Source organism: Macaca mulatta, chromosome 16 (genome assembly GCF_049350105.2).
Source record: "Macaca mulatta isolate MMU2019108-1 chromosome 16, T2T-MMU8v2.0, whole genome shotgun sequence".
In the NCBI taxonomy this organism is placed as follows: Eukaryota; Metazoa; Chordata; class Mammalia; order Primates; family Cercopithecidae; genus Macaca; species Macaca mulatta.
Window position 1 is genome coordinate 36003661 of NC_133421.1, and position 70564 is coordinate 36074224.

General features: G+C 46.7%; 2 protein-coding genes, 3 long non-coding RNA genes and 1 pseudogene across 30 annotated transcripts in view; 4 read left to right on the plus strand and 2 right to left on the minus strand.

The window, feature by feature from the left end:
• The window catches only part of WSB1 (WD repeat and SOCS box containing 1), a 19825-nt gene extending 15370 nt beyond the window's left edge, over positions 1-4455 (plus strand). Inside the window, exons 7-9 of one of the 3 annotated variants that reach the window (XM_077968797.1) lie at positions 845-958; positions 2317-2424; positions 3010-4455. In XM_077968797.1, the coding sequence (XP_077824923.1) occupies positions 845-958; positions 2317-2424; positions 3010-3169 (382 nt within the window). In that variant the 3' untranslated portion in view covers positions 3170-4455. 3 annotated transcript variants of the gene reach the window in all.
• Positions 4456-25046: 20591 nt separating this feature from the next.
• Positions 25047-40084, plus strand: LOC144335373 (uncharacterized). Its single transcript, XR_013406208.1, has 4 exons — positions 25047-25428; positions 26268-26385; positions 38189-38336; positions 39874-40084. It is a non-coding gene; the product is annotated as an uncharacterized LOC144335373 (long non-coding RNA).
• On the minus strand, positions 32965-46719 carry LOC106993930 (uncharacterized). Of its 24 annotated transcripts, XR_013406194.1 has the most exons (7): positions 46643-46719; positions 45286-45507; positions 44475-44669; positions 36909-37000; positions 33917-35286; positions 33560-33680; positions 32965-33217 (listed from the first exon to the last, which is right to left on the minus strand). XR_013406194.1 is itself a non-coding variant. In XM_077970550.1 (5 exons), the coding sequence occupies exons 1-2, from the start codon at positions 42608-42610 to the stop codon at positions 36963-36965; spliced, it is 363 nt and encodes a 120-aa protein (XP_077826676.1). In that variant the 5' UTR covers positions 42611-42709; the 3' UTR covers positions 32965-33217; positions 33560-33680; positions 33917-33962; positions 36909-36962. The 24 variants fall into 24 exon arrangements, 7 of the variants coding, with proteins under 7 accessions (XP_077826676.1, XP_077826674.1, XP_077826671.1 ...); XR_013406195.1 differs by lacking the exon at positions 45286-45507; XR_013406193.1 differs by lacking the exon at positions 33560-33680.
• On the plus strand, positions 35836-37830 carry LOC144335374 (uncharacterized). The gene is made up of 2 exons (XR_013406209.1): positions 35836-36802; positions 37759-37830. It is a non-coding gene; the product is annotated as an uncharacterized LOC144335374 (long non-coding RNA).
• Positions 44731-45262, minus strand: LOC144335372 (synaptophysin-like protein 1 pseudogene; annotated as a pseudogene).
• A 2967-nt stretch (positions 46720-49686) lies between the features above and the next one.
• On the plus strand, positions 49687-51236 carry LOC144335375 (uncharacterized). The gene is made up of 2 exons (XR_013406210.1): positions 49687-49748; positions 50790-51236. It is a non-coding gene; the product is annotated as an uncharacterized LOC144335375 (long non-coding RNA).
• The last annotated feature ends 19328 nt before the right edge of the window (positions 51237-70564 follow it).

Consider the following 70564-nt stretch of genomic DNA (forward strand, 5'->3'; position numbering starts at 1 on the left):
CTCTGCTTATCAAGTTATGTGAATAATTTAATTAGAATCACCAACATATGAAACCTAAAATTACAGTTTATTGTAATTTAAAATGTTGGCATTATTTAAGCCCTTGACTAATGGAAAGCGTTAGACATAAATTCTGAAAGTAAATTTGGCTGTCTTGATACAAGTCTTGCTGCTTAACAGTACCCAGCTATCTATAGAAGTACTAATTATGTTTAGAGTTTTTGTTGGAGAAAAACAGTTAAAACCAAAGTTGGACTTAATCTTACTATCCTAAATCATAAAAAATATATATATATATTATATATATATAATATATATAAAATATTATATAATATATATAATATAATATATATAAAAATATATAATATATATATTTTTTTTTTTTTGAGACAGAGTCTTGCTCTGTCGCCAGGCTAGAGTGCAGTGGCGCGATCTCGGCTCACTGCAACCTCCACCTCCTGGGTTCAAGCAGTTCTCCTGCCTCAGCCTCCTGAGTAGCTGGGACTACAGGCGCGTGCCACCACACCTAGCTAATTTTTGTATTTTTAGTAGAGACAGTTTCACCATGTTGGCCAGGATGGTCTCAATCTCTTGAACTCGTGATCCACCTGCCTCGGCCTCCCAAAGTGTTGGGATTACAGGCGTGAGCCACTGTCCCCGGCCATAAAATATTAATTCTTTTCAGGTGACTTTTAATTTGGATGTATCATTTCTACTCAATCTTCTCAGTTATATTAACTAAGGCTACTTTAAACACTATTCAAAGACAGATGTACTTTGTACCTGGGTAATTTTGTTTTCTTGAAGTGACTGATATCCACTAAAAACATGTATTTGACCTCAGGCACCTGTTTCCCCCACCTACTCCAATATTTGCTGGAGGAGCAAATGACCGGTGGGTACGATCTGTATCTTTTAGCCATGATGGACTGCATATTGCAAGCCTTGCTGATGATAAGTAAGTATGTGCATTATAGCTTGACTGACTTACCTTTACCTTTTACATTCTTAAGCCTTAAAGCCTTTCTGCAGTTAAGAGTTTTAATATCTCTTCCTCAACACGATCCCCTGGGAGATTTTGTTGTGTCTTAAAGAATATCAGCCAGAACAATTATCTGTGTAAACTAAAGATAATGCATGCCTCTCCCTGTGTTTCTTGTTTAACTTGTTTAGGCATAGTGGGTTGATTTTTAGTCAGCTTTTAGCCCAGCTTATAGAGATTTTTTAAAGTAATGTCTTAAAGGTTGAAGCAAAAGGAAATTTCTAAAGTGAAACAAATAATAAAACCAAAAGAATTACAAATAAATAATAATTTGTATCCACGATTGAGACTAGAATGTGAAAGAAATATCACATGAATGAGATGTGCTGCTTATTGGTAAGAAGCAGAAACTAGTTGCAATCATCTCATTTTCACATCCTTTTATCATTACAGTGTTCATGCATATAGCATTGAGTAGTTTGGTAACATCAATTCATAAGGCAACTCTTCTTTTTCCAGAATATTAGCAAACATATGGAGAGAGGTTTTTTTTTTGTTTGTCTGCAACCATTGTTTTCCTGTTTGCTCAGATAGATTCTGCATATTAGTTCTCTGCTGTATTTGTAGACACATTCAGCCTAGGTGAAAAGCTTTTTTTCCTTTCCTGTTTTTTTGTTTGTTTGTTTTTTTGAGACAGGGTCTTGCCTCGTTGCCCAGGCTATAGTGCAGTGGCAAATCACATCTCACCACAACCTTGATTTTCTGGGCTCAGGTGATCCTCCCACCTCAGCCTTCTGAGTAGCTTGCACCACAGGGGTACACTACCACACCTGGCTAAGTTTTTAAAAAAATTTTTGTGGAGACACAGGCTCCCGACGTCGCCCAAGCTGGTCTTAAAGTCCTGGGCTCAAGCAGTCCATGCACTTCAGCCTCCCAGAGTGTGTGGGATTATGGTTTTGAGCTACCAGGCTCACCTAGCTTTTAAAAATGTCTTGGGAAAAGGGTGAAACAGACTAGAAGTTGATTGTATTGTAAGTGTAGGAAAGTAAGAAGAAAGCTGCCAGGTGTGAACATTCTAGGTTTGAACACTGGGAAGGAGGAAAGGCAACCATGCATTGTAGTCTCTTAAGTGAAAGTTTATCCAGTTTACCAACTGGTATTATAGACCTTAAAATATTTTATAATTGTATAAATCAAGTTACAATAATTGCCTGTTGGTGTGATTTGTGTATTTTGTGACTCATAACTCAATGGTGTTTCTTTCTAAATTTTAAAAAAGTTGCTTTTACCTTACATTTCCTACAAGATAACTAAATAATTTATTTTGTTTTCAGAATGGTGAGGTTCTGGAGAATTGATGAGGATTATCCAGTGCAAGTTGCACCTTTGAGCAATGGTCTTTGCTGTGCCTTCTCTACTGATGGCAGTGTTTTAGCTGCTGGGTAAATATATTTTTCTCTTTTTTTTTTTTTTTTTTTTTTCTTGAGATGAAGTCCCCCAGGCTGGAATACAATGGTGCAATCTCTGCTCACTGTAGCCTCCGCCTCCCAGTTCAAGGAGATTCTCTTGCCTCAGCCTCCCGAGTAGCTGGGACTACAGGTGCACACCACCACTCCTGGCTAATTTATTTGTTTGTTTGTTTGTTTTTCCAGTAGAGTCGGGATTTCACCATGTTGGCCTGGCTGGTCTCAAACTCCTGACCCTGACCTCAAGTGATCTTCCCGCCTAAGCTTCCCACAGTGCTGGGATTACAGGCTTGAGCCACCACACCTGGCCTTCTTTAAGGGGCAACTTAAGGTGGCTTTTAGCAGCTAGTAGTTTATTGTTAGTAAAATTCTAATAAGTATTCTTATATAGTAGTCTTACCTTGTTATAGAATACATCATTGGTTAGTTCTTCCTAGTTGGGTTTTAGTGTGAAGTTTGTGACTCCAGTACTCACATGTATTGGATGATAGTTGTTTGAGCTGTAGCGACATTGAAATACATATACCTGGGTGACTAACCATGTGCTTTGTTTCTGTTTAGGACACATGACGGAAGTGTGTATTTTTGGGCCACTCCACGGCAGGTCCCTAGCCTGCAACATTTATGTCGCATGTCAATCCGAAGAGTGATGCCCACCCAAGAAGTCCAGGAGCTGCCAGTTCCTTCCAAGCTTTTGGAGTTTCTCTCCTATCGTATTTAGAAGATTCTGCCTTCCCTAGTAGTAGGGACTGACAGAATACACTTAACACAAACCTCAAGCTTTACTGACTTCAATTATCTGTTTTTAAAGACATAGAAGATTTATTTAATTTGATATGTTCTTGTACTGCATTTTGATCAGTTGAGCTTTTAAAATATTATTTATAGATAATAGAAATATTTCTGAACATATCAAAAATAAACTTTTTAAAAGATTTAACTGTGAAAACATATACATACATGTATATATTTAGATATAAGCTGCTATATGTTGAGTGGACCCTTTTGCTTTTCTGATTTTTAGTTCTGACATGTATATATTGCTTCAGTAGAGCCACAATATGTATCTTTGCTGTAAAGCATAAGGAATTTTTAAATTCTGGAACACTGAGTTAGATGGTAAATATTGTCTTAAGAAAGTTGAATTGGGTGAGGTGTGGCAGCTCATGCTTATAATCCCATCAGTTTGGGAGGCTGAGGTGGGCAGATCACCTGAGGTCAGCAGTTTGAGAGCAGCCAGGCAAACATGACGAAACTCTGTCTCTACTAAAAATACAAAAAAAAAATTGGCCAGGCGTGGTAGTGCGCACCTGTAGTCCCAGCTACTTGGGAGGCTGAGGCAGGAGAATTTGCTTGAACCCAGGAGGCGGAGGTTGCAGTGAGCCAAGATCACACACTGCACTCCAGCCTGGGCAACAGAGCGAGACTCCATCTCAAAAAAAAAATAGTTGTGTTGCCTCATACAAAATGTATTTGGTTTTGTTGGAGAGTGTCAGACTGACCTGGAAGTGAAACACAGTTTATATACAGGGAAAGGATTTTATTATCCTTAGGAGTGTCATCCAAGACATAGAGCTTGAATGTGACATTATTTAAAAATAACAACAAAGAAGGCAGAGCCAGGATATAACTAGAAAAAGGATGTCTTTTTTATTACTCCCCCTCTAAACACTGCTGCTGCCTTAATTTTAGAAAGCAGCTTACTAGTTTACCCTTGTGAAGTATTATAAATTGTTGTGAATTTGAAAAGTCCATCTACTGTATTATTGCTAAATATGTTGTTTGTACTAAGGGACAATTATTTTAAGACCATGGATTAAAAAAAAAAAAAAAACACTCTATGTTTCTGCAGGGGATGATATTGGTGAGTTGCCAAAGAAGCAATACAGTATATCTGCTTTTGCCTTCTGTTATCTTACCTGCAGATATTAAGAATGTATGCATTATGTAAAATGCTCAATTATATATTTTTGTTGAGTTTTTTAATTAAAGACTTGTAAAACAGTATATTGCAAATGTTTCTTAAATAGGTTAGGTGGAGTACTTTCTATCTGTCTCCATTGTAAGATTGATGGTACACCATGGGCAAATCAAACAAAAAGGACAATGAAGAAAGAATGCAGGACTCAGGCGCTGCTCTAGAGTTCATTCAGGGCTCCCCGAGTGCAGCAACTCTTATGGTGGTTTTGTTTTTGGGAGAACTGTTGTGATAATGCGTATTTTAAAAGCATAGGGAAGCTCTAGAACACAGGAAAGTGACTACTAAGTAAAAGAAAAATATCTTTTAATGGGGGAACTACCAGCCTATAGTAAGCCTATCTGGTTAAAGTAGTTATTATAAAAATCTAGCAGTCTGGGTCCTTTGAGAAGGCATAAAAAAAACAAAACTCTTATGAGCCATGTGTGATTTTGAAGACTCATTTCCTCTGAGAAATTATTTGGAAGTTCCTATGGTTAGCTCTGTTAAGGAATGTAAAAATTTATAGGCAGTGTAGGTTGTCAATTTGAAGGCCAGTAGAAAATCTGCTCAAGTTACTTCTTGAGGATCATCTATATTTTACAAAAAGAAGCACAAAAAGCATCTAATCTTAATACTTCTTGTGACTTTTTCCCCCCTGTATTTTACTTTGTAATATATCAGCTTTATAATTTTAAAATATACTGGCCGGGCACAGTGGCTCACACCTGTAGTCCCAGCACTTCGGGAGGCCAAGGCAGGTGGGTCAGTTAAGGCCAGGAGTTCATGACCAGCCTGACCAAATAGTGAAACCCCTGTCTCTACTAAAATTATAAAAATTAGCCGGGCATGGTGGCAGGTGCGTGTACTCCTAGCTACTTAGGAGGCTGAGGCAAGAGAATTGCTTGAACTGGAGAAATGGAGTTTGCAGTGAGCTGAGATTGTGCAACTGCACTCCAGCCTGGGTGACAGTGAGACTCTAAATAAATAAATAAATAAGATACCATTACTTTTCACACCGTTGCATTATTTTTACTTTCCACACCAACATATCCACTCAAGTAAAAAAAGTCTTTTTTTTTTTTTTTGAGCCTCACACTGTCACCCGGGCTGGAGTGCAAGGGTACAATCTCGGCTCACTGCCGCCTCCACCTCCTGGGTTCAAGCGATTCTCCTGCCTCAGCCTTCCAAGTAGCTGGGATTACAGGCACTCCCCACCATGCCCAGCTAATTTTTTTTTTTTTTGTATTTTTAGTAGAGATGGGGTTTCACTATGTTGGCCAGACTGGTCTCAAACTCCTGACCTCGTGATCTGCCTGCCTTGGCCTCCCAAAATGCTGGAATTACAGGTGTGAGCCACTGAACCTGGCCCAAAACAGCATTTTTGGAAGCTACATTCTCTGAGATGTTCACCTGTTTGCCACCTCTTCTCGTGAAAACCATAGTGTGCGTGCCAGTGTGAAAGGAAGATTGCACCATATATGTCAAGTAGAAACGTGTGAATTTTCCATTTGTCTGTGGGAAAGAAGGTAATAACAGTAATAATAGACTGAAGGACCAAAGAAAAATAGGGAAGACGTTGATTATGAATCAGATTCTACTTACATGATTTGAAAATGACACTGCCTCTTTCTCCTATTTTGCCACAAGCCTGACATTTGGAGAACTGGCAAGGGATCATTTATGTTCAGATTTGATTTTCTGTTTTAGAATCCCATGGGGTACATGTGAACATAGGAAAATCACACTCAGCAGCCAAGCTATCCTTCGGCAATAATGAAATCACTTTAAAACCTATAACTTGATCTTAGGTTGGCAAATCCTAAACTTAACGATCCTTGAAATTTCCTGCCTGCTGTGACTGTGATAAAGTTGGATTCAACTGGTTTGCGCTGCTCTTGGATCGGCAAGACCAAAAAAGGTTGGGCTGCACTGTAGCGTGCTTATGGGTTGAGGCAGTGGCAGAGGCAGGGGACTTGGCTGTCAGCCAGCCAGCACAGGAGTAAGAAAATAGAAAGCATGAGAAGTTTCATGAGCCAGAAACCATTGAGAGAGTGATTACAACCTCCATATTAATCAGATGAAGGTTTGTAGGTGACATAGCATTTTACCCAAGTAATTCTGAACAGACAGTGGCTTATAATACATTTTAACTAGCAAGTGTATAGACTATAAAACAAGTATCTAGAGTTATATATGGATGTACTATCATTTGGTGATAAAAGCATAGAAAAAGCATAAGTTGGAGTATACTGAGGTTTTTTTGTTGTTGTTAAATTCTTTTCCATCAGAAGTAAGAGCTGTTGGCAGCAACTAATAAAATGCAACCTAATGACATGCTCATCATAACCTTGGCAGATGTTTATGGTAAGACGCTTGGAAGGAATGAACATGAGTAGGCAGTCTCAACCTGCCCGTTGATCCATAAAGCATTCTTTAGCCAACAGCAAAAATCTGGTCTGAGCCAGGTATAAAGTGACCTGTTTTATTACAGGTGGGTGGAGTAGTTTTGTGTGGTTGTTTTTTGACATTTTGTATGCTTGTATTTTTTACTTTGAGATAGGATCTCGCTCTGTCACCCAAGCTGGAGTGCAGTAGTACAATCTCAGCTCACTGCATCCTCTGCCTCCCCTGGTTAAAGTGGTTCTCGTGCATAAGCCACCTTGAGTAGCTGGGATTACAGGCATGAGCTGGGCCAATTTTTGTATTTTTAGTAGAGACAGGGTTTCATCATGTTGGCCAGGCTCGTCTTGAACTGGCCTCAAGTGATCTGCCCATCTTGGCCTCCCAAAGTGCTGGGATTACAGGCGTGAGCCGTGGTACCTGGCCTGTCTAGGCTTATCTTAACAGTTGAGGAATCAGAAAATAATTGAATAGGACTGGAATTGGAGAAGGAAAAATGATTTAATTCAATTTTTATCAACTCCACTATTTTCTCTATTAGAGACTACTGTCATTATCGCGGTTTCTGTTTTAGAGATAATGATAAAAATAAGGAATTTTCTCTATAGTTCCACAGAAAAGTTGGTCTTCTGGTCTGAAAGTAGTATTACAGGTTTTGTTAGGAAAACCTGTAATACAGTGTTGCCTGTCACTGTCATTATAGTGAGTGTTTGGTTTTAATAAGGATGAAGCATCAATGGCTCTTTCTGAAAAAATTGTTCTCTGAAAGTAAAGTGTGAGCTATAGAAATCATCTAGAACAGGGGTGTCCAATCTTTTGGCTTCCTTGGGCTACATTGGAAGAATTGTGTTGGCCCACACATAAAATACACTAACGATAGCTGACAAGCTTTAAAAAATTACAAGAAAAGTCTTTAAGAAGGTTTATGAATTTGTGTTGGGCCACATTCAAAGCCGTCCTGGACTGCATGTGGCCCGTTGGACAAGCTTGCTCGAGTATAGATCAGTAAGTAAGAGAAGTGAAATGGCTACTCCACTATGTGGTTTTATGCTTCCAAATTGTTGAATAATAATGAAATGTTCTTATAAAAAAATAGATTAAGGATGATGGACATTAGAGAGTTAACGTGAGAAAGATAATGATTAAAATAGAGCCAAGAGGCCAGGCGCAGTGGCCCACGCCTATAGTCCCAGCACTTTGGGAGGCTGAGGCGGGTGGATCACCTGAGGTCAGGAGTTTGAGACCAGCCTGGCTAACATGGTGAAACCCCGTTTCTACTAAAAATACAAAAGATTAGCCTGGCATGGTGGCACACATCTGTAATCCCAGCTACTGAGGAGGCTGAGGCAGGAGAATCGCCTGAACCTGGGAGGGGGAGGTTGCAGTGAGCCGAGATTGCACCTTTGCACTCCAGCTTAGGCAACAAGAGTGAAACTCCATCTCAAAAAACAAAAAAAAAAGATATTAAACAAATTATATGTATTTTTTCTTTTTTTTTTTTTTTTTTTTTTTTTTTGACACACAGTCAAACTCTGTTGCCCAGACTGGAATGCAGTGGTGCAAGCTCAGCTCACCACAACCTCTGCCTCCCTGGTTCAAGAGATTCTCCTGTCTCAGCCTCCCGAGTAGCAGGGATTACAGGCCATGCCACCATGCCTGAGTAATTTATTTATTTATTTATTTTTTGAGATTGAGTCTTGCCCTGTCACCAGGCTGGAGTGCAGTGTCGCATTCTCAGCTCACTGAAACCTCTGCCTCCTGAGTTCAAGCGATCCTCCTGCCTCAGCCTCTCAAGTAGCTGGGACTACAGATGGGTGCCACCACGCCCAGCTAATTTTTGTATTTTTAGCAGAGATGGGGTTTCACCATGTTGGCCAGGATGGTCTCGATCTCTTGACCTCGTGATCCACCTGCGTCGGCCTCCCAAAGTGCTAAGACTACAGGCGTGAGCCACCACGCCCAGCCATGTTTTTTTTTTTAGTAGAGATAGGGTTCTGCTATGTTGGCCAGGCTGGTCTTGAACTCCTGACCTAAGGTGATCCATCCACCTCAGCCTCCCGAAGTGCTGGAATTACAGGCATGAGCCACCACACCCTGCCTTAAATGGAAATCTTAAAGACATACATTTGCACCGAGTGAGCTAAACATTTGTCACCAAACTCACACAAAATGGCCGGGCGCAGGGGCTCACACCTATAATCCCAGCACTTTGGGAGACCAGGGTGGGCAGATCACTTGAGGTCAGGAGCTGGAGACCAGCATGGCCAAGATGGTGAAACCCTGTCTCTACTAAAAATACTCCCCAAAAATTACCTGGGCGTGGTGGCTCATGCCTGTAGTCCCAGCTACTCAAGAGACTGAGGCAGGATAATTCCTTGAACCGGGGAGGCAGAGTTTGCATTGATCCAAGATGGCACCACTGCACTCCAGCCTGCGTGACAGAACCAGACTCTGTGTCAAAAACAAACAAACTCACACAAAATGGGAAGCCCAGTAAGTTGTATGATTCACAATGTTAATCTCACAGTAATTGCTGAGGAAAAGCAGTTAATATTATGGACTGAATGTTGTATACACACCCCCACCACCACCACCACCAGTAATATGTTGAAATCCTAATCTTCAATGTAATGGTATTAGGGAGTGGGGCCTTTGGGAGGTGATTAGGTCATGAGGGCGGAGTCCTCATAATGAGATTCTTGCTCTTGTAAAAGGAACCCTAGAAAGCTCTCATTCCCTCTCCACCATGTGAAGATACAATGAGAAGACAGCAGTCTAACCGAGAAGAGGACCTGCACCCTGATCTCAAACTTACAACCTTCAGAACTGTGAGAAGTTACTTTCTGTTGTTTATAATGCATCTAGTCTATGGTACTTTCTTCTAGCAGCCCAAATGGACTAAGACATAGGAACAGCAGGAATGCCTCCTTAAAACTTCTTTATTTCTTCAAGATGGTCTCGCCCTGTGACCCAGGTTGGGGTGTAGTGGCACAATCACGGCTCACTGCAGCCTCCATCTCCTGAGCTCAACAGATCCTCCTGTCTCAGCCTCCTGAGTAGCTGGGACTACAGGCATATACCGTCATACCCAGCTAATTTTTTTATTTTTTATAGAGACAAGGTCTTGTTGCCTAGGCTGGTCTCCATGTCCCAGACTAGCAATCCTCCCGCCTTGGCCTCCCAAAGTGCTGGGATTACAGGTGTTAGCCCTCACACCTGGCCAAAACTTCTTAATTAGATAGAAACTCTGCTAGAGCACACCGACAGTGATTTCTATGTACTCTCCAACCATCTCTCCACTTCTAAGATCCCTAACATGATTTGGCAGGAATTACACAGGCTTCAGGTTCTCCCTTGGATGATGCCAGTTGAGCTCAGAAGAGAAACAGCAAACATTACTGTGGGCTTGCTGTGTTGCAAGGGTCTGCAGGCAGCTCCTGGGAAATAGGACCGGAAAGCCCCCAAGTCAAAGGTTGTCCCTGCCATCCCCTTGGGTGACATGAGCCTGTCTCACTTGTTTTACCCAATTTCATAACAAGCCCTTTCTTGTATATTTGAGTTTGTGATGCATTACCTAAATGGCCTCTTTTTGGTGGTCAGATAAGCTGGCCCAGCCAAAAGTCATCTGGCCCATTTCTCAAGTTCCATCAGAGTCCTAATTTCCACATCACTTCCTTTCAAATATGCCCTGTTGCTAGGTACTCATTCTTGGGTGTTGGTTACTTATTTAGAATGCAAATTCCTTACACCTTGAGGGAATCCTTCAAACTTTCCCACTGGACTGTACCCCTGGCTGATATATGGGTCACAGTGATTGTTGATGCCATTGGCAGATGAGAGACCAGCCCTCGGTCAGCAGTCATGGTAGTAGTCCTGGCCTGGGGAGTTGGGAAGGGCGTCCTGGTGCACGCTCATCCAGCTTGTGCTGGGTGGAGAAAGCAGCTCCCTCAGACTGTGTCTGGGTCACGCTGCTCAACACCTGGCAAAGACCCAGCTTTCTAGGTTTGGCCCTATCTGGCCTCGGATCAGGAGGCTGTTCATATAGCCGCTTGGCCCACTTTCTCGCCACAGGGACTGCTGCCCAGAGGACTTAGCAGAAGTGTTGGCTGAGGCTGCAGGCCCAAGAAAGACAGGTGATTGCTGGCTTGGCTGCTTAACAGCTTGTAACTTTCAGAGCTTTGATATAAAAGTACTGTAATAATACCTCTCCTCCATGAATAGTGTTTAGCTTCTATTTTGTATATGCAACAGTGTCAGGTACATGGCAGGCACTCAACAGCTGCTACTACCATTTGTTGAGCACTGACCATGTGCTCTTTACTATCCCTGATACTTCTGGACAACCGTATAGAATTATCCTGTAGTATAGCTGTGGAGGTTCAGAGAGGCCAGCTCCTCAGGTCACACAGCTAAGAGAAGACCATCAAGCATGTAAATTCAGATGAATATGTCTCCAGGCTGGTCCCAGTGGCTCACACCTTTAATCCCAGCACTTTTGGAGGCCAAGGCGAGAGAGTCACTTGCACCCAGGAGTTCAAGACCAGCCTGGGCAACATAGTGAGGCCTCATCTCTACAAATAATAATTTTTTTTAAATTAGCTGCACATGGTGGTGTGCCTGCGGTCCCAGATAGTCTTGCAGCAGGACAAGTCACAGACAAAACCCCTCAGACACTGAGTTAAAGAAGGAAGCGGTTTATTTAGCCATGAGCATCGGCAAGACTCCTGTCTCAAGAGCCGAGCTCCCTGAGTGAGCAATTCCTGTCCCTTTTAAGGGCTCACAACTCTAAGGGGGTCTGCTTGACAGGGTAGTGATCAATTGAGCAAGCAGGGGGTACGTGACTGGGGGCTGCATGTACCAGTAATTAGATTGGAACAGAACAGGACAGGGATTTTCACAGTGCTTTTCTATACAATGTCTGTAATCTATAGATAACATAACCGACTAGGTCAGGGGTCGATCTTTAACTACCAGGCCCAGGGTGTGGGGCTGGGCTGTCTGCTTGTGGATTTCATTTCTGCTTTTTAGTTTTTACTTCTTTCTTTGGAGGCAGAAATTGGGCATAAGACAATATGAGGGGTGGTCTCCTCCCTTACTCTGGAGACTGAGGTGGGAGGATCACTCAAGCCTGGGAGGTAGAGGCTGCAGTGAGCTGTGATTGCACCACTGCACTCCAGCCTGGCAACTAAGAGAGACCCCCATCTCAAACACAAAATAAATCTGTCTTGGGAGCCCTGTTTCTTTTCATGATGGCCATAGATGGGCACTGTCATTTAGGAAGGGCACTCAGTCAACATCAAATACCAAAATTAGCTCTCTTTTTTCTGTGAATTCTTTATTTCAATATTTTATTTTTGTGGGTACATAGGTGTATATGTTTATGGGGTACATGAGACTAAATTGGTTCTTGCCTGTGCCTCTGCCAACTCCCTGGAGCCAGCCATGATGTCAGGCTAAACCTTTCCCAACACTCCCTACCTTTCATTGAATCATAGAGAAAACAAACGCAGAAGGAATGACTCCAAATATAATTAGGCCATTGAAACCCACACAAGGTGTCCTTCGCCCACCACCTGCGCAAATGATACTAAAGGATGGTTAGTATTTTCCTACACAACACTATCCTTGGGAACTGATCTCCCATTTTCATTGCAATGTGAACAAATCCAACTCACACAGGCTGGAGCAGGATGCCCCAAAGCAGTCACTGCCGGTGAGGGAGTCACCTGACCCTGCAGCCCCTGGCTTTATTTATTTGTCTGGTCATGGTCACAGGTTCAGCCTCTAGCTTTTTTTTTTTTTTTTTTTTTTTTTTTTTGAGACGGAGTCTCGCTCTGTCGCCCAGGCTGGAGTGCAGTGGCCAGATCTCAGCTCACTGCAAGCTCCGCCTCCCGGGTTCACGCCATTCTCCTGCCTCAGCCTCCCGAGTAGCTGGGACTACAGGCGCCCGCCACCTCGCCCGGCTAGTTTTTTATATTTTTAGTAGAGACGGAGTTTCACCGTGTTAGCCAGGATGGTCTCGATCTCCTGACCTCGTGATCCGCCCGTCTCGGCGTCCCAAAGTGCTGGGATTACAGGCTTGAGCCACCACGCCCGGCCTAGCCTCTAGCTTTAAAGATCAACAAGAGGTCAGGTTACAAGCTGACGTGAGACCTTTTTTTTTTTCCCCCAATTTTTGTTTTTTGAGACAGAGACTTGCTCTGTCTCCCAGGCTGGAGAGCAGTGACACAATCATGGCTCACTGCAACCTCAACCTTCCGGATTTGAGCAATCCTCCCACCTCAGCCTCCTGAGTAGCTGAGACTTCAGGTGCGTGGCACCACTCCCGGCTAGTTTTTGTATTTTTTGTAGAGTTGGGTTTTCACCATGTTGCCCAGGCTGGTCTCAAACTCCTGGGCTCAAGCAGTCTGCCCCCATCGGCCTCCCAAAGTGCTGGGATTACAGGCATGAGCCAGCACACCTGGCCTGACATGAGCCCCTTCTACCAGCTGTATCAGACAAGGGTAGTCCCACTTGCCTGGAGTTGACCTGCCAGTAATACCAGCCATTGGGGCTGGCCCTGGGTTAAGAGTCCGGGGGCCCGACTGCATTGGGTGGAACTGTTATCTAGATCAACTAATACAGATGCCATCTAGGGAGCAGGGAGAATTCATACCCAGGAAGGACCCAGCTCAGTAATAAAGGGTCAGACCATTCTTACCATATTTCATTGATAAAAAAATTATACTCTTATCTCTGCACTCTGAAATTAGGACATATTTTATAATCAAAGATGTCTTTAAAATTGTTTTTTTAAGCGGTACACACTGTAATGGTATATTACAGATAATGGTACAGATTCTAAGTGTCATTGACGATTTGATAAACACAAAGTCAGAAGAATGTATATATAAAAGTCAAAGGTCCGTGGAATGCTGTATATAATGTCAGCAGTAAAAGACACCAGAAATAGATAGTAAGTGAAGTGTTAATTTCTATTTGTATTAAAGTGTTAATTTTCATTTGTATTAAAATAGAAATATAGTTAACATTTATGAACTTTCACCATGATTCAGGCACTGTTCTAAGTGCATAATGTGTATAATTGAATCCTCACAACAACCCTATGAAACAGTTATCTTCATTTTATAAATGAGGAAACTGAGGCACAGAGAGGTTAACTAACTCGCCAGAAGTCACCTGATAGTAGATAGCAGAGTCAGGATTCAAGCCCAGGCTATCTGACTCCAGAATCAAGAAATACTTGGGGCCGGGTGTAGTGGCTCACGTCTGTAATTTCAGCACTTCAGGAGGAAGAGTGGGGAGGATTGCTTGAGTCCAGGAGTTACAGGCCAGCCTGGGCAACAGAGACCCTGTTCCTACAAAAAACCATACAGGCTGGGTATGGTGGCCTGTGTCTGTGGTCCCAGCTACATGGGAGGGTAAGGTGGGAAGATCACTTGAGCCCGGGAGGTCCAGGTTGCAGTGAGCCATGTTTGCATCACTGCCCTCAAGCCTGGACAACAGAGTAAGACCCTTTCACAAAAGAAGAAAAAAAAAGAAATAGATGGCTTAAGATCTTTGCTCTAACCACTTTGCAGCTGTGTGCCCTTGGGTAAGCCCCTTAACCTCTCTGAAACTGCTCCTCATAATCACAGTTATGGCCCAGGGATGTATGGATTAAATAAGATCAAGCCCCAGAAGCACTTAACATAGGGCCTAGTCTTGGTGAGGGAGGGGGATGTTATTAATATGCCCAAAAGATCACATCTCCACACCACCACCAGCCTGGCTATTTATGAATATGCCATCCCCCATAAAAATTTGAAGCAAATCAGAGAATTGTTTTAGTGTTTTGAGCCGTTGTTTGTTTAGTTTTTTTTTTTCTTTCTTTCTTTCCTGAAACAATGCCAAAGTCCTTAAAAACAGCCACACCCCACCATGGACTTCCTGTGAATGGTCAGAAGATCTGGGAGAGATGGGAGGGAGGCAGAGAAGTGGGTGAAAATCCAGCTTGACTTCCTGTCCCCAAGACACAAGCCCTGGAGCCCAGGGGAGGAGCCTCCTTCCACTGGAGAGCCTGCCAGGGCGGGGAAGGCTGCAGCCCGGGCTGGGCGGAGGTTTTTGCTACAACCAGTACTTGGGCCAACTCCATAGGGCGGGCTGTGTACAAAGACACAGACGATATTGTTTAGGGGCCCCTTGGGTATGGACAGATCACGGCACAAACCACCCTCTGGGGCCTGATTCTGAGCCTCTGCCCTGACAGTGACTGCCCTGGATTCCTCAGCATCCCGTGCCTCTCTGTGTCCCAGCACTGGTCATCCATGCACTCACTCACTCATTCATTCATTCATTCATGCATGCATTTATGTATTCACTCAGCAGCAATTGAACACTTGCCATATGCCAGACTACTGGGCGCTGGAGCTATCAAGACAGTTTCTGCCTTCTAGGAACTCCAGTCTAGGGCACAGATAATAATAGACCTGCAAACTCCTAAACAGCTGAGGAAAAGACAACCTCATAATTGCCATAATGGGCCACATGCAGGATCACTAATCATAGCCTTCCTTGCTTGGCACAGGAGACAACAGAGAGAGATGATTGACAGCACACTACTAGGGTAGGCATCCCAGCTCTCTACTCACTGGCAAGTAACTGAACCTCTCTGCGTCTCTTTCCTTCACTGTAAAATGGGGATAATAGAAGTTACATCCCCATGGAGTTGTTATGAGGATTAGAGACTTAATGGTACTGAACCTGGAATAGGGCTGACCTGGACAATATAAGTACTGTCTTTCTTTAGTATGTTGTAAGTTCTTGGTACAATGCTGGGGTTCTATACCCACACCACCCCCGAAGTGAGAGAATGTGCCCAATGGACCTCACCAGAAAATGCGGGGTTACAAGGACCTCAGAGATGAACTAAGACTGGTGTTGACCTTCACAGTTACTGGTGGAATTTCTGAAAACACTTCTACCAGGCCCATTGCCTGGAGATTTTAAGTCCAAACCACAACCCAGGCCACACAGAAGTATGTCCCCTGGTGAAAACCACCAATGTGATTCAAACCCCTTCATGTTCCTAAAGTCAATCAACTTGACCAAGACAAGGTGGGCGTTAGTAGCAGAGCCCAGACTGATAAACTAAGGTGCTGTTTTCTTTCAATCCTATTACTGGAACCAATGCTCCAGCAGCCCCTATAGCCGATGAGACCACAGCAGAAAGCACCAGAAACCAAGGAGGAAGCTGGGAAACTCCACGTGGGGTGGTGCCTGCTGCTCCGCCCATCTGCGTCCCTACTTGGCTGCCCCTTCCCAATTCAAGGCACACTTTAGGGCTCACTTCTGCAATTCCTGCCATTCAAGGCTAATTCCGTAGATAGTGGTGGACCTGCTCTTGGGCTGAACAAGGCCTGAAGAGAAGAGGCAGCTGCAGAGCCTGGCAGTCCCTCAGGGGCTCAGCCATCAGGACTGCATCTGAGCACACAGGGCCAGCCAGGTGCGGAATGTCATCGCAGGATCCCACACCCTACACTGGGGAACTGGCTGCGAAAGAGTTGGCCCTGTCTGCCTCCAGGCAGCTTCAACATCAGCTCCTGGTTGGGAGAAACCTTATTCTTTTTTTTTTTTTTTTTTTTTTTGAGATAGAGTCTTACTCTGTCGCCCAGGCTGGAGTGCAGTGGCGCGATCTTGGCTCACTGCAACCTCTGCCCTCCGAGTTCAAGCGATTCTCCTGCCTCGGCTTCCCGAGTAGCTGGGATTACAGGCGTCTGCCACTGTGCCAGGATAATTTTTTGTGTTTTTAGTAGAGAAAGGGTTTCACCATCTTGGCCAGACTGGTCTTGAACTCCTGACCTGGTGATCCACCCACCTCAGCCTCCCAAAGTGCTGGGATTACAGGCATGAGCCACCACGCTCGGCCTCGGGAGAAACCTTATTCTTAACTCTGTCAGAGTTAAGAGCCCATGGATACCCTCACTCCTAGAGAAAATGTATGCACCCCACATCTGGAATTCATTTTCCCAATGTTGGATATAAACTCCTGGCATCCACTCTTGCTAATGCTGTCTTCACAGACCTTTGTCCAGCCTGCCCCGGTAGCCACAGGGGATCTTCCTAAAATGCAGATCTGACCCAGGCTGGGCCTTTAAACTCTTGACTGCCCTGGGCCCTCCCCTGTCTGGACCCTGTCCAATCCCTCCAGGCTTTCCCAAGCCCAGACCTCCTGCTCTGGTTCTTCTCCCCACTCTTCCATGATCCAGCTGGCCCTCCAGTCTCCTCCTAGGCCTGCCAAAAGAAATATATTTATGTTTTTAAAGAGAGAGTTGAGGCCAGGTGAGGTGGCTCATACCTGTAATCCCAGCACTTTGGGAGACTGAGGTGGGTAGATTACCTGAGGTCGGGAGTTCGAAACCAGCCTGACCAACATGGTGAAATCTCATCTCTACTAAATATACAAAAATTAGCTGGGCATGGTGGCACGCGCCTGTAGTTCTAGGTACTTGGGAGGCTGAGGCAGAAGAATCGCTTGAACCTGGGAGGTGAAGGTTGCAGTGAGCCAAGATCGTGCCACCACACTCCAGCCTGAGCAGAGCAAGACTCCATCTCAAAAAAAAAAAAAAAGAGAGAGAGACTCGATTTTTGAAAATATTAAGTAGTGAATAATACAGATGATTGGCAGGTGTGGCTCAAATTATGAGAGTGGTTTGCAAAGACTTAAGTTGGAAAAGCAATGCAGAGAGATGGAAGGGACAGAGGGAAGAGATCAAGGGGCCAGAAAGGGGTCTTAGCCAGCTCTTTGGCATTGACAGTGTTCGTGTGCACGACTGTCTAGCCCCAGACCTGGAGGGCAGGCGGGGCCAGTCACATGTTTGTCTCTTAATCAACTGTTATGATTCAGAAACAATGAGCAGCAACGCTCAGGTGTGTCAAGGAAGGAAGGTGCTAGGTGTAATGTAAGTCTGGACAGATGACTACGAGTTTGCTAAGTTGGGTGAGGGGGGCAGTAAGGGTATCGGGGTGTGAAGCAGTTTCCAGTATTTTAGGGAAACTGACGCAATCAAAGCATAGCAGTGCAGGGACAGGGTTAGTTTTGCTTGTCAGCTATAGGGCAGCTGGGAAATAATGTACCAGAGAGTGCAAGGCAAGAGGCAGGAGGAGCAGGGTGGAGGCTATGACACCATTAACATTCATTCTACTTTGCCACATAGTATTAATTATTATCATTTATAATTGCCACATCATCTCTCAGAACATTTTAATTTATTCAATGAAAATAGTCATAGCTAGGCCGGGCACGGTGGCTCAAGCCTGTAATCCCAGCACTTTGGGAGGCCGAGACGGGCGGATGGCGAGGTCAGGAGATCGAGACCATCCTGGCTAACACGGTGAAACCCCGTCTCTACTAAAAAATACAAAAAACTAGCCGGGCGAGGTGGCGGGCGCCTGTAGTCCCAGCTACTCGGGAGGCTGAGGCAGGAGAATGGCGTAAACCTGGGAGGCGGAGCTTGCAGTGAGCTGAGATCCGGCCACTGCACTCCAGCCTGGGCGACAGAGCGAGACTCCGTCTCAAAAAAAAAAAAAATTAAAAAAAATAAAAAAGAAATAAAAAAGAAAATAGTCATAGCTAATATTCACAGTCATGTATACCTCACCTATTTTACCTTCTTTAATTGTTAGAATCCTATAAATTTGGTTCTACTCCAATCATCATCCTTATTTTACAGAAGAGGAAACTGAGGCACAGAGGGGTACATAATTTTCCCTAGGTTGCACAGCAAGTTACTGCAGAACTGGGATTTGAACCCAGCAGGCTGGCTCTAGGAACTGTGTTTCTAACTGCTGCACTGCCTTTTCCCTCGCCTCACAGGTTCTCAAACATCTGCTGAGGACCTGCTCTGGCCCACTGCCTGTCCTATGCTTTCTGCATAGGGAAACGCCTGTGTATTGAAGGAGCTTTCAGCCTAATTAACAATTTCCCTGTGGGTGGACACTTCAAGTATCTTCTCCTTTTAAAGATAGCTCCTCGAGGAATGAAGCTTTTGTAATCTCAAAGCTGGACAAAAACTGTGCATCTAGTGGGTCAGAAGTTCTGCTTCATAGGCTGGGAGCAGTGACTCATGCCTGTAATCCTTGCACTTTGGGAGGCCAAGGTGGACAGATCACTTGAAGTCAGGAGTTCAAGATCAACCTGGCCAACATGGAGAAACCCCGTGTCTACTGAAAATATAAAAATTAGCTGGGCGTGGTGGCACACGCCTGTAATCCCAGCTACCCAGGAAGCTGACGTGGGAGGATGACTTGAGCCTGGGAGATGAAGGTTGCAGGTGAGCCGTGATCACACCATTGTACCCCAGCCTGGGCGACGAGCAAGACCCTGTCTAAAAAAAAAAAAAAAAAAGTAGTTATGCTTCATAGCTCTTGTTCATGCTTTCAGATTGCTTTCCAAAAGTGCGGAGTCCATTTAAACCACCAGCACCAGTGTGTATCTGCAAGTGACAATCTCGCCAGAACCTCACCAGCACTGGGCATTATCTTGCCAAAAAAGCTTTGGTACCCAGTGAGTTCCACAGGCAGCTTCTTCATCTGTGGGGTTCACATCCCCAATCCAGTCACAAATGAAGAGAAAAGCTTGTTAAAGGTCAATGGAATATTAAGTTACAGAGAGGATGGGGGATACACGTACGACTGTGAAGTGGGCCAGAGTCACGGGGCTTTTGCACTTAGACTGGGAAGAGTACTGTCTTTCCTGGGTCTAATCTGAAAATGTTCCCTTGAGGCAACGAGATTTCAAGAGCAAGAGGCTCAGACACAGAACATAGAACTTTGAGTTGAGATGTGCGAGTAAAAAAGGAAAGAAGACAGATTGGGAACATTTCTCCCCAAACATTCCACAGATAATAAATATTCCACATTATCATTTAATGTCACCAACCTCTCTTGCTCCCATCACATTGTATTATAATTGTTTATATATCTGTCTTGTGAGCAGACCAGGAGTCTAGACATTTTTCCATCTAGTTTCCCGACGTAGATAGTGACGCACTTTGTGTGGCATGATGTGCCAGACACACGGAGGGTTCTCTGAGAACACTCGTTGAACTGGTCTGAACATCAGACACTATCGTATTATGCTGGTTCCTAACACTCATACTGCAATATAATTCTGTGAAGAAGAATCATACGCACTCTTTTCTTAGCGGGGCAGCACGACAGGGAGCAGGTAGGAAGAGGTGAGCAAGAGGGAGGCAAAGCTTGAAAACTGTGCAGGGACCAGGTGCGGTGGCTCATGCCTCACACCTGTAAACCCAGCAATTTTGAAGGTTGAGGCAGGTGGATCCCTTGAGCCCAGAAGTTTGAGACCAACCTGAGCAACATGGTGAAAACCCATCTCTACCAAAAAATAAAAATAAAACAATCAGCTGGGGTGGTGGTGTACCCCTGCAGTCCCAGACACTTGGGAGGCTCAGCTGGGAGGATCACTTGAGCCCAGGAGGTGGAGGCTGAAGTGAGCTGAGATTGCACCACTGCACTCCAGCCTGGCGACAGAGCAAGACTCTGTCTCAAAAAACAAACAAACAAACAAAACAAAACAAAACAAAAAACTGTGCAGGTTGTGGCAGAAGTCCACTGTAAGAGATATTCAGAAGCCCTCAGTACGAGGCAAAACATGGAACAGAGATTCTGTTCTTTATTTCTCTTGTCTCATCTCCCAGGGCCTGGATCGAAGCCCAGTGCTTCGACAGAGTGAGACCGAGTCTAAAAAAAAAAAAAACAAGGTCCGGGCACGATGGCTCATGCCTGTAATCCCAGCACTTTGGGAGGCTCAGGTGGGTGGATCATGAGGTCAGGAGTTTGAGACCAGCCTGGCCAAGATGGTGAAACCCCGTTTCTACTAAAAATACAAAAGTTAGCCAGGTGCAGTGGTGGGTGCCTGTAATCCCAGCTACTTGGGAGGCTGAGGCAGTAGAATCGCTTGAACCTGGGAGGCAGAAGTTGCAGTGAGCCAAGATTGCACCACTGCACTCCAGCCTGGCGACAGAGCAAGACTCTGTCTCAAAAAACAAACAAACAAACAAAACAAAACAAAACAAAAAACTGTGCAGGTTGTGGCAGAAGTCCACTGTAAGAGATATTCAGAAGCCCTCAGTACGAGGCAAAACATGGAACAGAGATTCTGTTCTTTATTTCTCTTGTCTCATCCCCCAGGGCCTGGATCGAAGCCCAGTGCGCAGAGGGGCTCCACAAAACCGCACCAATCACCTGGCACCACTAGGGTGGACCCCCAGACCAGGGTACGCACCAGCCTGTATTTAGACAATAAGCAGACGCAGTCCGGCAAAGCTAGGCCCGGCAGGCAACCCAGCCTGCAGCAGTAGAGATGAATTGATTTGCATCTGAAAATAAGCTGCATCTGTATCTTTGCCACTGCTTCAAAAGGAGAGAAAAAAGAGTTGTTAGCAAAGCTGGTGGGCAGGGTTGCAAAAGGAGGCTTAGTCTGTGGCTAACTGGGTTGTGCGCTGCACTGGACATTTGTTCATCTGTCCTAAGAGCCTGAGGGTGGTGGAGATGTTTGATGACAAATAAGGTGGTTGAGGGGGCCAGGGGTGCCAGAAGGACCACAGAGGCCACATGGGAAGACAGAAGCTTTAGACGGGACTGCTTCCTGCCCTGGGGATGAGGAACAGGAGAGGGGGTGGGTGAGCAGGTGTCGAGGGAGGGGTGACTTGAGGCCGACACTGCACTGCTCAGAGTGGCAATTCCATGTAGCCTGCCGTGCACCTGTCAGCCTTTTGTCATCATAAACTTTTAAAGAGCCCAGAAGACGCATGCATGTCCATGTGTAGAAAGTTATTCTCCATGGAGGTTCCCACAGCATGCACCCAGACATGTACCATAAAGCTAACCTCCCTAACTGTCCAGCCATAGGGAGCGCCAGGTTCACCATGCGGCAGGATGTTAGGAGCCTTTACAAAGAAAGCCATGAAGCTGTAGGAAGAGAACACAGAACTTCCAGAATGGTAGAGTTCAGTGATTATAATTGTAGTATACACATACACAAATATATATATATACACATACACAAATGTGTATATACACACATATACAAATGTATATTTATACACATATATATATTTACATATATATACAATGTGTTGCAAAGCTTAGAAGGATGGATTTATACCAAACTCATTTTTTTGTTTTTGTTTTTGTTTTTGAGACAGAGTTTCGCTCTTGTTGCCCAGGATGGAGTGCAATAGCGCGATCTTGGCTCACAGCAACATCTGCCTCCTGGATTCAAGCAGTTCTCCTGTCTCTGCCTCCCAAGAACCTAGGATTACAGGAATGCACCACCACGCCCAGCTAATTTTGTATTTTTAGTAGAGACGCGGTTCAGACTGGTCTCGAACTCCCAACCTCAGGTGATCGGCCCGCCTCAGCCTCTCAAAGTACTGGGATTACAGGTGTGAGCCACTGAGCCCAGCCATATACCAAACTCTTAACAGTGTGAACCCAAAATATCTGAGACAGAAAGTTTATTTTGCCAAGGTTAAGGATGTGCCCGTGACACAGCCTCAAGAGGTCCTGATGACATGTGCCCAACGTGGTAGGGGTACAGCTTGGTTTCATACCTTTTATTTTTTTTCTTTTTCTTTTCTTTTCTTTTTTTTTTTTTTTTTTTATTTTGAGATGGAGTCTCACTCTGTCGCCCAGGCTGGAGTGCAATGCTGTGATCTCAGCTCACGGAAACCTCCGCCTCCCGGGTTAAAGCGATTCTCCTGCCTCAGCCTCCCGAGTAGCTAGGACTACAGGCATGTGCCACCACGCCCTGGTTACTTTTGTATTTTTAGTTGAGACGAGGCTTCTCCATGTTGGTCAGGCTGGTCTCAAACTTCTGACCTCAGGTGATCCACCTACCTCAGCCTCCCAACGTGTTGGGATTACAGGCATGAGCCACTGCACCCGGCCGCTTTCATACATTTTAGGAAGACAATACATCAATCAATACAGGCAAGGTTTACATTGGTTTGATCTGGAAGGGCAGGACAATTCAAAGTAGGGCGCAGCTTCCAGAGGTCAGATTTTAAAACTTTCTGATTGGCAATTGATTGAAAGAATTATTATCAGTAGAAAGGAATGTCTGGGTTATGATAAGAGGTTGTGAAGACCTAGGTTTTATCACACAGATGAAGCCTTCAAGTAGCAGGATTTAGGGAGAATAGACGGTATTGTTTCTTATCAGACCCAAGGTCCCCGTTAATGTGAATGCTGGAGGGTATAATGAGGCATCTCCCACCCCCTCCTCCATCATGGCCTGACTAGATTTTCAGGTAACTCTGGAATGCCTTTGGCCGAGAGGAGGGGTCCATTATTTTTGGTTACAACAGTGAGAAGTGAGTTGGGGGAGAACTGGACTTTTGTTTGGGTTCTATTTTATACACATCTCTATTGTTTGGATATTCTGCAGCAAGCATTAAAAATTTTTTTTTAATGCTAAAGACAAATTGATGCCTTCAAGTCTGTGAACACTGTCATCCCAGCAAAGACACAGGGCACCTGCTTTCCCATGTGTTCTGGGCATGTCCTCACAAGTTGGGGTGAGAGAGAGTTGATCCCTCTGCCACTCTGCCCACTCCTGCCAATGGCTGTGCTTCCTGGCAAGTCATCAGCTCTTCTGAGCCTCAGTGTGCCCACCCATAATGCCGGCAGAGGCATCTCAGATGCTCCAGAGTCACTGGGAAATGGCACATGGGGTGGCAGGAAGGTGCGAGGGGAAGCGAACAAGAAGGCACTATGTTAGCAAAACTCAGCATGAGGGAGGCCCAGCGGCAGCCCAGCTGCTCGGCTGCAACCTCAAGGGAGGGCAGGGAAAGAAGAGGAAGGAAAGAAAAAAGGAGAGGAGCCAGGCCTGGTGGTTCACTTTGGGAGGCCAAAGAGGGCAGATCACTTGAGGCCAGGAGTTCAAGACCAGCCTGGTCAACATGGTGAAACCCCATCTCTACTAAAAATACAAAAATCAGCCAGGCGTGGTGGTGTGCATCTGTAGTCCCACCTACTTGGGAGGCTGAGGCAGGAGGATCACTTGAACCTGGGAGGTGGAGGCTGCAGTGAGCCAAGATTGTGCCACTGCACTCCAGCCTAAGCTACAGAGTGAGACTCCATCTCAAGAAAAAAAAAAAGAAGAAAGAAAGAGAGAGAAAAGAAAAGAAAGGAGAGGAAGGGCCACTGGACTCTGGACTCAGTGCCCTCCTTGGTCTCATGCCCTTGCTGACCTCCCTCCCGGCATGTGAGGTCTTCATGCTGCTCAGGCCCATGGCTGACCTCCTCTCCTCTGAGAGATCCTTCCCTCCCAGGTCTCCTCCATCCAGCTGAGCAGACCAGGCCTATACAGGCTGCTTCTCGTTCCACTGAGGCCCAGCAGCTTACACCTTTGGACTGGGTGACAAAAGTGTCCTCCTTATTAGCAAAAAGAATTTTGGAGGGAAAGAGAAATGGCATCCTCAGACATCCTAGGGCAGAGTCAGAAGCAGAGAGGAGATTGAATGGGCTCGGGTGGGTGTGGAAGGTCACTGCAGGCTGCCATAGGAAGACAGGCCTGGGCTCACAGGAGCAGGATGTGGGGAAGGGGATTGCCGGGCAAGGGTGGGGACCAAAGTAAGGGCCACCTGGTAAGAGCCAGTCAGAGGAGTGGGGCAGGGTTAGACCACAAGGGAATCCAATGCCAGGGGGCCAGAGGATGTATTGCAATGTGGGCAGCTGAACCTGAGATGTGACAAGAAGATCAGTGATTTGGCGACCTGCCCAGGCAGGCACAGCCCCAGGGTCCTGAGATGACACATTCTAAACTCAGGTGACCCGGGATTTGGGAGTTCACTAGCAACTGGTTGTCAGGCACGGGGCCTGGCACTTAGTAGGGGCTCTTCAGATATTTGTCACATGAATGAGCCAGACAGTAAGTCGAGATGCCCTTCCTAGTCACCTCCTGCCGGCGTTCACGCTGTGAACCAGCGAACTAGGCCACCGGCCTGACCCAGTTTTGCCTGTGGCCTGCCAAACCCAAGGAGAAGCAGACACGGCTGGCGCGGGCGCCCAGGGTGACTCGGAGGCGTGGCTCTGCAGTCGCCCTGGAGCAGCTGCCCTTCCGACCCTGCCTGGGCTATGACTCATCTCCGGCGGAGGAGAAAGGGGCCTTTGTGAGCCCCCAGCTCCGGCGTCTCCCGGACAACACCGCCCTCCGGTGGCCGCGAGCCGCGAGGGCTGGGGAAGCCGCCCGAGAGGCAGCGCCCGAGCTCCCCACGAGCTGCGGTGCCATTGGAAGCGTCAGCGTCCGCCCCTCGGAGTCCAGCCCTGTCGCGGGGAAGAAAGGGGGAGGAACCGCCAACCCCTAGAGGGCAAGTGGGCTCAGCCCTAGGAAATGCTCCAACCCCTCCCACACGCCCCGGGAAACGGTATCCCAGAGCTCCGCTCCCTGGAGACCCCTCCAGAGAGGGACCTGGGGCCCCGCCCCGCAGCTGGAGAAGGGGTGAATGCCTTTCCTGCCGAAAGCCTGGTCAGCCGCCCTGCTTGTTGCGTCTCCAAGACCACGTGTCTGCTACATTTTAAAATTAGATTGGAACATCTGACTTACTCCTTTTGTGAGTTGCCTATTCATATCTTTGGTCTGCTTTTCCATTTTCTATTTTTTCTCTTGTTAATGTACAGAAGCAGTTAAAAAATATCAGTTCTGTCAAATGTGTTGCAAATATTTTTCTAAGCTTAGAATTTTACCTTCTAATTTTGTTTTTGGTGATATTTCATACACCACACGACGTTTTGATGTGGGATGACCTTTTGATATTTTTCTTTTCCTTTCTTTTTTTATTTTTGAGACAGAGTCTCACTCTGTCACCCAGGCTGGAGTACAGTGGCATGATCTTGGCTCCCTGCAACCTCCGCCTCCCAGCTCAAGCCATCCTCCCACCTTAGTTAGCCTCCTTAGTAGCTGGAACCATAGGTGCACACCACTATGCCCGGCTAATTTTTGTAACTTTTGTAGAGAGGAGGTGTCGCTATGTTGCCCAGGCTGGTCTTGAACTCCTGGGCTCAAGCAATCTGCCTGCCTTGGGCCTCCCAAAGTGCTGGGATTACAGGCTTGAGCCACTACTCCTGGCCTTGATGTTTTCCTTTATTCTTTCTCCCTTTGTTTTTTTTTTTTAATTGTAAAACTGCTCCCATCTGAGTATCACACAGACATTTCAGATCTATATTTTTTCTTTTCTCCTCCTCTTCGCCCCTTCCCTCCCTCCATTTCCTCTTACTCCTTCATTTAGCTTTTAAATCCACCTGGGACTAATTTTGATATAAAGTGGAAGATAAAGATCTAAACTTATTTTTTTTCTGAATATTCAACTTTTCATATGTCATTGTTCGGCCTTTCTCTCTCTCTTTTTTGTTTGTTTGTTTGTTTTCAGACAGTCTTGCTTTTGTCTCCCAGGCTGGAGTGCAGTGGCACAATCTCTGCTTACTGCAACCTCGGCCTCTCAGATTCAAGCGATTCTCCTGGCTCAGCCTTCCCAGTAGCTGGGATTATAGACGCGTGCCACCGTGCCCAGGTAAGTTTTGCATTCTTAGTAGAGATGGGTTTCCACCACGTTGACCAGGCTGGTGTTGAATTCCTGACATCAAGTGATCCACCCGCCTCGGCCTCCCAAAGTGCTGGGATTACAGGCATGGGCCACCATGCCCAGCTCAGCCTTTCTCTTTTAGTAGAATATTTCCTCACTGGTTTGAAATATCACCTTAATTATAAACTAAATGCTCGGGCCTATTTCTGGCCAGGACCCTGACCTTATACATTAAGCCAAAGGATATGGACTTCTTTAAAAAAAAAAAAAAATCATATTAGGCCACCAATTATGGATTTAGGACATTTATTCACATTGTTTTTAAGCTCCAACTAAAAGCAGGCTTGAATGAAGCATCTGCACAGGAAACTGGAAAGATTTCTTTTTTTTTTTTTTTTTTTTGAGGCGGAGTCTTGCTCTGTCGCCCAGGCTGGAGTGCAGTGGCCGGATCTCAGCTCACTGCAAGCTCCGCCTCCCGGGTTCCCGCCATTCTCCTGCCTCAGCCTCCCGTGTAGCTGGGACTACAGGCGCCGCCACCACGCCCGGCTAATTTTTTGTATTTTTAGTAGAGACGGGGTTTCACTGTGTTAGCCAGGATGGTCTCGATCTCCTGACCTCGTGATCCGCCCGTCTCGGCCTCCCAAAGTGCTGGGATTACAGGCTTGAGCCACCGCGCCCGGCCTGGAAAGATTTCATTTAAAAGGACATAAACATTTTAAGTTCTTTCTTTAAATTTATTATTATTTATTTTTAATAGAGATGTGGTCTGGCTATGTTGCCCAGGCTGGCTTTGAACTCCTGGGCTCAAGCAGTCGTCTTGCCTCAGCCTCCTAAAGTGCTGGAATTACAGGCATGAGCCACCACACCTGGCCGACATTTTAAATTCTTGTTATACAAAATGTCAAACCTTCCTCCAGAATGTTCATAGACTAAAGCACATCCTCCCAAAAGCATGTGAGAATGCCCTTTAAACTACACCGTTCTGAGGTTGAGTATTGTTTGTAAAACTACATCCCAATTTGAAAGGCAAAAATACCATCTCATTGTTCTCTCATAATTTGCATTTCTTTAATGCTTGAAAGTGAATTTTTTCATGGTCATTTATAAAATACCTAGATATAAGCTTGACACAAAATGTGCATGTCCTATAAACAACAAAAACTTAACTAAGAGGTTTTAAATAAAGTTTACATACGTGGAAAGGCATGTGACACTTGTGAATGGAAAGATGCCGGTTCTGGCCAAATTAATATATAAGTTTTGTGTGATTATTTTTTATAGCATTTTTTTTTTATTTTTTTAAAAATTAGAGACAGCCTCTTGCTGTGTTGCCCAGGCTGGAGTGCAGTGGTGTGCTCATGGCTCACTGTAACCCCAAACTCTTGAGCTCCTGTGATCCTCCCACCTCAGCCTCCCAAGTAGCTAGGACTACAGGTGCATGCCGCTACGCCCAGCTAATTTATGTATTTTTAATTTTTTTGTAGAGATAGTGTCTTGCTGTGTTGCCCAGGTTAGTCTCAAATTATTATTATTTTTTTTTCTGGAAAGAGTCTCACTCTGTCCCCCAGGCTGGAGTGCAGTGGTGTGATCTTGGCTCATTGCAACCTCCAGCTCCCCAGTTCAAGCAATTCTCATGCCTCAGCCTCCGAGTAGCTGGGATTACAGGTGTGCACCACCATGCCCAACTAATTTTTTGTTTTTTAGTAGAGATGGAATTTTGCCATGTTGTCCAGGCTAGTCTCAAACTCCTGAGCTCAGCCAATCTGCCCACCTCGGCCTCCCAAAGTGCTAGGATTAAAGGCGTGAGCCATTGTGCCCAGCCTGGTCTCAAACTCTTGTACTCGAGCGATTCTCCCACCTCGGTCTCCCAAAGTGCTGGGATTATAGGTATGAGCCACTGCACATGGCCAGTTTTGTGCAATTGTATTAATAATAAAAATTCCAATATGATATTTTTGGGGAATTTTACATAGTGAATCTAAAGGTCATAGACAAGTTGGGACAACCAAGAACACTGAAAAAAATGGCCAGCAAAGGAGAACTTGTTCATATTAGCAGGTGTTCTAGAAAGACCCTCTAATCTCCCTACCCAGCTGGGATTTTGAAGAGATGTTGTAGTGAAGTTATTATTTACAGAGACATGGGCCGGGTGAAGGGAACCAAGAGGGGAAGTTGAAGCTTGTGCAACAGCAGGACTCCATTAGCACCCCAGACAGTTCGTTCGGAGGGTCGGCCGCACCCAAGTTACAGGCCTAGGGCTGCAGCCACTGCCAGAACCACAGCAAAGCAGGGAGGGAGCAGGACAAATACATACCCCCTCCCATCCTGTCACCTGTCCCCCTTGCTGTTGCCTCTTGATGGCTGAACCTTATTCAAAGTGGCCAGGGGAAGTAAGTGGTTCAATGCTTAGGGCTGGCTCAGTCTCCCAGGGCACAGAGAAAGGTAGGGGAGGCTGCAAAGAGTATCTGGGGACACAGAGATTAATCAAGACATGCGGTAAGTCCACCTTGGGACACTTTTCTAAGAAAATCATCTGCCATATGCTCAAATATTTTTTACAAGGATATGGACTGCAATATTATCTACTGTTTCAAACAAGCCAACTTAAGTGTTCGACAGTAGAAGTTTCGTTAAATAAAAAATGTTATGTCGGCTGGGCATGGTGGCTCACGAGTCATCCCAGCACTTTGGGAGGCTGAGGCAGGAGGATCACTTGAGGTCAGGAGTTCAAGACCAGCCGGTCCAACATGGCAAAACCCCGTCTCTACTAAAAATACAAAAACTAGCTGGGCATGGTGGTGCATGCCTGTAGTACCAGTTACTGGGGAGGCTGAGGCAGGAGGATCACTTGAGCCCAGGAGGTTGACGCTCAGTGAACTATGATTATGCCGCTGTGTTCTAGACTGGGTAGCAGAACGAGACCCTGCCTAAAAAAAAAAGAAAGAAAGAAAGAACCCGGGAGGCGGAGGTTGCAGTGAGCCAAGATTGAGCCGCTGCACTCCAGCCTGGGTGACAGAGCAAGGCTCTGTCTCTAAATAAATAAATAACAAAGTGAACAATTCAGTGGCATTTAGTATATTCATAATGATATGCAGTCATCACGTCTATCTAGATCCAAAGCGTTTCCATCACCCCCAAAAGAGAGCCACACCCATTATACAGTCACACTGCATTCCTCTCTCCTTACAGCCTGGCAACCACAAGTCTACTTTCTGTTCCTGTGGATTTGCCTATTCTGGATATTTCATATAGGTGGAGTCATACAGTATGTGACCTTCTGTGCCTGGTTTCTTTCACTTAGCATGATGTTTTCAAGGTTCATCCATGTGGTAGTATGAATATTTCATTCCTTTCCAAGGCCAAATAATGTTCCATTGTATGGACAGACCACAATTGGTTTATCCATTCATCCACTGATGGACATTTGGGTTGCTTCCACCCTTTGACTGTTGTGAATAGTGCTGCTATGAACATTTGTTGAGGAAGTAATAATTAGGTAGCAACCTGACAAAGCAGATTTTCTCATTTGTGAGATTTTTTTATATGAACATTTCTGGCTAATGCCTGTAATTCCAGAACTTTGGGAGGCCGAGGTGGTCAGACTGCCGGAGCCCAGGAGTTTGAGACCAGCCTGGGCAACATGACAAAAACCTAGTCTCTACAAAAAATACAAAAATTAGCCAGGGCCAGGCGTGGTGCCTCACACCTTTAATCCCAGCACTTTGGAGGCCAAGGCAGGTGGATTGCTTGAGCTCAGGAGTTTAAGACTAGCCTGGACAACATAGTGAGATCCTATCTATTTGTTTTTAAAAATTATTTTAATTTTTTTTTTTAAATGGAGTCTTACTCTATTGCCCAGGCTAGAGTGTGGAGTGCAGTGGTGCAATCTCGGCTCACTGCATGCAACCTCCACCTCCCAGGTTCAGGCGATTCTCCTGCCTCAGCCTCCCAAGTAGCCAGGATTACAGGCATGCGCCACCACACCCGGCTAATTTTTGTATTTTTAGTAGATATGGGGTTTGACCATGTTGGCCAGGCTGGTCTTGAACTCCTGACCTCAGGCGATCCGCCCGCCTCAGCCTCCCAAAGTGTTGGGATTACAGGTGTGAGCCACCAGGACAGGCCTCCAGTTTTTTTTTTAATACAAAAAATAGCCAAGTATGGTGGCACATGTCTGTAGTCCCAGCTACTCTGGAGGCAGAGGTGGGAGGATCATTTGAGCCCAGCAGTTCAAGGCTGCAGTGAGCCTAGATTGTGCCACTCTACTCCAGCCTGGGTGACAGAGTGAGGCCCTGTCTCAAAAAAAAAAAAAAAGAAAAACATATGGTGGTATAAAAGCAAACGACATTTTTGCCATACACATAATAAAACCAGCTTTATTGATTTCCAGGAATATCTGGGTCCAAAGAAAATGTTCTGTAGAGAGAAGGGAAGAAAATAAGCATTTGTTGAGAACCAAGTGTCAGGGCTAATACTTGGTAGCAAGTGCTGCCCTGCCTGTATCTCCTTGGCCACCTGAAGTCACCTGCAGACAGCACCTTTAGGAAGGTGGCTTCCTACATCTCTGCCTAATGACATTTCCTGGATAACCAGCACTCGTTCACATAGGGGCAGTTCCAAGGCACTTCCTCGTCCTGTAACCGAATGGCAGGTTAGTTTGCGGAGTCCAATATTTTTTTTTTTTTTTTTTTTTTTTGAGATGGGGTCTCACTGTGTCACCTAGGCTGGAGGCCGTGGCTCATGCCTGTAATCCCAGCACTTTGGGAGGCTGAGGGTGGCAGATCGCTTGAGCTCAGGAGTTTGAGACCTGCCTGGGCAACATGGGGAAAACCCGTTTCTACAGAAAAATGCAAAACTTAGCCAGGTAACCCAACCCCACCTGTGGTCTTAGCTACTTAGGAGGCTGAGGTGGGAGGACCACTTGAACCCAGGAGGCAGAGGTTGCAGTGAGCCGAGATCCTGCTACTGCACTCCAGCCTGGGTGACAAAGCCAGACCCTGTCTCAAGTAAGTAAATAAATAAATAAATAAATAAATAAATAAATAAATGCCTGGTATAAATTAGTCCAAAGCTAGCTTAGGGGAAGGAGTACAGGTGTCCCGCCTTTAAATGTACTGCTTTACTTTTGGAGCAGAAAGCAGGCACTTTTAAAAGGCAGGGGAAGAAGTGAGCAAGTGGGGGTCTGCACGTTAGCTCTGGTATCTTAGCTACTGGGCAGTTGAACAGGTGACTGCTAGAGCCTTCGTGAGCAGGACTAGGCTGAGAAATCCCCAGGTGGGAGGGAGTCTTACGGAAATTGGCTGTTATCTCTCAAGGCAGCCTCTTGGTGAGCGAAAGTTCTGAGGCAAGCAGGTGGAGGATAAGAGTTCCCTGATGGGCAGGCTTTGGTTTGCAAATCAACGTCACTCTCTAGGAGAGATCCATCTTGGAGCACAAAGTTAAATGAACTTGCCCTGTAGGGAACATCTGCTGAAAGGTGAGGTAAAAGGTTGTATTTGCATGTCTAAAGGAATGAGTAGGAAGTGGGAAACTGGGGAACAGGAGAAAGAGAAGAGAGAAAAAATAATTAACCGTCTCTTAGAAAAACGGGGCTACTCACAGTCCCTCAGCTAAATACCCTCGAAGTGTGTTTGACCCAGGCTCACAGCCGTCCCTGGTGGGGGTGAGCCCCAGTTGCCCACTGCGGTTAACTCAGACTTCTAGGGCTTTCCTCCCTTCTGGTCTCACTGGTCCCCTCCCTCACTGCCTTTAGATTTCTTACCTCTACTTGCTGATTTACCTTGAGCAATTACTTAAACTTTGTGCCTTAGGGACCTGATTTGTAACATAGGGTGGTCATAGTACCTGCTATGATGAGGACAAAAGAAGCTAACATGTACCAAGTGCTTAGAACAGTGCCTGGCACATAGTATGTCCTCAAAAATGTCAATCATGACTACATAAATAGAACAAGTCAGCAGGCTGTGGGAAATGAAACTTACCCGGCCAACTTCGGTTTCCACCTCTGTGAAATGTACATCAAAATGTCTATTTTGAGAGATCACTGTGAGGGGTACATTGAATGACATAACCTATGTCAGGTACAAAGAAAGCACAGGGCTTGGCTCAGAGTGGGCTAGTGCTGGACATGCTAACTGCTCTATTTTCATCAAGCGGCTGTGCTGTCAAGAGAGAATGACCTCTACCAAGCAAGAAGGGCCAAGAGTTGGGGTGCAGGTGAGACCATTTCTGACTCCCAGGCCACTTCCTCCTTTGTCACTGGAGAAAGGTGCGATTTCAGGCAGGTCGTGTCCCTTGGGCCTTGGTTTTAACATCTCTAAAAAGGAGTGATTGGATTTGGGGGATTGCTAAATGATGTCCTACTGCCTCTAAAGATCTAGGGAGAGCCCCTGTCCTGAAATAGACACACACACACACACACACACATTCCTATACACACATAGACAAACACATCCTATATACACACATACATTCACACATACACAATACATACATATACTCATATACACACATGCTTATGTAACTGATAGGTTCTTTCTTCCTGCTGCACAAATAAAGAACACGCCATAGCAGTAAGGAAAGAATTTAATTGACTTGTAGCCAGCCACGCCACACTCAAACCAATCTCCTCCAAGGCTCAAAGGCAGTTTGGGTAAAGGGTGGGGGTGGCCAGGCAATGGGTGCTTGCTGCTGATTGGTTGGAGTGGAGATGAAATCAGAGGGAGTCAAAGCTGTTGTCTTGAACTGAGTCACTCCTGGGTGGGGTCACAGGAGCCTTCAGGTCCAGGTGGAGCCATGGGTGTCAGACACGCAAAAATATCTGAAAAGATATCTCAAAAGGTCAGTCTACAATAGTGATGTTATCTGCAGGATCCCTCTGGAATAATGGCTACGCCTTATCAGAAATCAGGTTCCTCTTCTCCCCCTAGTCTAATGGCCCTTCATCAGCTTTAAAAGGCAGTTGACTTTTGGGGAAGGCCTAGTATAATTTAAACTATAACCTTGGCAGGGTGCTGTAGTTCATGCCTGTAATCCCATCACACTCGGAGGCCAAGGTGGGTGGGTCACTTGAGGCCAGGAATTCGAGACTAGCCTGGGCAACAGGGCAAACCCCATCTCTACTAAAAATGCAATAAAATTAGCTGAGTGTAGTGGCACGGACCTGTCTCAGCTACTTGGGAGGCTGAGGCATGAGAATCACTTGAACCTGGGAGGCGGAGGTTGCGGTGAGCTGAGATTGCACCACTGGACCCCAGCCTGGGCAACAGAGAGAGACCCTGCCTCTAAATAAATAAACAAACAAACAAACAAATAAATAAACGATAATCTAAATGTCTCCCAAAGTTAGCTTAGCCTAAGCCCAGGAATGATTAAGGCAAATGCAAGATGGGGGTGGGTTAGATTAGATCTCTTTCACTGCCATAATTTTCTCAATGTTACAGTCTTTGCAAAGGCAGTTTCACTCACACACACACTGCAGAGAGGAAGCCGCTGTGGCCACATTGGGCCAGTGACTCACCTCTGGAAGCTTTAGTCTCCAGGCTTGGTTGGCCTTGAAAATCACCCTAGAGAAGAATAATGTGTCCAGAAAACATTTCCAGGCACTTCCATGTGCTGTGCAAATGCTGTTTTCTTCTTAGGTCCCTCTTCTCCTTTTGTCACTTTGCAAATGTCTGCAGCTGCCTTGGCCAAGTGTGGGATCAGGTCACATTGCTCTGCCGAGGGCTGGGCTGGGGCCCAGGAAGCCAGACTCTCCAGATCAGCCTGCCCTGTCCTCCCACCCACCTCTTCCCAGCCCCTGCAAGAATTCAGTTAGCCCGGAGGAAGAAGGCAACAGCCCTTGGGGGTGTTTTACTGGGCTCCTCAAACATGGCTGCAGCCCTTCCCAGGAAGCCAGGTCAAGAGAAAACTACAGAACAGATGGGGCCTGGGAAGGAGGAAGCATTGGACTGAAGAGGCACAGAGACGAGCAGGGAGAGGGCTGAGTGATGCAGGTGCAGCCTCTGGGCTGGCTCCAGGCCTTAGACACACATGGCAGGCCTTCACTTAGTGCCGGGACAGCTCCAGTGGGCAAGCAGAACAACTTTCTTGTTTTTCTGTACCTGTGCCCCATTTCTGATTCGGAGTTCCTTTGCCATTAGGCTGGTGGGGAAAAATATGTAACTTCTTTCTTTCTTTATTTTTTGGAGACAGAATTTCACTCTGTCGCCCAGGCTGGAGTGCAGTGGTTCCATCTCGGCTCACTGCAACCTCCACCTGCAGGGTTCAAGCATTTCTCCGGCCGCAGCCTCCCGAGTAGCTGGGACGACAGGTTCATGCCACTGTACCCAGCTAATTTTTGTATTTTTAGTAGAGATGGGGTTTCACCATCTTGCTCAGGCTGGTCTCAAACTCCTAGGCCCAAACAATCCACCTGCCTCAGATGCCGCTAGGATTACCACCCCACCTGGCCTAAATATGTAACTTCTTCCAGGATTTATGTCCTAGTTCCGAGGTCTTTGTGCAACATCACGTGGTAGGATTTGGTCCTCAGAAAACTGTCCATCACTCTGACGCTGTCCTTGCTGCACCCCCAGAGCCCCTTCAGGGCCAATGTTTTCTTGTTACTTCAACGTGGTCAGCCTAGAGGATCTCACTACCTCCCCGAGAACTGCTCCAGGGCCACAGATCTCTTGCCATCTGTCATTCCTTTCTGGGACAGGAGACCCTGCTGGTTCTGGAGGAGTGTGGGGTCTGGTCTCCCCTCTACTTCCGGCCAAGGTGCCTTGAGCATTTGCACGAATCTTCTCTTCACTTTTTCTCGCTTCTAGACACAGCTCAGTTCCCTAAGGGTTCAGGCCTTTAAGAAAGAGTTTTAGGGTACTACTCACTCTGCCCCTGCCCTCGATGCTGCTTGAATGCGGGAAAGGAAATGGGAAAATATAGGAAGAAAAACGAACATCAATGAGTGTCTCAAAATAATATCCTGCCACATACATTATCCCATTTAATCTCACCACAATCCTCTGAGTGTTTTTGTTTTTGTTTTTTTAGACAGAGTTTCACTCTTGTTGCCCAGGCTGGAGTGCAGTGGGGTGATCTTGGCTCACTGCAACCTCTGCCTCCCGGGTTCAAGCTATTCTCCTGCCTTAGCCTCCCAAGTAGCTGGGATTACAGGCACGCGCCACCCACCACGCCCGACTAATTTTATATTTTTAGTAGAGATGGGGTTTCTCCATGTTGGTCAGACTGGTCTCAAACTCCCGACCTCAGGTGATCCGCCTGCCTCGGCCTCCCAAAGTGTTGGGATTACAGGCATGAGCCACTGCACCAGCCTACAATCCTCTGATGTTATCCACATTTTATAGGTGGGGAAACCAAGGCTTAATAAGGTCACATAACTAGTAATTCTGTGTCCTTCCCACCTATATTCCTGAAAACACTGAAGCAGATCCCAAACTTTTTTTTTTTTTGTACACAGAACTCTTTTCTCTCCTTCCTTCTTCCCTCCCTCCCTCTGTCTCTCTCTCTCTCTCTCTTTCTTTCTTTCGAGACGGGGTCTTGCTGTGTTGCCCAGGCTGGTCTCAAGTGAATCTCCCACCTTGGCCTCCCCAGCGTACTGGGATTACAGGTGCACCTGGCCCACAGAACTCTTTATTCAAAAGAATCTCCCTTGAAAAACCGGAAAGTGTGTTGCTGCTCTGGTCGAAGGCAACTGGGATGAGGAGCTCAGGGGTTGCCTCCTTATCTTCACTTCTGGATGCACCTGTGACACTTCTGTGACTTCACAGGCTCCAAGAGCACATTTGGAAACCTCTGGGCTGTATGACCTCCAGGCAGGTTCTAAGGCCAACCCCTCAACTCACTATGCATGGATTGTGACACTCGTTGGTGCCCAGCCCAGCGGATTTCCTTGGAAGATGCTGGCTTCTTGGCACGTGTAGTCAAAACGTCCTGCTTGGTTCTTCCCCAGACTGCTGGAGCCCACTCCTGGATGGGATGTCAGGGCCAGATCCATGGCTTCCTGAGAGAATCTGGAGGCTGGCCCACCTCCCGCTGCCCAATCCCTCCAGTGTGTCCAACATAATCAGCCCAAACTGCATGGGGCCAATTTATTTAAATAAATGTTAATCCTTCTCAGAGCTAGATGAATGGGGCCTTTGGAAACAGTGCTACAATTTGTCCCCTGAGGTAAGTCTTTTTTTATTTTTTGCAATCATCTCTTCATTGAGGCTGCTGCCATCTCATCTCCTTTTGATTCATAAAATCAATTGTCTAGAAATATTCAGCCTGGGCAATACAGTGAGACCCTGCCTCTACTAAAAATTAAAAAAAAAAAAATTAGCTGAGCATGGTGGTATGTGCCTGTAGTCCCAGCTACCCAGGAGGCTGAGGTGGGAGGATTGTTTGAGCCCAGGAGGCAGAGGTTGCAGTGAGCCAGGATCATGCTACTGCACTCCAGCCTGGGTTACACAGAAAGACTCTGGCTAGGAAGGAAGGAAGGAAGGAAGAAAGGAAGGAGTAATACTCACAGCCCTTGGGTTTTTGTAGCTCATCCCTCCATCCATCCACTCATGGGATAAGCATCAGGTGAGCATCTGAGTACTAGGTGCTGTGCTAAGCCCTGGGGAGGCAAAGACAAGGAAGACTCATCTCCTATACAGTCCCCAGTTCCCAGTTCCCAGCTCGTGCCTCTGTGCTTTTCCAGCCCTGGGAAATTGTCATGGACATTTGCTGGCACTGGGCCCCCTCACAGCTCTCTGCTCTTGCTTCCCATTGCCTGCCTCCTGCCAGCACAGTCTTGGTGAGACACAAAATCAGGGAGCCTTGCCCTCCCATCATGGAAACCAAAGGGGTCTCTGAAGGTTTTCCCTGCCCCAGTTCTTCCTCTCCCTGCCCCAGTGAGACCAAAGCGTCGACACCTGACCCCAGCCCTTCCAGTCAGAGCCCTTCCCAGGACTTTGAAACAAGGTGGGAGAGGCAGTTGACTTGTTCACCACAGCCGCACAGAGCCTGACTGCCAAGAACCTCTCTGCTACTTCCTGTTCTTTGTCCAGACCTAGTTCTCCAAACTTCCTGTGGGTTTTGGGCATCTCCCAAGTTTTCTTTTTTATTTAAAGACAACCAGAGTTAGTTTCTGTTTCCTGCAGTTAAGGATCCCTGGCCAGGCACGGTGGCACATGCCCATAATCCCAGCACTTTGGGAAGCCACAGCGGGAGGGCTGCTTGATGCCAGGGGGTCTAGACCAGCTTGGGAAACATAGCGAAACCCTGTCTCTACAAAAGATTTTAAAATTTGCTCTGCATAGTGGCATAGTCTGTAGTCCTAGTTACTTGGGAGGCTGAGGCAGGAGGATCTCTTGAGCCTCAAGAGGGTTCAAGGTTACAATGAGCTATGATGGCACCACTGTACCAGCCTGGTAACAAAACAAGACCCTGTCTGTAAAAAATAAATACATTTTTAAAAAAGATCATTGACAAGCATACTGGGTTCTAGCTGTTATTTCAGTTGTATCGAACATGCTGGAAACATACTTTGCCAAGCACCTGTTCTGGGTCAGGTGTTGTGGATATATTGACCTGGAGGAAGACAGACAAGTAAACGGTCAGTGTTTAAATTATGGGAAATGTTGTGGAAGCCTAGAGAACAACAGAGGAAGAGGTCAGCTCCACCTGAGGGGAGGAGGGGCCAGGAAAGCTTCAGAGAGCAGGTTATCCCAACGGGGGTCCCTGTTTTTGCCCCTGTCCCCACCTGCACCCTCTCCCCCTTCTCAACACAGCAACCTGAGGGATCATTTACAAATCACATCAGGTCACGGCTGGACTCAGAGCTCTCCGATGGCTCCCATGTCACTCAGAGTCAAAGCTGAGGTCCTGCTGAAGCGGCGTCACTATCTGGGGCAAATACTCGAGGTTTCTTGTCTCACGCCAGGGAAATTGAAGACACGGACACACAAGAAGTGAGTTTAAGAGTGGAGGTTAAACAGGCGAAAGAAAGAGAATAGCTTTCTTTCCTGCAGAGAGAGAGGCTCCCGAGTGGATCTTCCGGTTTTGTGGTGAAAAGCACGGGGGTGGGGGTGCGTGGGGTTTTACAGACAAAATTGAGAAGGTGGTGTCTGATTTACATAGGGCCTGAGCGATTGGTTGGGCCAGGTGTGACGTTTGCATAGTGCTTGAAAAAGCTGGCCATTCCACCCTAATCTTTTATTATGCAGTTGGAGTCTCTATCTGGCCGGCGCCATGTTGTCTGTTCCTTACTGTACATGTGGTTGACAAAGAAAAGGGAAGAAAAGTTGAACATGACATTTTGGCCCCCAGGTAGCATTTTCCTGTAGGCACAGCTGCCAGCATTCACCCGTGCAAGTTTCCAGCTTGCTTATCTACGTCTGCAGCTCGATTTTACAGGCTGCTCTTTGTTAGTAAAAGAAATGATCTGGGGGCTGCTTTTGATTAAAAAGAAAACCTTACCGAGGACATCCTTGCCCTCATTCTCTGCCTAAGAAATTTCTTTTACTTTTATTCTATTTTATTTTATTTTATTTTTTGAGACAGAGTCTCGCTCTGTTGCCAGGCTGGAGTGCAGTGGTGCGATCTTGGTTCACTGCAACCTTCGCCTCCTGGGTTCAAGCGATTCTCTTGCCTCAGCCTCCCAAGTAGCTGGAACTACAGGCACGCGCCACCATGCCCAGCTATTTTTGTGCTTTTAGTAGAGACAGGGTTTCACCATGTTGCCCAGGATGGTCTCGATCTCTTGACCTCATGATCCACCCTCCTCGACCTCCCAAAGTGTTAGGATTACAGGCATGAGCCACCATGTCCGGCTAGAAATTTCTTCTTAACTCCTATATCACTATGATGCTCTAGAAGGCCTTATATGCCCAGCAAAGACTACATCTCGCAGTCCTTGTGCAGCTGGGTAGGGCCTAGTGCCAACCTCTCAGCAATGGGATGAAATTGCAGTAGGTGGGTGCATCTTCCCCGTCACTTGCCTAAGAGGAAATGCTGGACTTGAACTTCTTCACTGTACCTTCCCACTCTGCCTAGAATGTCCACAGCCAGAGCAGCCCCGGAACCCACAAGGAGGGGTTAACTCCTGGCTCCTGAATGACTGTGTGGAACAGAGCTGCCTTCTGTCCATCATATGTGCAGTGGGGCCTCCAAAGGTTTCAGAAGTGAGCAGCCCTGCTCTGCTGCCCTCTCATGTTCCTGCAGCTGGTTTTGATAAGTAGTTGGACTTTTCTATCTCTGTCAGATGTTAGTTATCAGCATGTTTTCCTCCATGTTTCTTCTAAGTTGCAGCTGCCTTAAATCTGCTGTAGGCTAGGAAATCAGACCATCAAGTTTCCTAGAACAGTGACTAACATAAACAGGTTCTGAGGGAGGCCTGAGAAGACCACTTGTGACAAAAGTGGGTGTGATTTAGCACATAGGCTCTGAGGTGTCTAGAGCTTATCAGAGGCTGTTTTGACCTTATTCTTATTTTCTCTTGTTTTCCAGAGTTTGGAGTTTGCTGAAATGTAACCTCAGAATAAGTGGGGTGTGACTGCCCTCTCTCCTTTGAGGGAAAAGAAAAAGTATTTTCAGGCCGGGTACGGTGGCTCATGCTTATAATCCCAGCACTGTGGGAGGCTGAGGTAGGTGGATCGCTTGGGCTCAAGAGTTTGAGGTCAGCCTGGGCGAAACACTGTCACAACAAAAAATACAAAAATTAGCCAGGCATGGTGGCGCATGCCTGTGGTCCCAGCTACTCAGGAGGCTGAGGTGGGAGGATTGCTTGAGCCCGGGAGGTTGAGGCTGCAGTGAGCCATTATTTCACCACTGTGTTCCAGCCTGGGCGACAGGGCCAGACTATGTGTCAAAAAATAAAAGAAGTATTTTCATCCCTCCTTATTAACAGGGAAATTGTGACGCAAAGACAATACTCACCAAAATCCAACCAGTTTTTTGTGATCTGAGAGTTTGTTTTAAAAAAAAAAAGTCCTGGCCAGGTGTGGTGGCTCATGCCTGTAATCGCAGCACTTTGGGAGGCTGAGGCAGGCGGATCACCTGAGGTCAGGAGTTTGAGACCAGCCAGGTGGGCCAACATGGCAAAACCTCATCTCTGCTAAAAATACAAAAATTAGCTGGGCGTGGTGGTACATGCCTGTAATCCCAGTTACTTGGGAGGCTGAGGCAGGAGAATCGCTTGAACCTGGGAGGCGGAGGTTGCAGTGAGCTGAGATCACGCTATTGCACTCTAGCCTGGGCGACAGAGGGAGACTCTGTCTCCAAAAAAAAAAAAAAAAAAAAAAAAGTCCAACTAGTTTTTCTATGGAAATAGACAAGTTTTTAAAAAATTTATATAATAAAGGACTAAAGGGTCAAGACTAGCTAGGACACTATTGAAGAAGAAAGTGAGAAATAAGATGGGAGGGGCTTGTCCTACCATAATAAAGAATTATTATTAGCAAGACAGACAAAGAGACCATGGGGCTGAACAGAGGACCCAGAGATGGGCCACATATTGATGGGAACTTGGACTGTGACAGAGGCGGTTTTACTACACATCAGCGGGAAAAGAAGACACCAATTTGTACATGATACCAGAACAACTGGCTAACAGATGCAAAATATAAAACTAGATTCCTTCCTCACATTGTACACAAAGACAGACTCCGGATATATTTTTTAAAACTAAATATAAAAAGCCAAATTTTAAAACTTAAAAAAAATCTGCAAGCAAATACAACCATGAACTTGAAAAGGGGTGGGTTTCTTAAATAAGATAAGAAGGACGTAATTTATGAAGGAAAATGTTGATGAATTTGACTACCTTGAAATTTTAAACTTCTTTATGATGAAATCATAAATATGAAAAGGCAAGATATTGGCAATTCATTACAACTTGTTTGTGTCCAGAATACATCAATAAAAGAAGAACAATTTAAGAGAAACAGGAAATTCACAGAAGAGGAAACCAGAATTGTCATAAACAAATGAAAAATGCTGAACCTCACTAGTAATTATGATAATTCAAATCAAAATAAAGACTTCATTTCACACTCATCAGATTGGCAAAAATTAAAAAGCCTAGTAACACCATATTGGCAAAGATATGGGGAAATGAGAAGTCATAAGTGGCTGGTGGGAATATAAATTGGTAGAAGCTTAAAATCCTTTATTTGCAATTCCAAAATGAAAAACTCTGAAAACTAAGTTTGCTCCCCTAAATTTGGTTTAAACTCCCTTATTTATTTATTTATTTATTTATTTATGAGACGAGTCTCGCTCTGTTGCCCAGCTGGAGTGCAGTGGCGAGATCTCGGCTCACTGCATTCTCTACCTCCCGGGTTCAAGAGATTCTCTTGCCTCAGTCTCCTGGCAACTTCCACCACACCTGGCTAATTTTTGTATATTTAGTAGAGAAGGGGTTTTGCTATGTTGGCCAGGCTGGTCTCGAACTCCCGACCTCAGGTGATCTGCCGCCTGGGCCTCCCAAAGTGCCGGGATGACAGGCGTGAGCCACCCAGCCCGTTCTGGTTTAAACTTACTTTGTGACAAAACCTGATATGAACCAATTTGAGGCTACCTGTAGTGTTAATATTAACGTATTAATTTAATATGCTCATGGCAGCGGCGGGCCGTCCGCAGCGCTGGGGCGCGGGCGGCGGTGGCAGGAGCGGCTGCCGGAGCAGCAGTGGCGACGGTGGGTACACTGTGCTCGCGTCCCCGAGGCAACCGACTGCGCCGCTCCCACCCTCGCGCGGCCGGGCGAGACGTGCCCCCAGGCCCGAGCCTCCCGGGCTCAGGACCTTGGCCCCGCGTCGCCGCTCTCTCCCGCTGCTGCTGCCGGGAGGCCGCTGGGAGGAGGCGAAGCTGGGGCCTCATTCCCGGGCCCAGCGCCGGAAGGGAGAGCGGCGTCTGCCCTACCAAGGGTGCGGAGTTCCTGCGCCTCCGGAGGAGACTCTGCGCAGGGCCGCCCGGGGCCGCGTCCCTGGGGTCCGCCCCGCATCCGGGTGACCGCGGGCCTGACACTCCCGAAGGCTGGGCCCGGGCCCACGATCCGCTCCCGGAGGCGCCCCGCCCCGGGCCGTGCCGCGAACCGGGCGAGGGGAACTCCGGGCCACTCCTGAGTGCCGCGGCCACGGGGGTAGGTTCGCGGAGACGACGCCCCTGCCCCAAACCCAGACCCGGCCCCGGCCCTGCGAGGACCAGGAGCTCCTGCCCCAGGCCGCGAGGGGTGCGGCCCGGGCATCACGCTCCACGTAGCAGGCGGGAGCTGAGAGCGGCAGCAGCCGCCCAAGTCCAGACTGTGGACCCGGGCCTCTCTGCACTTTTGGGGGACCAGGAAGGTGCTCGCCTTGTCCTTGCAGGTGGGGGTGCCCACTCCCATTGCTTGGCCTCTGCTTGCTCCCGGCCCCGGCTCGGATCTCGAAGTGGGGTTGGGGCCCAGCCCGAGGGCTGTCACAGCCCGGCCTGGTGTGTGCACGCTAGGAGCATTGCTGACACGCCCCACTGGTTTCAGATCAACTTTGGGGAATTTAGCGATAGCTACTAAAAGTCGAAGATGTGCATGCACTGTGATCTAGCAACCATATGCCTAGCAAAACAGGCCGGGCTCGGTGGCTCACGCCTGTAATCCCAGCACTTTGGGAGGCTGAGGCGGGTGGATCTCTTGAGCCCAGGAGTTTGAGACCATCCACCTGGTCAACATGGCAAGACCCCTGTCTCTACAAAAAATTTAAAATTTAGCTGGGTATGGTGGCATGCGCCTGTAGTCTCAGCTACTTGGGAGGCTGAGGTGTGAGGATTGCTTGAACCTAGGATGTTGAGGCTTCAGTGAGCTGTGATTGTGCCAATGCACTCCAGCCTGGGTGACAGAGCAATACCCTGTCTCAAAAGGAAAAAACGCCCACACATCGATACAAGAATTTTCACTGCAGTGCTGTGTAATAACAAAAATGGAAACAACCAACAGTCCATTAGGAAGGGAACAAATAAACAGTTTTATTCAAACAATGGGAAACTATAGAGCATTTTAAATTAACGAATCAGATCTACAATGTACTGACACGGGTAAATCTCAAAAATGAATGAAAAAGCAAATTTCAAAGAGATTTACACAGTATGATAGTATATATGTACATATATTGTTAATATAGGTGTTATATGTGTGTATATAATCCCAACACTTTGGGAAGCTGAGGTGCATGGATCACTTGAGCCCAGGAATTCGAGACTAGCCTGGCCAACATGGTGAAACTCCATCTCTACTAAAAATACAAAAATTAGCCAGGCATGGTAGCTTATACCTGTAATCTCAGCTACTTCAGAGGCTGAGGCAGGAGGATCGCTTCCTGGGCCCCCATATTTTATATATGTATATACCTCTGTAGTAAATGTGTACGTATGTATGTGTATATATATATGGTCAAGGAGAATCTACACTAACTTGGGACACTGGTTACCTATACAACGGAAAATGGGAGGGCTTTAGATTTGGGGGGTTTTTTTGTTTTGTTTTTTTCCAAAAAAGAGAAATAGAAAGCAAATATGGCAAAATGTTGACATTTGTTAAACCTGTGTGGGCAAGTACAGAGGTCTGTTTAGTATTCTTTGTGCCGTATTATATTATATTATATTATATTATATTATATTATATTATTTGAGACAGAGTCTCACTCTGTCACCCAGGCTGGAGTGCAGTGGCACAGTCTTGGCTCACTGCAGTCTCTGCCTCCAGGGTTCAAATGATCCTCCTTCCTCAGCCTCCCAAGTAGCTGAGATTACAGGCACCTGCCACCACCCCTGGCTAATTTTTGTATTTTTAGTAGAGACAAGGTTTCACCACGTTGGCCAGGATGGTCTCGAACTCCTGGCCTCAGCGATCTGCAAGCCTTGACGCCCCCAAAGTGCTGGGATTACAGGCGTGAGCCGCTGTGCCCAGCCTGAGTTTATTAACGGCAGTTTGGCTCTCAGTGCACCCCTTTCCCACGTGATGCCTTCTGCCATGTTATGACATGAGGCCTTCCCCAGAGGCCAAGCAGATGCAGTCCCTTGACCTAGGACTTCCCAGCCTCCAGAACTATAAGAAATAAATTCTTTTCTTTATAATTTACCCAGTCTCGGGTGTTCAGTTATAGCAACAGGAAAGAGATGAAGACACTGTTTTCCACAGTGGCTGGACCATTTTACATTCCCTCCAACTGCACAAGGGTTTCAATTTCTTCACATTCTTGTCCACACTTGTTATTTTCTGTTTTTGTTTTACAGTAGCGATTCTGATGGCTGTGAGGTGATATCTCATTGTGTGGCTTAAAAAAAAAAAAACACACATTACTTTTATTGGAAACAAATAATGTGCCTCAAGATGTTGGCAACGAGTCATGATATAGACATATATTTAATACAGTGTATTTCTCCCTTTAATTACATTCCAGCAGGAGGTGGAATACCTCCTTGGCTATGAGGAGCAGAAGTATTTCATGGATTGTGTAAGTTGGCCTCCTCATACTTGTACACACACCAAGCATTTCCCCTCCAAAGTATCATATTCAGAAAGACAAAGATCACAGATACATTTAGGAATCCCATGCTGGTCACAGAGCCAAAATAACACATCATCATGATTTCTTACAAGCAGAAGTTCCTGAACAATATTTTGACCAGTAGTTATTTTAATATCTGCAACAGCTTTTGCCCAAGCGAGCTTTTGAAGTGCTCGCCAATCACAAAAGATGGCAACAAGAGTAATGACAAAGCCAATCAGGGGAAGTTTAGGACTACCCTGATATAGGTTCCTGTAACCAACATAAAACAGTACAGCAACGCAGTACAGGAAGACAGAGATGGCAAATGTAATAGGATTGTACAGAAGTGTCATCTCCTAGGAGGACTTGACTTTCTAATTTATATCATACACATTAATACCTGGAGGTGACTGAAATGATGCCTGATTCAACCTGAATGGATAATCAGAAGTAGCTGTAATAGTTTCGTAACTGTAGGAGGACAATTCACTTGAATTTCTGTTTGCTCTTAAAAACCTCCACAGGTGGCAAAAGAGAAGATGGAAGCCATCTACTCCAGGCCCTCGAGGAAGCTGAGCAGCTCCCTGAGTAGGGTTGAGGTTGATCTGGAAGGCCACATCCTCTAAAGGAAGGAAGGAGAGAGTCAGGATGGTGGGGGCCTCAGTAGTTTTGCATTTCCCTAATGATTAGTGATGTTGAACATCTTCCCAAATGCTTATTGGCCACTTGTTTATTTTCTTTGGAGAAATGTCTATTCAAGTCCTTGCCCATTTTTGAATCAGGATTGATTTTTTTGTGGTCTAGTTGTAGTTCTTTATACACTATGGATATCGATTCCTTATCAGATCTATGATTTGAAAATATTTTCTACCATTCTATAGGTTCCTTTTTTCACTCTGTTGATTATACTCTTTGACACATCCATGGACAAGATTTTAAAGGGCAGGTAGAAGTCAGACAGTTTGAGCAGCAGTGTAGTGAAGAGAAGGCATTTCACTCGAAGGAAATAGCCTGTGCAAACACACAGAGAGAACCGCAACATGCAGATAGTTGGGTCTTGCTAATACACTGATGAAGGGTAGGAGGTGGGGACAGGTGAGACTGGAGGAACCACATGACAGAGGACGGTCCTAGGCTCGCGAAGTAGCTGGACTTCGTTCTAAGGTGGCACTACTCAGAGTGGTCTGAGGACCCTGGCCAAGCACCCCCTACTAGGAGTTTGTTAAAAATGCAAATTCTGGCTGGGATCCTGGCTCATGCCTGTAATCCCAGCACCTTGCGGGGTTGAGGCGGGAGGATTGCTTGAGTCTAGGAGTTTGAGACCAGCCTGGGCAACATAGTTAGACCCCATCTCAATAAAAAAGAATAATTAAAAAATGCAAATTCATGGAGGCCCAGTTTTGGCCTATTGAATCAGAATCTCCGGGGTAGGGCCGGGGGATCCCGGTTTTAATCAGCCCCCGGGATTATTCCAAGGTTCCGTAGAGTTTAAGGGAAGTGGAGGAACTGCCGAGGGGTCCGCTGAAGTTTTGGAAACATCCCTGGTGAGAAAGACGGCCCGGGTTGTTGTTTAGGCCGGGCACCCTGGGCTTGGCTGCGTCCCCATCCTCTTCCAGCCGCCTCGTCCCAATCCGACCCCGCCCGAGTTCTGGCCGCCGTCCGACCCCTCGGGGCCCGCCCTGCGCCCCAGCCTCCTCCCCGCCGTGGGGTCAGGGGTCAGGGGCGCGCGGCTGCAGCCAAGCCCACATTCCTCTTACTTCCCGCCATTGTCCTGGGTTCCTGTGGCCGCGTCTCCACACTCGCTCCTGACCGCCCCACAGTCCCGGGGAGTGATGACTCATTTCCTTTCCCCTGCTGACATCATCGTGCCCCCAGCGTGGCCCGGCCGGGGCGGCGGCCTGCGCCCTCCCAGGTCTCCTCCCAGCGCCTCTAGGCGCGCGGGCGCAGGCGCGGCATGGCCCTTCTCGGCCGGCAGGGGGCGCCGGAGCCCGCTGGGGCCTCCCGGGCCGCCACCACCACGGCCCGGGCCGGAGAAGGGGGAGGGACAGAGAGCGGCCGCGGCCCTGCTGTCCCGCTGAGGGCCTGGCTGGGAGTCAGAACTCTCACGGTCACGGATAGGGAAACTGAGTCCCGAGCCTTGACCAAGGCAGCACAGCCCACCCTGGGAAGTGGGGGACTGGAATTCAGGACGCTCAGCCCCAGGCCCATGGTTTCCCACAGACCGCAGGTGTTAATCTTCCCGCACCCCATGGTATGTATTTTCAGCACAAAGTCTGCAGATAATATTCCCCCAATTTCCATCACTTGTGGGCCCTGAAACGTGGTCGCCCTGGAACCATGAGGAGCCCAGGGCCACTTGGGCTCCACCTGGGAAGCACGTAGAGCCTGCAGTTATTCGGCGGCGCTGCCCCCGGCTGATCTGGCTGTGTCGGGAGGTGCCCCTCACCCTCGCATCCACCCCGGCTCCCCAGCACCCACTGCTGGTCCTCAGGACCCGACCCTGTCTCCTCTGCCTTCCCTGTCAGGTTTCAGGGAGGCAGAGGAACTCACTTAGCCTGAAAATTTCAGATATTTCATAAGACTGAGCCACCTAAGAGTGCGTCCCTTTAAGACATATGGAAGAAGTCATGCAAGGCCACACGGTGAGCTAGAGCTGAAATGATACCTGTCCTTCCTCAGACCTGTCACCCCCCATGCTGCCCACATAATGAATGCAAAATGCTCCACCCAGTGTCTGACAGTAGTGTAAGCACTCAATGAATGGTAGTCCTTGTCATTAGGAAGCTAGTTGCCTAAATTCTCAGGGCCTCAGGCTTCCTCATCTGTAAAATGGACGCAGTAGTATAATACCTTATAGTGAGGATTAAATGAGCTCATGCATGGAAGTTAGTTACAGCAGTGGTGTCCGGTAAGCATGCAACAGCCCACCAGCACTTGGGCTCCATGAAAGGGGAGTTCTGTTGTTGTCTGTTTTTTGTCTTGTTTTGTTTAGACAGGGTCTTACTCTGTCGCCCAGGCTGGAGTGCAGTGGTGCGATCATGGCTCACTGCAGCCTTGACCTCCCCAGGCTCAAGAGATCCTCCCATCTCAGCCTCCTAAGTAGCTGGTACTACAGGCAAGTGCTGGCTAATTTTTATATTTTTTGTAGAGACGGGGTTTCACCATGTTGAAACCTGACCAGACTATGTCAGGCTGGTCTCAAACTCTTGGTCTCAAGGCATCCACCCACCTCAGCCTCCCAAAGTGTTGGGATTACAGGTGTAAGCCACCGCACCTAGTCTCTGTTGTTATCTTTTCTTCTTTAATTGACAAATAAAATTTTATATATTTATAATATACAACATGATGCTTTGATATATGTATACACTGTGTGTGTCACTGGAATGGCTAAGTCAAATTAATTAACATATGCATTACTCTGCATACGTGTGTGTGTGTGCGGTTGTCTTTGTGTACTACGATGTCTTTAGCACCTAAAACAGTGTCTAGCACCAAGTAAGAACCCAGTGAGTGGAAAGAAGGAAGAAAGGAAGGGAGGGAGGGAGGGAGGGAGGACAAAAGGAAGGGGAAGGAAGAAGGAAGGAAGGGAGGAAGGGAGGAAGGGAGGGAGGGAGGGAAGGAGGACAGAAGGGAGGGGAAGGAAGGGAGGGAGGGAGGGAGGGAGGAAGGGAAAGGAAGGAAGGAAACCTCTTATTACTGCCTCAGCTGATTTTCCTCTAGTACTTAGGCCTGTCAGAGCAGCACTGGCGGACGGTAGGGGAAGATTCCTGAGGGTCTGTTTGCTTGAGGGCTACAGGGCTTCCTGGGAAGCAGTCATCCTGAGGAAAGAGAGTTGAAGAGCATAAGAGCATTTCAAGGACAGGGCAAGGAGAAAAGAGGGATTTGGGGTAGAGCCTCCTCAGTGTTCACAGGAGCACTGTGGAAAGCAGTGGACGATTTCAGGAACATCATCACAGTCGATCAGTGGTAGCTTCAGGACAATCTGGTGGCCTCACACCTGCTTTGGACACTGCTAATTTGGTTGCTTTGGTTATTGGTTTTGCTTTTATTTTTTAATTTTTTATTTACTTATTTAGTTTTTTGAGATGGAGTCTCGCTCTGTCGCCCAGGCTGGAGTGCAGTGGTGCGATCTTGGCTCACTGCAACCTCCACCTCCTGGGTTCAAGTGATTCTCCTGCCTCAGGCTCCTGAATAACTAGACTCATAGGCGCCTGCCACCACGCCCAGCTGGATTTTGGTTTTGTTTTTAAATCAGCATTAGCTGTGAGTGGTTGAGTCCTGGGGAGCATCCCTCAGAAGGCCATGAGACACCTACTGGGCATTCCCAGGAAGAGCTGCAGGAACTGCTGGCACAGAGCCAAAGAAGCCAGTTACTGTGAGGTGAGGGTCTCGCTATGTTGCCCAGGCTGGTCTTGAACTCCGGGCCTCAAGCAATCCTCCCGCCTCTGCCTCCCACAGTGCTGGGATGGCCTCCTTGTCATTCCTAACCATGCCCTGCTCACTCCACCTTAGGACCTTTGCTGTTCCCTCCATCTGGAATCTCTCAGAAGTCGCTAAGACTCACTTCCTCATTTTTTTAGGTTTTATCTCAAATGTCACCTACTCAGTAGGGCCCTCCCCACCCCACCCCATTGAACTCAAACCCTCATACCTCCTGACAGCCTGTCTGCCTTCTCTTGTTTCCTTCCACAGCACATGGTCCGCAGACCCCACCACTCCCTACTGCCTCACAACCAGTCAGATTCATATATTTGCTTTGTTTGCTGGACCCCTGAGCAGGCCGCATTTGCATTTCTTTTCTTTTCTTTTTTCTTTCTTTCCTTCTTTTTTTTTTTCGAGATGGCGTCTTGCTCTGTCTCACAGGCTAGTATGCAGTGGTACAATCTCGGCTCACTGCAACCTCCGCCTCCCGGGTTCAAGCAATTCTCCTGCCTCAGCCTCCTGAGTTGCTGGGATTACAGGCACCTGCCACTACCCCTGGCTAATTTTTGTATTTTTAGTAGAGATGGGGTTTCGCCACGTTGGTCAGGCTGGTCTCCAACTCCTGACCTCATGTCCGCCCACCTTGGCCTCCCAAAGTGCTAGGATTACAGGCTTGAACCACCACGTACAGCCCACCTTTGCATTTCATAAGCGAGACTCAGAGAAGGTGACTCCTGGAGAAATCCCCTTAGCCTCCTCTACCAGGATGGTTTTGGATTCCTCTCCAGCTAGCAGTTGGAACATAGTAGCCCATGTCATCTAAAATCATGAGGTCATCCTCAGGTGCCTTCTCTTTGGTTCTTGACTTGCCCCCTATTCTTCATACTCACCTCCTGAATAATGTCCACATAGTTATAAGATGAAGGGAGGGAGCCAGCTGGGTGTTACCTCCTTAACCTGCCTGGTCAGCACCTGCTTAAGGCCCCTGATCCTGCATCACCTTTTCTGAGAAACCTTCCCTGACTACTTCCCTGCCCTGCCCTGTCCACCAGCCAGCCTGATCTGACCATGTTGCTCCCAGGATGGATGCCTGTCAGGACCCCCTTCCCTCTAGGTTGGACTGATTTGATCTGGGTCGGCTTCCCCCGCCAGACCGTGGGCTTCGTGAGGGCAGGGGCTGTGAGTTACTTCTCTTTGAGTGCCTAGGGCTTGGCTGATGTGGTGCTCAATAAATGAGTTCTGAAAGTGTAAATAAAAGAATGAATGAATTGGCTGGGCATGGTGCCTCACGCCTGTAATCCCAGCACTTAGGGAGGCTGAGGCTGGAGGATCACTTGAGCCCAAGAGTTCAAGACGAGCCTGGATGACATGGTGAAACCCCAACTCTACAAAAAATACATAGATTAGCAGGGAATAGTGGTATGTGCCTGTAATCCTAGCTACTCGGGAGGCTGAGGTGACAGGATCAATTGAGCCCGGGAGGCTGAGGCTTCAGTGAGCGGACATAACACCATTGTACTCCAGTCTGGGCAAGACAGTGAGACCCAATCTCAAAAAACAAAAACAAAAAGAATAAATGAATAAAAGGAGGAAGGATGGAGAGAGAGAAAGAAGGAAGGGACTTGTTAATTAATGTGCTCCTTACCTTCCACACATTTGCCTGGGAAGAGTCCTGTTGCTTTAAATGCCACCCCCAAGGCTGGGAGTGTGTCAACCCCCACAGAAGAGGAACCCTGGGCTGGGGCCAGCCCTACAGAGACTCATCTCCATTCCACCCCTGACCATAGCGTCACACCCAGTTTCTGCTTGTTCTGTTTTTTGTTGTTGTAAATTTTATGATTCAATATACATGCCCCAAATAATCAAAATCAGAAGTTGACAGTTTAATGAATTTTCACTGTGAGCAGATCCACGTAAGCAGCACCCAAATTAAGAAAGAGAATGCAAACAGCTCCTGCCCTGTGCTGCCTTCAGCCACTACGCTTCCCAAGGCTGACCCTTCTTCTAACCCTAGCAGCATTAATTTTCATGCTTTGTATTTTATTTTATTGTATTAATTTAATTTTATTTTATTTTATATTACATTTTATTTTATTATTTTATTTTATTTTGGGACAGAGTCTTGCTCCATTGCCCAGGCTGGAGTGTAGTGGTGCTATCTTGGCTCACTGCAACCTCTGCCTCCCAGGTCTAAGCGATTCTTCTGCCTCGTCCTCCAGAGTGGCTAGGACTAACAGGCACACACCACCGTGCCTGGCTAATTTTTGTATTTTTAGTAGGGATGGAGTTTCACCATGGTGGCCAGTCTGGTCTCGAACTCCTGGCCTCAAGTGATCCACCTGCCTTGGCTTCCCAAAGTGCTGAGATTACAGGCGTGAGCCACTGTGCCCGGCCTACTTTATTTTATTTTGTGAGATAACGTCTTGCTCCATCACCCAGGCTGGAGTGCACAGCTCTAAAAACAAAAACAATAAGAGCTATAGGACAAAAGTCAAGAACCAGAGAAGCTGGTTTTCCGGAATGTACGAGAAACAGAGCTGGAGCAGACTGCCAAGCTGGAGTGCACAGTTCACTGCAGCCTCAACCTCCTGGGCTCAAGCGATCCTCCCAGTTCAGACTACAGGCATGTGCCACCAGGCCTGGTTGATTTTTTTGTCTTTTTGCAGAGACGGAGTCTAATTGTTTCCTAGGCTGATCTTGAACTCTTGGGCTCAAGCAATCCACACGACTTGGCCTCCCAAAATGCTGGGATTACAGGTGTGAGCCACGGTGCCTGGCTGTATTTTATATAATTGTAACATTGCAATATATATTCTTTTGAGTCTAACTTCTTCTGGTTAATGCTGTGTATGTGAGATTTATTCTCACTGTGGTTTATTCATTCTCATTGCTGTATACTGTATTCCACGGTATAAGTAAGCCACAATTTATTTATTCATTCTGCTGCTGATGGACGTTTAAGTCATTTCCAGTTGTTGGCTATTAAGCATATTGCTTCTGTGACCATTCTCGTACCTGTCTTGGGGAACATATGTGTGTATTCATGCTGGGTATGTACCTAGATGTGGACTGCTGGGTCAGAGGCAAGTTTCTGCTCAACTTAGCAGAAAGTTGCCATTTTCCAAAGTGACTGGAACAATTGTCGCTTCCACTGGCTGCATATGAGAGTTACAGTTGCTTGTCGTACTCATCAATATTTGGCCATACCTGTTTTTCCTTTGTTTGCTTTATTTTTTGTGTTTTGTTTTTTGGCCGGCTATTCTGGTGGGTGGATTGTTCCATTTTTGACCACATGCTTCTTCCCCCTGGCAGTCTGCTCCAGCTCTGTTTCTGGTACATTCTGGAAAACCAGCTTCTCTGGTTCTTGACTCTTGTCCTATAGCTCTTTTTGTTTTTGCTTTTAGAGGTGGGGCCTCACTCTGTTGCCCAGGTTGGTGCAGTGGCATGATCATAGTTCCCTTCAGCCCTGACCTCCTAGGCTCAAGTGATCCTCTTGCCTCAGCCGTCTGAGCAGCTGGGACCACAGGCAAGCACCACCACTTCTGGCAAATTTATTTTTATTTTTATTTTTTTAGAGATGAGGTCTTGCTATGTTGCCCAGGCTAGTCTCGAACTCCCTGGCTCAACCGATCCTCCAGCCTCAGCCTCCTGAGTAGCTGGGATTACAGGCATGAACCACCATGCCCAGTGCCTTGCAGTCTTGCTCTAGGGTTTGTCTCCACCCCTGCAGACCTGAGACCGCCCTCTCAGCTGCGCTCAAGAACTCCCTTCCATGAGGGGCATTCCGGCCTCAGGTGGCAGCTCCTACAGGATATGGACCCCTGAGGATAAGGATAGGGAAGAGGAGGAGGGCGTCAGGAGCTGTCTCCAAAGCCTGCGCAGGCCCTTCCCACAATCTCTTCTTACTCATTTAGCCACTTTGTGGGCCCTCATCTTATTATAATCAAAACATTGGGTAGGCATAAAGAATAACTAAATATATGTGCTAAAACTATTAAACTCTTAGAAGAAAAGAGAGGAGAAAATCTTCAGTAGCTTAGGTTTGCAAGTCATTTCTTAGCTATGACATCCAAAGCATAAGCAACCAAAGAAACATTTGATAAATTGGACTTCATCAAAATTTAAAACTTTCATGCTTCAAAGGACACTGTGAAAAGAGTTAAAAGGCAACCCACAGAATGGGAGAAAATATTTGCGCATCATAAATCTGATAAGGGACTTGTATTTAGAATACCGAAAGAACACTTGGAACTTACGTGTTAGTGTGAAAGTAACTGCGGTTTTGCCATTAAAAGTTTGCCATTACTTTTAACAGCAAAACCGCAATTACTTTTGCACTAATCTAATAATGTGATCAAAGCCACCAGAAGCTGGAAGAGGACTATGGCCCTGCTGACACTTGGGTTTCAGGCTTGTAGCCTCCAGACCTGTGGGAGAATAAATGTCTTTTGTTTCAAGCCACGAAGTTTGTAGCAATGGCAGCCCTAGGAAATGAATGCAGGAAATTACACTGATGTAGCAAAACGTTTGAAAGCCTGTTTCCCTAAGTACCTGTGTGTGTCCCTGTCCTTGCATGTGTGGTGGCTGCCGCCTCCCCCTCACTCCCAACTTCCACCATTCGAATAACCTCATCTACCTTTCAGCACTTTCCATAGAAACCCAGCCTGCCAGGCATGGTGGCTCACACCTGTAATCCCAGCACTTTGGGAGGCCAAGGCAGGAGGATCGTTTGAGTCCAGGAGTTTGAGACCAGCCTGGGCATCATAGTGAGGCTGTCTCTACAAAATATTTGAAAAGTAGCTGGGCCTGGTGGTGCATGCCTGTAGTCCCAGCTACTTGGCAGGGGGATCACTTGGGCCCAGGAGTTGGAGGCTGCAGTGAGCTGTGATCGTGCCACTGCACTCCAGCCTGGGTGACAGAGCAAGACCCCATCTCTGAAAAGAAGAAAAAGAAAAAGAAACCCAGCCAGCACTCCAGCAGTTCTCCCGCCCACCGCCCACCGCCCACTATAAAGTCCAAGGGTTGGGTGGGCCTACACAACGTTCCTTAGCTATGGAAAGAGGAGAATGGGAATGCCCATCTCGCTCTTCCCTGTGGAAATCTTTCTCAGGGCATGGCTGCACAGTCCTCCCAACTGCCCTTGACTCTTCCCCCTCCCTCTTTCCCAACATCCATGCCATTACTGTTCTGCCTTCCAGACAACCCTGGAATCAACCCATTTCCCTCCATCCTGCTGCCTTTCCTTGGGCTCTGGCCACACCCCTGGTGTGCTGCCCAATGTTCCTTCACTCTTCAACCCAGGAACTCTCCAGCAGTGTGAGTCTGAGCATGAACCCCTGCCATGCCCCTTCAGCACCTCCCCTTCACTCTAAGGCTGAAGTCCCAGCTCCCAATAGGGGTCCCCCCTGCGTTCTGCCAGCCTCTTCAGTGCACACCGTCTGGGTCCCTCAAACCACACTGACCTCCGTTCCTCAAACTTCTTGCCTTTGCACAGGCTGTTTTCTCTTCCTCCAACACTTTCCCACCCATCCCCATCACCCAGTGAACTCTTCCTTGGCCCTCAGTCCCCAGCAGACGCTTCCTCAGGGAAGCCCCGTGTGACCCTCTAAGTCAGGGTTAGCTGATCCTGCTCTGCCCCCATTATTTAATTTTATTTTTATTTATTTATTTTTTAGACAGAGTCTCACTTTGTTGCCCAGGCTGGAGTGCAGTGGCGAGAACATGGCTCACTGCCGCCTTGATCTCCTGGGCTCAATTGATCCTCCCCCTTCAGCCTACCAAGTAGCTGGGACCACAGGCTCGGGCCACCATGCCCAGCGCTAATTTTTGTATTTTTTGTAGAGATGGAGTTTTGCCATGTCGCCCAGGCTGGTCTCGAACTCCTGAGCTCAAGTGATCTCCCTGCCTCAGATCTTCTGCCTCCCAAAGTTTTGGGATTACAGGTGTGAGCCACCACTTCTGGCTCCATTATTTAATTAATGAGGGAAGCCATAGTGAGATTATTGACTCACTGTCCAAATTTTAGGAGAAGGGTAATATGCCACAAGAACAGATGACACGATTAATTTTGCTGGAATATACTATTAACTACATTTATTAAGAAACTTAAAAGCTTTAGGAGCATTTAAACATGATATTCATTTATTCTACAAACATTTGAGCATCTACTGTGGGTCAGTGACTAGGAACACCCATGTGAATAAGACTGCGCCTGTCCTCAAAAAGGTCATAGTCTGATGATCTCATTCTGTTGAATCATACAGTGACCCACTGAAGTATTATTGATTTGTACTGATTAGGACATTTTTGTTTCAAGTAACACAGGACTCCTCAAACAGGCTTTAACAAAAAAGGGAATAGATTGGTTTATGTGACTGAAACGTCGAGGGGCTAGGTCTGGCTTCAGGCATGGCGGGTTTCTGGATTTGATAGTGTCTCCCGGACCATGCCGCCCTGTCTCTTGGTTCTTTCCTCCTTGAGCTGGCACCATGTTGTCACCCCAACAGCCCTGGGTTCTCTTCTCATGGTGGCCAGGTAGCTGTAGGTTTATATCCCCAGAGCCCCAAGGCCAGTGGGAAAGTGAAAATCTCTTTTGCAGCAGCTTCTGCAGGACCCCAGCCATCCAGCCTGATGACCAGGTCAGGTCCCTGGTTTGTCCCTGAGTCAATTACTGTAGCCAGAAGAAAGCAATGTTCCCAGTGGTTTGAGGAACACACCAAAGGCTTTATGTCCTGAATGTGGTATGGGCCCTGCCTGAGAGCTGGGGAGGGGCGCAGCCCAAAGTGAAAACCTATGGGCATTGCTGTAAGAGGGGTGAGTGGAGACCAGGGAGGCAGAGGACAAATGTTGACCACTCTCCCTTCTTTAGAGGCAGGGACATGAGGCACAGAGAGAGGGAGAGTGACAACCTCAAGCCAAACTGCTGGTGCGCAGCAGAGCTAAGACTCGAACCCCGCTCTGCTGACTCCAAGTAGCACTTTCCACACAGCTGCTCTGCCCAGGGAGAGGTCTCAGACACAGGAAGGACCCTGGAGTGCCTACTCAGAGGCCTTCCTTTTATTTGTTATTTTTAAATTTTATTTATTTATTTTTCTGTTGAGACAGAGTCTCTCTCTGTCACCTAGGCTGGAGTGCAGTGGTACAATCTCGACTTACTGCAACCTCTGCCTCCCAGGTTCAAGTGATTTTCCTGCCTCAGCCTCCCCAGTAGCTGAGATTTCAGGTGCCCACCACCATGCCTGGCTAATTTTTGTATTTTTAGTAGAGACGGGGTTTCCCCATGTTGGCCAGGCTGGTCTCAAACTCCTGGCTTCAAGTAATCCATATGCCTCAGCCTTCCAAAGCGCTGGGGTTATAAGCATGAGCCACAGTGCCTGGCAGAAGCCTTTGTTTTAAATAATGAGACGGTGGAGGCTGTCCTCACAAACTGGGCTTTAGTCAGTGGCTCTGAGAAAGGAAAGAGCTATACTCTTTGCCATGGGAGTCTTCTATCTTTTCTTTGAAGAAAAATTCCTCTCCTTCCCAGTCATTCCAGCTCTTGCCAAGGATCCTTAGAGCTCCAGACAGAGTTGCTGCTTGACAGATGAGGTCAGTTCAGTGGCAGCTGAGATCCAGACTGTCTTACAGAGCAATATTGTGACCTGCCCAGGGTTCATTACAAATTGTTAGCACAGGCCTCCCCATTCTGGGCTCCTTCATCTGCCCATACCGCCTTCCCTCCTGTGGGCTGGAAGGCAGACAGAGCATCCAGGAAAAGCACAAGACAGTCTGGTGACCAAGAAAAAGCCAGGTTTCTGTCTGGGGCTCTGTCGCTGACCTGGGGCAGTCAGGCCTTCTCCCTGAAGGCTTGGGCTCTGAGTCTTGTCGGCTCTGCCCTGCCCTCCATCACACCCTAAGCATAAACTTTCTATTCCCCATACATGACCATTACTGTCTATTCCCCATACATAACCATTTCTGTTCAGCTGCTTCCTCTTGCTGAATTAGTTTCTTTTCCATTTCTTTTTTCTTTTTATTTTTTTTTTGGTGTTGTTGAGGCAGGGTCTCACTCTGTTGCCCAGGCTAAATGGCAGTGGCACAGTCATGGCTCATTGCAGCCTTGACCTCCTGGGCTCAAGCCATCCTCCCACCTCAGCCTCCAGAGCAGCTGGGACTACAGGTACTTGCCACTATGCCTGGCTAATTTTTGTATTTTTTGTAGATGGGGTTTCGCTATATTGCCCAGACTGGTCTTGAATTCCTAGACTCAAGCAATCCTCTCGCCTTGGCCTCCACCACCATGCCCAGTCTCTGAATTAGTTTCAGTCACATTTGGTATGAAGTTGAATTGTGTCCCCAAAAAGAGATGTTCAAATCCTAATATCCAGAACCTGTGACTATGGCCTTTTTTGTAAATAGGGTCTTCGCTGATATGATCAAGTTGAGTTGAGGTTAGACTGGATTAGGTTAGACCCTAAATCCAGTGATTGGTGTCCTTATAAGAGGGAAATTTGGACACAGACACTCAAAGTCTAGAGAAAGAGGAGGAAAAAACAAAAAAAAAGAGAGAGAGACATGCACAGAGAAAAGATGATGTGAAGCCACAACCCAGGGAGAAGGCTGCATGAAGATGGAGGCAGAGACTGCAGTTATGCATCTGTGAGTTAAGGAATGCCAAAGATCACCACAACCCCGGGGAGCTAGGAGGAGCAAGGAAGCGTTCTCTCCCAGAGCCTTCAGGGAGGGCATGGCCCTGCCAACACCTTGATTTTGGACTTCCAGCCTCTGGAACTATGAGAGAATAAATTTCTATTGTTTTAAGCTGCTCAGCTTGTGGTAATTTGTTGCCGCAGCCCCAGGAAATGAATACAAGGGTAGAGAGAAGGTTTAACAAAGTCATGTGTGTCACAAGGAACCATAAAAAGGCCGAGACGATGCTGAGCTCAGATAATGGCTTATTCACTTCTATTATTTATTTATTTTTGAGACAGAGTCTGGATCTGTCACCCAGGCTGGAGTGCAGTGGTACGATCTTGGCTCACTGCAATCTCCACCTCCCAGGTTCAAGTGATTCTTGTGCCTCAACCTCTCCTGAGTAGCTGGGATTACAGGCATGCACCACCACACCTGGATAACTTTTGTATTTTTAGTAGAGATGGGGTTTCACTCTGTTGACCAGGCTGGTCTCAAATTCCTGGCCTCAAGTGATCCGCCTGCCTCAACCTCCCAAATTGCTGGGATTACAGGCGTGAGCCACTGTGCCCGGCCCACTTGTATTATTATTATTATTATTTTTTAGACAGGGTCTCGCTCTGTCACCCAAGTTAGAGTGTAGTGGCATAATCACAGCTCACTGCAGCCTCAACTTCCCAGGCTCCAGTAATTCTCCTGCCTTAGCCTTCCAAGGGGCTGGGACAACAGGCTCATGCCGCCATGTAGGGCTAATTTTTGTATCTTTGGTAGAGATGGGGTTTTGCCGTGTGGCCCAGGCTGGTCTCAAACCCATAAGCTCAAGTGATCTGCCCACCTCAGCCTCCCAAAATGCTGGGATTACAGATGTCAGCCACCCGGCCTTGTTCCTTTCTTTGCTGCGTGAACTTGGGAAAGCTACATCACCTTTCATAGCCTGAAGGTCTACAGAGTGGTTGTCCATAAATATTAGGAGCTGGCTAGGGCCCTTGCCTGGATGCGGGGGAAGATGAACACCATCTTCAAACACGTGACGGCTGTCATGAGGACAAGGCATTCAACCTATTCTTCTATGTTTTAAGCACCTCAGGGGAGAAGTTAAACTGAGGAAGAATAGGCCTAAATCAGGGAAGACCTTCCTGTTAGTGAGACCTGCCCAGTAGTGACCGGCAGAGGTCATGAGCTCTCTGTGACTCGAGGGAGATGACACAGAGGCTAAAGGACTGATTGCGGGTCAGTGAGAAAGTCACCCACCACCCAGGGACAACTGTTCTATGACAGAGCCAGGATTTAACCCTGAGCTGCCTGACTCCAAAGCCCATTTTCTTAACTGTTAGCCTCACCTTTCTGAACTGGTTGAATGGGTGGGAGCATGTTGAAAATTCAATGTGTGAGGTCCTTCCTGGTGCTAAAATTTTCTTTTTCTTAATTCTCCACATTTTAGCATCCTCTAGTTTCTTCTGCAGGTTGTGGGAAGGTTGGTTATTTGGAATCCAGAACAAAGTTTCCTAAAGAAACAAGTCGATATTCAGTTCTCAGACCTCGCTTGGAGATTCATAACTCACCAGGGACCTGAACCAAAGCCCCATCTCCCCCAGCTCTGAACCCTTAGTAGTGACTTGCTGGGCCAGGCTCCATGTTGGGGCTGACTTACCATCTTGCCCACGCTCTCCCCTTCCGTGTCACAGAGTGGCCTACTGCCCCAGTTTACCCAGAACTGATGGGTTTCCTGGGACATAGGACTTTCAGTGCCCAAGCCAGGAAAGCCCTGGGCAAGCTGGGAGGGGCTTATCGCCCTACTTGGTGATGAACCCATAGCAGAGGCCCTGACTGGGCTGCAGGCAGATGTGGAAATCCTGGAGTGGATCTGCAGGCAGAAGACGAAGGAGCCGCGTGTGTGTGTGTGTTCCACCAGCTCTGAGACACAGCGGCCCAAATTGCTTTGCTTTGGGGCCTGGTGACAAGTACGGCACAGACTTGGAAAGAGGAGACTTCTCACTTCAGACTAAACATAGCTTGGCCACTAGCAAAGCCTGCAGGGCCAGCAGCACTATGAGGTGGGGCAGCTTTCGGATGTCACGACTGCAGACCTTTATACAAGTACTGGCCTTCCTGGGGCACCAGCGGCCTGGCAGGAAGGAGGAACTGCCCTCACATAGCTCCTCAAACGGCTGAGTCAGGGAGGGGTTCTGTGGGGGAAGTGGGGGAGGTTTGCCTGACTTTTCCCATGAGATACATTCGGGGGCTCCTGGCTGACAAGGTAGAGGGAGAACCCTGCAGGCTGGGGCCTGGGCCGGTTGAAAGGGAAGGAGACCTGCTGGCAGAGCCTGGCTGAAGCCACAGTCTCGGAGGCTGGGGAGTCTCAGTTACAATGTCAGTTCCGCCAGGCCTCTGAAGGCAGACACAGGACCTCCTCCTTGCCTTCTCTTTCTCTCCCACTTCCAGGCAGTCTAGAGCTCGGTGGAGTCTCCTGCCAGGACACCTCCAGAATGCTTCCAGTCCTTTCCCTGACCACTGCCAGCTCGGCACAGGCCCTGTGCAATCTCCTAAACAATTGCGAAGCTCCTGACACCCTTCCTGCCAGCCTCATCCCCCGCCCTCCTCCTGTCATGTGCCAAGCCCCAGCCACTGTTCAGCCCTGCATTTTCCCGGAGGTGCAGGCTGCAGGCCTCTTGCCTTCGAGTCTTTGCATAGGTGGGATCCTCTTCCTGAATGCCCGCTCACCTTCTTGACTTGGCTAACTTCTACTCAACTTCGAAGATTTATTGCAGGTGTGTATTAGTCCATCCTCACACTGCTATAAACAACTACCTGAGACTGGGTAATTCATAAAGAAAAGAAGTTTAATTGACTCACAGTTCCACAGGCTGTATAGAAAGCATGGCTGGGGAGGCCTCAGGAAACTTACAATCGTGGCAGAAGGTGAAGGGGAAGCAACACATCTTCACATGATGGTGGCAGGAGAGAGAGAGAAGGGGGAAGTGCCACACACTTTTTTTTTTTTTTTTTTTTGAGACAGAGTCTCACTCTGTCGCCCAGGCTGGAGTGCAATGGCGCGATCTCAGCTCACTGCAAGCTCCGCCTCCCGGGTTCACGCCATTCTCCTGCCTCAGCCTCCCCAGTAGCTGGGACTACAGGCGCCCACCACCTCGCCCGGCTAGTTTTTTTTGTATTTTTTAGTAGAGACGGGGTTTCACCATGTTAGCCAGGATGGTCTCGATCTCCTGACCTCGTGATCCGCCCGTCTCGGCCTCCCAAAGTGCTGGGATTACAGGCTTGAGCCACCGCGCCCGGCTGCTACACACTTTTAAACAACCAGATCTTGTGAGAGCTCCATCACCAGAACAACAAGGGGGAAGTCCACCCACATGATTCAATTACCTCCCCCATAGGCTCCTCCTTCAACACATAGGGGTTACAATTAGAAATGAGACTTGGGTGGGGACACAGAGCCAAACCATATCAAGGTGCCACCTCCTCCAGAAGGCCCTCCCTCATGTCCTTCATCTCTGTCCCCACAGCATCCTGGGCTTACCACTGCTGTGCACCAACTCATAAATTCATGCACTAACAGCAGACAGCGTCTGTCTCCTAACCAGCCTGGGAGTTTCCTGAAGGCAGGGAACAGGTTTCCTATTTCTGTGTTGCCAGATTCTGGCAAAGAGTAGGTCCATAATGCAGAATGAATGAAGGAATGAGTGAATTAATGCATTGTCCTGTTTAGTCCTCATGGCTCTGGGGGTCCCTGTTCTGGTTCTTTGGGACCTCAGAAGCAAAGAGGAAGAGGAGGACCGTGACTCCTCAGCTTACTACCTCCTGCCTTACCATAGCTTTGCTAGTCCCTGATGACCTTGAGCCCTAGCCAGGTCAAACAGGGGTCACATGTAGGACTAATGCGAGTTGGGGGAAGCTGGTACAATCTGCCAGCCCAGTAGTGTGGAAGGGGACTGAGGGCCTGACAGTGTTGCATGCCAGAACAAAGCCCATGGAAAGAATTGAGGCTCTCTGCCCTTTTGGGCACCTGGTTAGGTTAAGAGGAGGGGAAAGGCTGAAGCAGAGGGAGGACAGAAGGATCGGGAAGTGCGAAGGCGACCTCCTACATTGTGAGAGCCAGGAAGGGTCCCAGAGGTCATCTGAACGGCTAGAGTGTCCCTCCGTTGTGACTAGATAATATCAGTCCACTCCTCCTGGCTGAGTGAGAAACTGCCTGCCTCCTCCCCACTCCCTTCCTCCAGCAGCCTTACTCAGAGGCGCTGCGGCCACTGCCATATCTATCTCAGTCTCTCAATAGCTCTGTGAAGGGTGACTGTGATTCCCACTTACAGATGAGGAAGACTTCTTCCCTGCCTTCTTTTGATTTATTTGAAAATTCTTTAGAACTCCATTTTAATTGACTTATTGGTTCTGTATATCTTTTGTGGTTTCTCTAAGAATTACAATGTAATTCTTTGGGAGGTCAGGGTGGGGATTGCTTTGAGCTCAGGAGTATGAGACCAGCCTGGGAAACATGGTGAAATCCCATCTCTACAGAAAAATACATATATATACATACACAAAAATTATATATACACAAAAATTAACCAGGTATGGTGGCTTGTTCCTATAGTCCCAGCTAGTTGGGAGGCTGAAGCTGGAGAATCACTTGAGCCCAGGAAGCGGAGGTTTCAGTGATCTAATATTGTGCCACTGCACACCAGTCTGGATGACAGAGACTCTGTCTCGAAAACAACAACAACAAATATATCCTTAACTTTTCACAGTTAACTTGCGGTTCATCTTGCATAATTTCACATGCTATTTCCAGCTATTGGCTACCCTCCTGTCTGTCTTGTCTTTTCTTTTTTCTTTTTTTTTTTTTTTTGAGACAGAGTTTTACTCCTATTGCCCAGGCTGGAGTGCAATGGCACGATCTCAGCTCACCTCAACCTCCACCCCCCGGGTTCAAGCGATTCTCTCGCCTCAGCCTTCTGAGTAGCTGGGATTACAGGCGTGTGCCACCATACCCAACTAATTTTGTATTTTTAGTAGAGATGGGGTTTCTCCATGTTGGTCAAGCTGGTCTTGAACTCCCAACCTCAGGTGATCCACCCGTCTTGGCCTCCCAAAGTGCTGGGATTACCGTGCTGGCCCTTTTTTTAAAAATAGAGATGGTGTTCATTATGTTGCTCAGGCTGGTCTTGAACTCCTGACCTCAAGCAATCCTCCAGTCTCAGCCTCCCAAAATACTAGGATAACAGGCATTAGCCACCACACCTGGCCGTATCTGTCCTTTATGCTACAATTGTCAGATGCGTTATTTCTACATACTCCATAAACTCTCCAAGACAATATTATAGTTTTTTCTTTCTTTCTTTCTTTTTTTTTTTGAAAAAAGGTCTCACTCTGTCACCCAGGCTGGAGTACAGTGGTGCAATCACAGCTTACAGCAGACTCAACTTCCCAGGCTCAAGCAATCCTCCCACCTCAGCCTCCCAAGCAGCTGGGACTACAGGTATGTTTCACCATGCCTGGCTAATTTTTGTATTTTTTGTTAATTTTTTCTTTAAAACAATCATATATCTTTAAAGAAATTAAAAATAAAATAATCTTATATAGTTACCCAGATATTTACCATTTTCTATACTTTTCATTCCTTTCTGAAAATTTTCACATGGTATCATTTCCCTTCCACCTGAAGAACTCCCTTTGGCATGTCTTATAATGCAGGTCTGCAGAAAATGCATTCTCTTTGCTTTTTTCCCTCTAATGTCTTTATTTAATTTTCATTCCTGAAGGAATGATTATTTCACTGGATATAGAATTTTATACGGAAATACTGAATTTCATTCATCATTTAAAAATGTTGTTCCACTATCTTCTGACTCATAGTTTTTGAATGAAAAGTCAGCAGTCAAGCAAATTACTAGTGCTACCTATGTAGTGTGTTGTTTTACATTTCTTTCTTTCTTTCTTTCTTTCTTTCTTTCTTTCTTTCTTTCTTTCTTTCTTTTTTTTTTTTGAGACACAGTTTCACTCTTTTGCCAAGTCTGGAGTGCAATGGTGCAATCTCAGCTCACTGCAACCTCCGCCTCCTGGGTTCAAGCGATTCTCCTACCTCAGCCTCCTGAGTAGCTGAGATTACAGGCATGTGCCACCACGCCTGGCTAATTTTATATTTTTAGTAGAGGGTTTCACCATGTTGGTCAGGCTGGTCTCAAACTCCTGGCCTCAGGTGATCTGCCTACCTGAGCCTCCCAAAGTGCTGGGATTACAGGCATGAGCCATCGTGCCTGGCTACGCTGTCTACTTTCAACATTTTCTCTTTCTATTTTTATTTATTTATTTGTTTTGAGATAGAATCTCACTCTGTTACCCAGGCTGCAGTGCAGTGGCATGATCTCAGCTCACTGCAACCTCTGCCTTCCAGGTCCAAGCAATTCTCATGCCTCAGCCTCTCAAGTAGCTGGGATTATAGGCATGAGCCACTATGACCAGCCTCAACATTTTATCTTTATCTTTGGTTTTCAGATATTGCTTTGACTTGATATTTCTTGGCATAGTTTTCTTTCTTCCTTTTTTAAAATTTTTTTGTACAGACAGAGGTCTTACTATGTTTTTGGTCAGGCTCGTCTCAAACTCCTGGCCTCAGATGATCCTTCCACCTCAGCCTCCCAAAGTGCTGGGGTTACACAGGTGTGAGCTACTGTGTCTGGTCATTTAAAAAAATTTTATCCTGGTTGGGGTTTGGTTATCTTCTTGAAATTTGAAATTTATATCTTTATCAAATTTAGGAAGTATTTGACCATTTTTTCCTTCAAGTATTTTATTCTGCCTCATTCTCATTTCTCTCCTTCTAGGACTCCAGTTACATGTATGTCAGGCCATATAATAATGTCCTTTTGATTTTTTGGTCTCAGGACCTACAGGTCCCTGAAACATTGTTTGATTTAATTGTTTTTAACATTTTTTCTCTGTGTTCTTCAGATTGTGTAATTCCTATTAATCTATCTTTGAGTTCACCTCCATTCTGTTGTTCAACCCATCTAGTGAATTTTTTCCTCCTGAGCTGAGACACCAAGGATATTGTATATTTCTGTTCTCACATTTCTATTTGTTCCTCCCTATACCTCTCCATTACTACAATTTGGTTCTTTAAAAAAAAAATTTCTCCAGCCTGGCCAACATGATGAAACCCCATCCCCCCTAAAAATATAATAACTAGCCAGGCATGGTGATGGGTGCCTGTAATCTCAGCTACTTAGGAGGCTGAGGTAGGAAAACTGCTTGAACCCAGGGGGCAGAGGTTGCAGTGAGCCAAGATACTGCCACTGCACTACAGCCTGGGCAACAGAAGGAGACTCCATCTCAAAAGAAAATTCTGTTTCTTTGCTGAGATTTTCTATCTTTTCATTTAGCCACACATCAGAAGGCTATAATTTTAATAAAGTACAATTTGTGAATTTTTTTTTTCATAGATCATACTTTGTTTGTTTGTTTGAGACAGAATTTTACTCTGTTGCCCAGGCTAGAGTGCAGTGGTGCGATCTTGGCTCACTACAACCTTTGCTTCCCCGTTTCAAGTGACTCTCATACCTCAGCCTCCTGAGTAGCTGGAATTATAGGCGTGCACCACCAGACCCAGCTAATTTTTTCTATTTTTAGTAGATATGGGGTTTCACTGTGTTGCAAGGCTAGTCTTGAACTCCTGGCCTCAAGTGATCCACCCACCAGAGCCTCCCAAAGTGTTGGAATTACAGGCATGAGCCACCACACCCAGCTTCCATAGATCATACTTTTGATGTTATTTTTAAAAGCTCATCACCAAAACCAAGATTTATCAGATTTTTCTCTTACATTATTGATATGGTTTGGCTGTATTCCCACCCAAATCTCATCTTGAATTCCCACATGTTGTGGGAGGGATCCAGTGGGAGGTAATGAAATCATGGAGGCAAGTCTTTTCCATGCTATTCTCATGATAGTGAATAAATCTCATAAGATCTTATGGCTTTTAAAAGAGGAATTCCCCTGCACAAGATCTCTTCTCTTTGCTTACCACCATCCATGTAAGATGTAACTTGCTCCTCCTTGCCTTCCTCAGCCACATGGAACTGTAAGTCCAATTAAAACTTTTTCTTTTTTAAATTGCTCAGTCTCAGGTATGTCCTTATCAGCAGCATGAAAACAGACTAATACAGTAAATTGGTACCAGTAGAGTGGGGTGCTGCTGAAAAGATACCCGAAAATGTGGAAGCTACTTTGGAACTTGGTAGCAGGCAGAGGTTGGAACAGTTTGGAGGGCTCAGAAGAAGACAGGAAAAGTTTGGAACTCCCTAGGGACTTGTAGAATGGCATCAACAAAATGCTGATAATGATATGCACAATGAAATCCAGGCTGAGGTGGTCTCAGATGGAGATGAGGAACTTGTTGGGAACTGGAGCAAAGGTGATTCTTGTTATGTTTTAGCAAAGAGACTGGTGGCATTTTGCTCTTGCCCTAGAGATTTGTGGAACTTTGAACTTGAGGGAGATTATTGAGGGTATCAAGCAGAAGAAATTTCTAAGTAGCAAAACATTCAAGAGGTGACTTGGGTGCTGTTAAAGGTGTTCAGTTTTAAAAGGGAAGCAGAGAATAAATGTTCAGAAAATTTGCAGCCTGACGATGTGATAGAAAAGAAAATCCCATTTTCTGAGGAGAATTTCAAGCTGGCTGCAGAAATTTGCATAAGTAACAAGGAGCCAAATGTTAACCATGAAAACAATAGAGAAAATGTCTCCAGAGCATCAGAGACCTTCATGGCAGCCCCTCCCATCACAGGCCCAGAAGAAAAAATGGTTTTGTTGGCTGGGCCCAGGGTCCCTCTGCTGTGTGCAGTCCAGGGACTTGGCGCACCGCATCCCAGGCACTCCAGCTGTGACTAAAAGGGGCCAAGGTACAGCTCCGGCTGATGCGTCAGAGGGTGGAAGCCCCAAGCCTTGGCAGCTTCCACGTGGTATAGAACCTGTGGGTACACAGAAAGTCAAGAATTGAGGTTTGTCAACCTCCCCCTAGATTTCAGAGGATGTATGGAAAACGCCTGGATGTCCATGCAAAAGTTTGTAAGGGCAAGGTCCTCATAGAGAACCTCTGCTGGGGCAGTGCAGAAGGGAAATGTGGGGTCAGAGCCCCCACATAGAGTCCCTACTGGGGCACTGCATAGTGGAGCTGTGAGAAAAGGGTCACCATCCTCCAGACCCCAGAATGATAGATCCACTGACAGCTTTCACTGTGCACCTGGAAAAGCCACAGACACTCAATGCCAGCCCATGAAAGCAGCCAGGAGGGGGACTATACCCTGCAAAGTCACAGGAGCAGAACTGCCCAAGACCATAGGAACCCACCTCTTGCATCAGCGTGACCCAGATGTGAGACATGGAGTCAAAGGAGATCATTTTGGAGCTTTGAGATTTGACTGCCCTGCTGGATTTCAGACTTCCAAGGGGGCCTGTAGCACCTTTGTTTTGGCTAATTGCTTTCATGTGGAATGGCTGTATTTACCCAATGCCGGTACCCCCATTGTATCTAGGAAGTAACTAACTTGCTTTTGATTTTACAGGCTTATAGATGGAAGGGACTTGTCTCCAGTAAACTTTGGACTGTAGGCTTCTGAGTTAATGCTGAAATGAGTTAAGACTTTGGGGGACTGTTGGGAAGGCATGATTGGTTTTGAAATGTGAGGATGCGGCTGGGCGCGGTGGCTCAAGCCTGTAATCCCAGCACTTTGGGAGGCCAAGGTGGGTGGATCACGATGTCAGGAGATCGAGACCATCCTGACTAACACGGTGAAACCCCGTCTCTACTAAAAAATACAAAAAAACTAGTCAGGTGAGGTGGCAGGCGCCTGTAGTCCCAGCTACTCGGGAGGCTGAGGCAGGAGAATGGCCTAAACCCAGGAGGCGGAGCTTGCAGTGAGCTGAGATCCCGCCTAGGCAGGAGAATGGGGTAAACCCAGGAGGCGGAGCTTGCAGTGAGCTGAGATCTGGCCACTGCACTCCAGCCTGGGCGACAGAGCGAGACTCTGTCTCAAAAAAAAAAAAAAAAAAGAAATGTGAAGATGCAAGATTTGGGAGGGGCCAGGGGCAGAATGATATGGTTTGGTTGTGTCCCCACCCAAATCTCATATTGAATTCCCATGTGTTGTGGGAGGGACCCAGTCGGAGGTAATTGAATCATGGCGGCAAGTCTTTCCTGTGCTGTTCTGGTGATAGTGAGTAAGTCTCGTGAGATCTGATGGTTTTTAAAAGAGGAATTCCCCCTACAAGCTCTCTCTCTTTGCCTGCCACCATCCACATAACGTGTGACTTGCTCCTCCTTGCCTTCTGCCATGATGGTGAGGCTTCCCCAGCCATGTGGAACTGTAAGTCCAATTAAACCTCTTTCTTTTGTAAATTGCCCAGTTTTTATCTTTATCAGCAGCCTTAACACAGACTAATACAGTTAGCTTCTAGAAGTTTTATAATTTTTGCATTGTACATTTAGATGTATGATCCATTTTCAGTTAGTATTTGTGGAAGTAAGATTTGTGTATAGATTCTTTTTTTTTTTTTTTTTTTTGCATATGCACATCCAGTTGTTCCAGCATCATTAAAAGGCTATTCTTTCTCCATTGAATTGCTTTGTTCTTTTGGTGTGGGTCTATTTCTAGGCTCTTCATTCTGTTCCATTGATCCATGTGTCTGTTGTTTTGTCAGTTCCACGCTGTCTTGATTTCTATGGCTTTGTAGTAAGTCTTGGAGTCAGGGGGTGTCAGTCCTCCAACTTTATAGTCGTTTAGTGCTTTCATTTTTGGAAGGTTACTAATTATTGACTCAATTTCTTTAATAGATATAGGTTTATCCAGATTATTGTTTCTTGTGTGAGTTTTGGAAGTTTATATCTTTCAAAGAATTGACCTATTTCATCTAGGTTATCAAATTTATGGAAACAGTTGTTCGTGATATTCCTTTATTGTCCTTTTAATATCCATGGGATCAGTATTGATGACCCCTCTTTAACTTCTGAAACAGTAGTCTTCCATTGTTAGTGGCTCAATTTCTGTAAACTTTAGTTATCTGTGGTCAAGAAGAGTCTAAAAATATTAAATGGAAAATTGCAGAAATAAACAATTCATAAGTTTTAAATTATGAATTTATGTACCCTTTTTAGTATCATCATGAAATTTTGTGCTGTCCTGCTCCATCCAGCCCAGGATGTAAATCATCCGTTTTGTCCAAATATGCATGCTGTGTATGCCGCCTGCCTGTTAGTCATCGACATCATCTGCTCCTGACATGCTATCATCAACGTCAGCATGGTTTGATAATCCAGGATCAACTGAAGTAGATGATCCTCCTCCTGATGTATTGTGGCCTAACAATATATGCCAATGTTGAAATGGCCACTGCAAAATTATAACTGAGGCAGTGAAAAGAGATCTGACCTGGCCGAGTGCTGTGGCTCATGCCTGTAATCCCAGCACTCTGGGAGGCCAAGGTGAGGGAATCACCTGAGGTCAGGGGTTCAAGACCAGCCTGGCCAACATAGTGAAACCCCATCTCTAGTAAAAATACAAAAACTAGCTAGGCATTGTGGTGCATGCCGGTAGTCCCAGCTACTCAGAAGACTGAGGCAGGAGAATCACTTGAACCAAGAAGGCTGAAGTTGCAGTGAGCTGAGATCCTGCCACTGCACTCCAGCCTGGGTGACAAAGTGAGACTCCATCTCAAAAAAAAAAAAAAAAAAAAGAAAGAGATCTGACCTAACCAATTCCAACTTACTTTTAACCTCCAAGCTATCCTTGTTCATTCCTGACCATAGGACAAACTATTAATAACTTTATTAATAACTTTGGGAGGAACTTAGTTTACAGTTTAAAACAAAGATGATAACAGTCTTTTTCCAAAACAAAACCTCTTCTTGGCTGGGGACTGGACTGCCTTTGTAGAACTAACAAATTAGCCAAAAGATTAGAGATTATAGTTTAGGAGTCATGCAGCTGGAGGTTACAAGATTCTGACCCTCCCCAAAGAACTACTGGGGAAATCATCACCATTGTAAAACCTAAGATCACCTAAGATCAGTGCTTGAGATATTTTGCAGATCAGCTGGCACCACCCAGATGGATAAACTGACTCATCTGATCTTGCGGCCCCAACCCAGGAACTAACTCAGCCTAAGAGGACAGCTTCGGCTCTGTTTTTTTGTTTGTTTGTTTGTTTGAGACAGGGTCTCTCTCTGTCACCCAGGCTGGAGTGCAGTGACACGATCTTGGCTCACTGCTACCTCTACCTCCCAGGCTAAAGGGATCCTCCCACCTCAGCTTCTGGAGTAGCTGGGACTACAGGTGTGAGCCAACACGCCTGGCTAATTTTTGTATTGTTTGTAGAGATGGGCTTTTGCCATGTTACCTAAGCTGGTCTCAAACTTCTGAGCTCAATCAATCAGTCCGCCTCAGCCTTCAAAAGTGCTGGGATTATAGGCATGAACCACCACTGCCGGCCCTATGATTTCATCTCCAACCCAACCAATCAGTACTCCCAACTCACTGGTTCTCCACTCACCAAATTATCCTTAAAAACTCTGATCCCTGAAT

Bases quoted from the DNA above. Each gene is read 5' to 3' on its own strand.
- LOC106993930 (XM_077970550.1), bottom strand. From the start codon at position 42,610: ATGCCCGGGCCGCACCCCTCGCGGCCTGGGGCAGGAGCTCCTGGTCCT. The intron at 37,001-42,285 runs GTAGGGCAGACG...TTGCCTCCCCAG, and splicing joins GCAGGAACTCCGCACCCTTG to GGCTTAGCACAGCACCTAGT.